This window comes from Cenococcum geophilum (genome assembly GCF_001692895.1).
Source record: "Cenococcum geophilum 1.58 unplaced genomic scaffold K441scaffold_75, whole genome shotgun sequence".
Classification (NCBI taxonomy): Eukaryota; Fungi; Ascomycota; class Dothideomycetes; order Gloniales; family Gloniaceae; genus Cenococcum; species Cenococcum geophilum.
In genome coordinates, this window is record NW_027137633.1 from 486,702 (window position 1) to 558,790 (window position 72,089).

Here is a 72,089-nt window from a genome sequence, read left to right on the forward strand (position 1 = left end):
AACTACTATAATATTCGTAAACCTATTACTATTAGGCAAGTCGACTATAAAGTCAATTAAGATATCGCGCCATCTTTATATCGGAATTAGTAGCAGTTAAAGTACTCCTTACTTCTTTACATAAGAGGTCTTTCCACGTACGCACATTCTGCATACTCGAACGTATTTTTATATATAGTCGTGCATTATAGGCTAGTAATATACTCGTTAAACAATCTTATAAGTCTTCGCACGGCTAGGATATCCTACTATAGGGAAGTCGTGTACAAATTTAAGTATCTTAAATTGTAAAGGTTTGGAATTCGGAACTACCATCTTCTATTAATAGTATAATCGGTTATTTCGAATCTCGTATTTAGCAAGTATAATATCCTTATATTATCGTTTTCCTATTTAAATTGCTTTTATTACATCTATTATCTATATATTATTCTTATATTCGTATTCTATTAGCTTATCGATTTCTATTTCCCATTTATTAACTTCTAATTTATTTTTATTAAGTTCCGTATCTAGGAATATAGGATATAGTTTCTTAAAACGTTTAGAAGGCAGTAAGATCCGTAATTAATTTATAATCCGTTTATCCGAAGCGTTTATAGGTAAGTCCTATAATTATTATATTAATGCGTTAGGCTTTTAATTAAGTTTGCCCGGTCGGTACGTAATCTTAAAGTTAAATCGTAAGAGGTATTCGGCCTAACGAATTTGGCGCTACGTTAATTGCTTTATAGTTATAAAGTACTATAGATTCTTATAGTCTGTTAATACGCGTATTAGGAATAACAATCCTTTAAGTTTGGGACGCTATTATTTAAAGCATCTAACGATCGTAAGCAGTTCCTTATTATATATCTTATAGTTTAATTCGGCAGGGGCGAGTTTCCGGGAGAGAAAGGCTACTAGACGTAGTTCGCCATTCTTGTTATATTGCGATAACACTCCCCCTAGCGCATAATCTAACGAGTCCGTTTTAACAATACATTTAAGGTCAGGGTCGAAGTAAGCGAGGATCGGAGCAGTTATAAAGCGATGTTTTAAGTTCTTAAAAGCTCGTTCGCATCTAGCGGTCTATTTAAATTTTACGTTCTTCTTTATTAGGTTTACTAACGGCTAAGCAATTTCTAAGAAGTAGTTAATAAATCGTTAATAGAAATTTACAAATCCTAGAAATCCTTAAATATCCCATATATTGCTAGGGCTTTCCTAGTTTACGATTACAGCGACTTTCTTAGGGTCCATTTTAATTCCGTCGCGGGATATAATTAAGCCTAAGTATATAACCTCGGACGCGTAGAACTTATATTTCTTAATATCGCATTATAGGCCCGTATCTCGTAAGCGTTCAAGGACCATTCTAACGTGTTTCCAATATTTAGAAAGCGAGGACAAGTAGATTAAGATATCGTTAATATACGCGGTAACAAATATATTAAGGAATTCACGAAGTGTATTATTAACGTATTACTAAAACGTACTAGGACCGTTCTTTACGCTAAATAGCATTACTAAGTATTTAAAGAGTCCCTATTATGTACGAAAAGCTATATACTTCTTATCTCCTTTACGTATACAAATTTTATTAAAGGCAGCAATTATATTAAGCTTCGTAAAGTACCGTGCCTTCGCCAATTAGTTAAGCGTCTCTTAAATTAAGGAAATCGAATATCGGTTTTAAATTGTAATTGCGTTTAGAGCTTAATAATTAATATAGAATCTTAAGCCTCCTCCTAGCTTTTTAATAAATAGTATAGGTAAGGCGAATAGAGATTAACTAGGGCGAATAAATCCTTTTTCTAGATGCTCATTAAGGTATTATCGCATTATAAGCAGTTCTTCTTATAATATACTATATAGCGGACCAAACTTTAGTGTTATACCAGGCTTAAGTTCTATCTTAAAATTATACTTCTCTTAGTGCAGGGCTAGTTAGTCTATAAATCGTTTTTTAAACTTATTAATTAGGTCGTGGTACTCTTTAGATATAAAAGGTTAAAGATTAGGATACTATTTCGGTTCCAGTACTTTTTTAATATCTTCTATAGTTATAGCAAAGATTTTATAATCTCGTCTTTTTGCTAATAAGATAAAAGGCGCGGCCTGTATTATATAAATTTCAAGAGGTTTCGACGTAATATCTTCGCATTCTTTACCACAATCGGCAGTCGTAGGTTTATCGTGTTGGTTCGAGGTTCGTGGTAAGGGTAATTCATATTATATTAAATTCGAATAGTTGTATATATATTCGTAGGGCAAATAGTTTTTTAAGCAATAACTTCGGCAGTAGGTTATATAGAACTTTAGTGTTTCTTTAACCCAGCTAATTAAAGGGTCGTGTCGTTTTAGCCATCCGTATCCAAGTATAACTTTATATTACTTTAAGGGTGTTATAAATAGGGAGATGTATTTAAGGTGTTCGCCCATCTACATTTTTACTAGGGCGTAGTGCGTTATTTTACTATATATTGAGGGTTTACTATTAAAGCCTCGTAGGCCTTAGGGCTCGTCAAGTTTCTTTAAATTTAGGCGTCGAGTTTTTACATAGTTCGTGTCGATAAAGCCCATACTAGTGGCTCCGCTGTCTATAAGGATTTATACTTCCTTCCATTTTCCAAGTGTTTAAATTTTGCTAAGTACATTAAGGGAATCGTGTCGTGTATTAGCGCTAGAAGAGCCTAGACACTTATACTCTTCCACTTTTTATCCTAAGGCGCGACTTAGCCTTAGGACGATTCGTTTTCCAAGTTAACCAAGGGTAAGGTACTTTATGGCGTCCGAGTACGATTTATAGATTGGGTATAATTTAAGGAACGAGTACGGCTTGAAGAAAGGGTATAATTCGAGGATTAGGTACGACTTAAGGATCGGGAGGAATTACGGCGGACTTTTTCAAAAGGGTAAGTTCGGTAGTGTCTTTAAATATATCCTTTTTTACCGCATCCAAAGCATTCTCCATTTATAGCTCGAGTTCTTCATTCGTCGGTTCCTAAGGGTGTATAGGATTAAGCGGCATCGAGGTCCATAGGGTCGTAGGTAGGACTTTTAGGTCTTAGAGAAGGGTCGCGTTTCGGGGTATATACCGGTTTCGTAGAGTTTTAAACGCGAGGTGTAGTTGGCTTTAGAGAACAAGTCTGTTTATTATATCAAAGGTCTTTATTAATTTGTTAACATATTATAGCGAACTTAGCTAAGTCTTTTAGCAGATCCCTACCTACTAACTAGGCTCTAATTTCGTCCAAAATAGCTTATTAAAGAGTAGCGACTCTAGCGGCTTTATTCCAATCTAGTTTACTAACAAGGCCTAAAAATTCTAAAAAGAAGCTAGTAAATTCTCGGTTCCGTTATCGTAGGGTTTTAAGCTTAGTAACAGCTATATATTCGCGGCTGGCGTTATTATACGTTCGTTCTAATAGAGAGATAAAGGTTTCAAAATTAATAAAGGTGCCGTTACGGAAGAATGGATCTATAGTATATGCAGCGTCTTTACTTAAATAAGACATTCCGTAGCTAACCTTGCTAGCTTTAGTAGGGTATCGGTTATAGTTTATTAAGAGTTTAAGACGGAGCTTAGTTATAAAGGGATGTAGGTTATTTTAGTTTCTATTAAATATTAGGGGATTGGGGAGCTTTTTAGATTTTATAGTAGGTACTAGGTTCGCTATAGGTGTAGGTTAAGCTACCGTTACTAGTTTAGTGTTTATATTTAACGGGTTAGGTTTAGGTACCGTTATTTTAATCTTATTTATAGGTGTTGCTATTAGGGTCTATAACGTAAATGCCTTATTACAGAGTTCTTTACGGAGTACTTCTATTAATTACTAGTGCTAGACTTCCAGTGCAGCCCGCTATTAAGCTAAGGCGTCCGTAAAGGCTTATTACATTATAGTTAACTGTTCCCTAACTAGGGTTATAATACTCATAGTTATCGAAAGGGATTTAGGTTCGTTTACTATTTCAATAGTAGTTATTTTAACGCAACATAATATAAGGGCGCGAAGAGGCTTCAGGGAAGATTCGAAGGAATAATATAAATTCTATCTAAATCTATAGGTATATAGCTCTTGCAGAGTATAAGACGTTACGTAAGGAAGAGAAAGGAATATAGGAAACGTATAACTAAATATTTAAGGTCTTGGCAGCAGACGCGTGGGCATAAGCCTACGCGGATTTTAATAGGTTTCGACCAAATTCCATTACGTTAGTGGAATTTAGTGAAATTTAATCGAGTTAGCGGAATTTGGCAGAATTTAATTAACTTGGTAGAATTTAGCAGAATTTAATCAAAGCGTCGGAATTTATCTGTTAAGTGTTTTACTAAGACATTCCTACTATAACTGGGCTAGTCCCGTTATATACAGCACTACTTAAAAAGGAAGCTAATATCCCCCCCCTATAATTATATATTAAAGCTACTATAATATAAAAGGTATAAAAGGAGCGTAACTCTAATATTATAAAGTATATTAAGACACGCCTAAACAAACTATGGAGGGACCCTAGGGTGCCCTATAGGAGAGGAAACTAAAAACCCTAAAGTAGGGAAGATATATTAGAGAAATAGGTAGAGAAAGCAGAAGTAGAATAGTACCACACTAGGGCCTAGGCCTATATAGAGGAGGAAGGGAGACGTATAAGAGGCTAGTAAAAACAATAGTAAAAAAGAGAAAGGGGCTAAAGCAAAGTATAAAAAAACGCTAGGAAACTATATACCGCAATACAATACTAGCTAGACTAACGCTAGAGAGGTATATAGGAGTTAAAGGTATAGAGGCTATCTAAGGCAAGAGGAACCTAAGCCGTAGTATAGTTAACGCTATAGGGGTAAATACTCTAGGGCTCTAAGAAGGCCTAATAAAGGCAGAAAATATAATAGTAATACTCTTAAGAATAGGAATAATAGGACTAAAAGACTGGCTTTACTGGGTGGGTATCCTAGTAGGTAGCCCAAGGTATAAATACGGCTAGCTAAGATAGACACCAAAACACGTAATACTATTATACCCCTTACATACCAACTAAGAGGTAATACTGTTAGTAGCTAGTATAGAGAACTATAATATACTACTCTTAATATAAAAAGGCCTTAAGGCGGTTACTTAGTAGCTTATTAGCTAAAATATACTAAACTAGTTCCGGGTTATAAAGGAAATAGTAATAAAGGGCAGAGGGGCGAGTAACGGGTGCCCCCTAATGACTCTACAGTAGTAGAGTAAAGTTTGCAATACTAGCGCGTCCGTAGGCTTATTACAGCAGCAGTAGTTCCTAAGGAGGTTAAAAAGTAAGGTAGTAGGAGCACTATAGGCAACTTGCAGGCGCCTCGCAGGCGAGTCCTAAAAGGTAGGGAGATAGATTATAGGGTTTTCTCCCCATATATATATAAGGAGTAGTCCGCGTAGGCCTAATAGGGATCCAAATCGGACGTTAAGCAATAAATTATTATTATATCTTTCTTAAAAGCCTAGTCCCTATATATAGCATTGGCCTAGTAAATAGTATCAATTTAGGGCCATATAAGGTTCTCTATTATAATACTAATTTCTTTTATAAAGGAAGGGGTTAGGGGTAGGGATTCGGGCTAGATAAGCTATCTACTTTATATATTAAGCTATAAGCCTAAATAGGCCAGCTATTTCCTTTCTAAGATTATATTATAGCTTCCTAGGTCTATAATAAGAAAGGGGACATTATACTGCCTTCGCCCATTAATACAGAGGTAAATCCGCAAGATAGTTATAATAGGTAGTCCTATCCATCCGTTATACCCATAGATAGGGACCAGTTTAGGCAGTTCTTTAAGGGGTGTATTTAAAAAGGTAGCCAGCTTTACAGTATACTAGGTATCTATTAAGGCAAAGGTATTTACTCTAGAGTTAGCTAAAGTAGAGGTTAAAACTTAGTATCTATTGCGAAATAAAGTATAAGGGATAGTGCAGCTTCTTCTACCAACTAGCCGACCCAGATTAATATATAACATATTAATTCCTTTTAACCCTAAAGAGGAGTCTTTCTTTAGGGTTCCTCTTTTTCTAACTCCTTACTATCCTCCTAGATTAATAGAACCTTGTCCGTTATTACTTTTACTAGGCAGTCCTTTATAAAGTAGTCTTTTTAACCATATATAAAGCAAGCTCCTTAGTTACTAAGGGCCTATTTATAGGGGTCGCTATAGGTAGGGCGAGGGTGCGCTAGACCCGTAGTAGGGCTAACTGCGCGGCTAGTTGCTAGATTAATGGTGGGCCGTACGGCTAGTGCCGCTAATATTACAGGCCGTGCCGGAGCACTACGGGCCGTTCTTATAGTGCTTGCAGTCTGGTTTAAAGGGTTTTTTACTTTATACCGCTTGGCTTATACCTTAATTTAACGGAGGCCTTAATTAATAGCTAGGCAGTGGTCCGTAAATACCTTTAGCATTTATATAGTAGTGAAAACTGGTAGTATAGCGCGCTATAGGTCTAGGGTAAGCTTGTTAAAGAGGTCTAGCATTAGGTCTTTATAGGGAATATAGGCTTAGCTAGCTAGGTATAGAAAGCGGGTCTAGAAGGCTAAAAAGGTCTCCGTTATTTTTATATTTAGGGCTTTATAATTAAGGTGGGCATTCTATACCTTAAAGGGGTCCTTATAAATAAAAGATAGGTAGTTAATTATCTCTTCTCTAGAGAGGAAGGGGTCTGCCGAGTCCTAGGCATATCGTAGACGTAGGTACGTCTATACGTCCCTACCGGTGCGGCCGAAGATATAGGCCATCTTAGCTCAAGTAGTAGGGAAGTAGTCCGCATTAACTTCAAGCTTATCTTATAGTTAAAGCTTCCAATTATTAAATATAGGGTTAGTTTCGTCTGCGAGCAATAGGGGATCCACAACTTTTGCGGACCGTAATAATGCCGACGCTATGCGTTAGGCTAGGGCCTTAAGGACCATAGCAAGCCTCTAGGTGTCTAATAACTTTTCACTAGGTATAAGGGGTATCTCTAGTTTTAAGCAGCTCTCAAAGTCGTTTAATTTCGGTATTAGCTACTATAAGTTCTTCCTAGGGGGTTAAAACATTAATTATTTCTTCGTCTAAGGTATTTGCGGGTCCTATAGCTACTTTACCTACTACTATATTTCATAGCATAGTAAAAGGGGTATTAGGTAATTCTAGGTAATTTCTTTAGGGGTTCTAGTCTATGCGTGTCTTATAGGTCCTTTCCTTAGGGTTCTATCCTTTTCCTTTTAGTAATATCCTTAGGGTCCTATTCTATCCTATCCGTAGCCTTATAGATATATTTAAGTTCCTTCTTAGGAAGAGAGAGTAGTAACGAGCTTTGGATAATATTAGCGACTTAGTTAATTAAGGCACGAGCACAGCAAGAGGGTCGCGCAAGCCTATACAATTGGATTGTCTATAAACGAGGATCTAAAGCTAGAAAAAAGAAAAGGGAAGAACGGAAGCACCGCTCGGAGCTATATACAGTCCTCTGGTCACGTAATAGCAACTTACTATTACGTAACGGCAAGTCGCGGCAATCTACTATATTCTGCCCACTTTCTACTATATTCTACTAGTGCTGTAATATAAGGAGGGGGACAAAGTATAGCTACTATACTAAAATTTTACAAGTAGATAACTAAGTAAGAAGTTAGATTACGTTAAACTAGGACTATTTAAAATCATAGTAAATTTTTTAAAAGTTATATATAGACTTAACTTACTAGCAAAGATAAAGATCTACCTAGTATAGTATATTATAATACTAGAACTAGTATATAGAGATATTAAACTACTAGTATATAAAGTAGATATATACAGAGGCTAAGAAGAAGACGAATAGTCGGTTTTAAAGATTATTAGCTATAAGGATATTAATAATAAAATATAGTATAAAGTAAAGTAGATAGGCTATAATAAGACTACCTAAAAACTATTAAAGAACCTAAAAAACGCTATAGGAAAGGTATAGGAGTATTAGAAGAAAGTAGGTTAGATAATAAAGAATTGCTAAAGAAAGAACTACCTAAGGGGGATAACGGAGGAACGACTGCTAAATTACTTAGAGCTATTTCCTTCCCTACTTAAGGAAAATCCGTTCTTTTATTACCTAACTTAGCTAGACCCTATTAAACAAGTTTCTACTCCTTTAAACGGACCTTTTCACGAACTTTCTTAAGATGAAGTAGATAAGTAGACGCAGCTAAACGTGACTTAAGGGCCCGCTGTTAAGCATTAGCCGCCTTATACTTAGCTTTACGGAAACAACGGAGTTTATCTAGGGCACTTAATAATTCGCTATCTAGTTTAGCAGTAGCTAATTAAACTTAAGACCCTAAAATAAATTAACTAAGAAATAAGGCGGCTCTTTAGAAGGATTAAGCGCGTATATTTAGTATTAGAGACGGATTAAACATTATAATAAGAGCATATATTCGCTCGCGTACACTTAGTATAAGAGGATAGTTATTAACTAGAGGGATCTACAATTGCGATATAAACTAACCCCTCTTTTATATAATAAGAGTAAGAAGGAATAATCTTACCTAATAATAGTATAGACGTAACGGTTTAAGTATAATATTTAGTAGAGGTAGAAGAAGTAGCCTTAGGTATAATAAGCAATATAAAGAAAAATTAAATTAATTAGGGAGATATTATACCTCTAGTAGGTAACCTAGAGATACTAGGAATCTTTAAGGACGAAGCTAAGGAGGGAGGAGATAGTGTTATAAACGCTTTAAGTATAATATTACAACTACTAGGAGAAGAGTTAGAAGCGGCCTATTAGATAATAGAGGCATAGTCTAGAATAGACCCTATTAAGCTATATAACGAGGAATAGTAACTAAGGTTATATAATAAGCTCTATAAGCTCTATAAGGAACGTTATATACCTTACGTAGCTTATATACCTTATATATAAGAAGGATTTCTTAGGAGTACGGTTATATATTTAAAGGACCACATTCCCTATCTAGATAGTTTCCTTCCTTATAGTAATTCTTAGAATACAATTAGAGTTAATCTATTAGGCAACTACTCTACTAGTTATTATAGTTATTAATTATTAAGCATTACCTATATACCTAGCCCATTAATAGGACCAACCGTAGTCTTTCCTATAAGGTTCTATTATAATAAATAGTTTTTCTATACCTTATAAGAATACTCTCAATTCCTTTAGTACTATAACTATACTTAATAACTCCTTATTATAGATATTATAGTTTAGTTCTAATAGCGTTATCTTTTAACTATAGTATACTACTAGGTACTATACGTCCTAGTATTTCTATAGTAAGTATACTTCTAGTATAAAGTCTAATATATCTATCTTAATAACCGTCTCTAACCTAGGTTAGTAAATCTTAAGGATTAGTTCCTAGATAAATAATCTCTTAAGTTCCTTAAATAATTTATTCTTTTTACTCCCCTATACCTATAGTTCCTCTTTCTTTATTAGTCTTATAAATAATTTAATATTCTTTAACTATTATACCATAAATCTCCTATAGTAGTTATAAAACCTTAGAAATAATCTTAACTATATAATATTCTCTAATTCCTACTAACTTACTATAGCTTTAACTTTCCTTAGGTCTATACTAATTTTTTCTAGTTTAATAATAAATCCTATAAAATCGGTTTTCCTTATAAAGAACTTGCATTTCTTAATTACTACTAGCATCTATTCCTCTTATAGTCTCTTTAAGACCTATTTAACGTATTTTCCGTATTCTTCCTTATTTATTAAGTAGATAATAATAATATTAAGGTATACTATAATAAATTTATTAAGGTGTTCCCCTAATACGCTATTAATCCTTTTCTAGAATATTGCTAGTATATTTATAAGTCTAAACTATATTACTAATAGCTTATATAGTCCTTCCTTTAACCTAAAGGCTACTTTCTATTTATTACCTTTCTTAATCCTTATTTAGTAGTACGCCTATCTTAGATCTATCTTTATAAAGACTTATATATTACCTATCCTATCCTAAATCTCGCTAATTAAGGGTAAAGAATATCTATCCTTCTAAGTAATATTATTTATCTATAATTAATATATAGTCTAAGCTTTCTATTTTTCTTTAGTATAAATAGTACTAGATAGCCTACCAGTAACTATAAAGGTCTAATATATCCTTTCTATAAGTATTCTTAAACAAACTCCTTAAGTACTACTAACTCTATTTTAGTAAGCTTATAGATTAGAAAGAACCTTAGACTTATTCCTAGTTCTAATTCTATTTTATAGTCTTATACTATATACTCTACTAGCTTTTTACTTTCTAGACTCTATAGTTTCTTACTATACTTATAGTATCTTCTTAATATATAACTTAATCCTTAATTAGTTTCTTTATATATCGCTCTAACCTAGTACTATACTATCTTAGTCTATTATCGCATCTTACGTTATTAAGTATCCTAGATATTAACCTATCCTATAATCCAATCGATCTTTAGGTTATATTCCTATAACTAAAGCATTCCTAATACTGCCTTATCCTTTCCTAATAGTAGGATATTAAAAGATATTTCTACTTATCTTCCTTTAATAGTTAGCTAAATAGGTCCTATTTCGAGATTAATAATACCTCCTCTATAGGCTATTAGATCTTCTAAAATTATCACTAATAGATATAGATTCCGTTTCTGTCTATATAGTAATCTTATCTTTTTTACTACTACTAGTAATATATAGTTTCTTATTACTCCACTATCTACTAAAGCTTTAAACTACTAGTCTTGCCACTTTACTTATAGACTTAGGTGCTATCTTTAAATTCCTTTAAGGGTCTAAGGCTCTACTACTAGCTCCTTCTAGTCCTATAAGCCTCGACTTTTCCTAATTATTAGCTTAGTCCTTAGGTACTTAGCTCGCTTATTAGCCAATACCTAGTTCGCTTCTTATCTTTAATATACTATAGATATATATTCTTAAGACATTCCTACTACTATTATCCGTCTAGGCATTCTTCCGTTAAGAATCTTCCTAGTTATAATATTAAATCTCCTATATCTTAGATCTCTATTAGATACCAACTAGATATAAACTTTATATTTTAGTATCGTCGCTTATCTGGCGCCCAATATATCCTAAATAGGTATTTCTTATTTTTTACCTTTAGTGCCTTATATATATCGCACTAGTCGTCTATATATATAATCTATACCAATATATAATACGCTAGGTACTTTAGGTTAACTCTTAGTTTATCTTTACCCTTAAGTTTAAACCTCTAATTTCGTTCCCTAAACGTTAGTATATTATTTACTAGTACTAAGATTTATTATACGCCTCTCTAGTCTACTACTTGTTCTTTAAGATTTCGGGACGTTATAATTAATGCTTCTTTAATATAACTTATGCGTTATTCTATAATTACTATATCCTAGATAATATACTTATCTAACTATATATAAAAGTCTTCCTACTTATTATTGTGTCGCTACCTATACTACTTTTAGTATAGCTCCGTAAGTAAATATAGCTTATTCTTAAGGAAGTATCTTATTATTACTATATCGTTATAGCCTTTTAAATATCTTTCTTTAAATCTAGACGGAATCCCTAAATTCTCTTCTTATTCCAGTTCTTCTAACTATTTAGCCCTAGGTATTCCTATTTTAGGCCTATTAGTAATATATTATAGAGGTATCTTAACCCTCTAATCCCGCATCCCTTTATACCCTTAGTGCTCCTACTATATCTTAACCTTTATCTCAAGGTCCTATAGTAGTTTTAGATTTAAGTATAAGATCAGACCCCTAGAACTCAGTTACCCCCTAAACTTAGACGGGTTTCCTATATAAAACGCCGTTTTTCCACCTTTATAAAAATAGTATTAGTAATATATTATTATTAATATAAAGTTCTAAACTTAAAGTTTATATAGTTTTAAGTAAATTTATAAAAAAAAAATTTAAAAAAATATCTTATTACGCCTAAAATATAAAATANNNTATTTTATATTTTAGGCGTAATAAGATATTTTTTTAAATTTTTTTTTTATAAATTTACTTAAAACTATATAAACTTTAAGTTTAGAACTTTATATTAATAATAATATATTACTAATACTATTTTTATAAAGGTGGAAAAACGGCGTTTTATATAGGAAACCCGTCTAAGTTTAGGGGGTAACCGAGTTCTAATAATCCGATCTTACTTCTTTCTTAAGCTCTACTCCTACCTTAGTCTAACTAGGCTTTATTTTATCTCTTATCTAATTATTAGAATCTTAAGTACTAGAAAACTTCTATTCTTTACTTATACCTTTAAACTAAGCTACTACCTTTTCCTATTGGTTTTAGTTTATTATAGGTTTATAGGCCGTCCTAATTACCTTTAGAGAATTTTAAATCTTTCTTATCTTGCTTAGGGAATCTTAGAATTCTCTTATCTCGTCTTAAGAATCTAAGCTAAGGAGAAGAAGAAGATTCTTAATAGTTACCAAAGCCCTAAGATACTAGTATCCTATATCTATAATATCTAGCTATTTTAACTAGTCTATAGAGGTATTTCTAGAAATAAAGTATTAATATAATTAATATAGTTTACAAGTAAGTTCTTACGCTATAATTTAATTTCTTCCTCTTATTTTAGCTATAATTTACTACTCTCGCTTAAATCCTCCCTAATAGTATATAGTATAGTAAGATCTAGCCTATTAAATTAACTTTGTCTTAGTAGTAAAGATCCTATATATATTAATAAATAAGCTAGTAAAAGTAATCTAATATTTTACTATTTACTATTATTTTGGCTTATATAGTAGACTACATACAGTAGTTAAAGCAGCTCTTCCTTTTATAGCGTGCCTATAATATTAAGATTATAGATAAAATATCTACGTATTAGCTAATTGGAATTAAAATTATAGAGGATATACATATAATTATAGCTTAAGCCTTAATATAATATATTAAGATTTTATCTAAGAAACTTCTAATAAAATAAATCTCTAAGTAAGCGGAAACGTCCTTAAGGATTACTAGGTATATCTATAATATAGGCTTTAATAATAATATAAGTTTAACTAGTAGTAATATCGTCTATAGATAGTAGTAGGGGTAGAGATATAATATATAGGTAAGGCTAGAAATTATTATAGTAGAGAATTAAGGAAATAGTAGTTATTAGGAAAATACTAACATAGCCTATACTCTAGCTAACCCTATAGCTTAATAATATAAAACTTTAAGTAACCTAAGGTTACCTTAGTAAGCTTAAACTAAGGAATTAATACCCTAATTTATTTAGTAGATAATTAGTAGTAGTTCTTTAATTAACGTCTAATACGGATCCTATCTAGGCCTACGCAGACTACTCTATTATAGGGGGAAAACTTATAATTTATAGGAAGAAAACCCTACAGTTAGGTTAGGGGAGGAAAAACCCTATAAGCTACCTTAGTAGGATAAAAAACCCCGGTTTACCATGTCCGTCTATAGCGGCGGCCCTACGGGCCTACGGCTACGTCCTATCCTCCTTAGATGTTCGAACTCCTTAGGAACCACTGCTTCCTTTACTAGGATATATAGTCCTTACCTAATTAATCGCTATACTGTTATTTCCCATATCTTGGCTATCCCCTATATACTATCTCTTATTTAACCATTGCTATATACGCTATACCTCCCCCCCACTAAGGCCTATTGAAGGCGTAAGGGGGATTTATCTATAAACTACCACTACACTATACTATAAGGCGAGCGGGACGTATATACCTAGGTATCTTTTATACCTAGGCCCCAGTCACTAGGCCCTCGCTAAGAGTTACCACTCCTTAAGAGGAGATAGGAAAACCGTACGGTGTCGTCCAGGCTGCCAGGTTTTTTCTAGTATTTAATAGTTAATAGCGAGTAACCGCATACTCCGCGGGCGATCGCCCTAGAGGTTAGGAGGGGCCGTATATTTGCTCATTGCTTATTGCTCGTTCACATTCACTCGTTCGTTAATATAAGAGGTCGTTAATGCTTTCTATTAGGGGTCAGGGGATGCTATTAAATGCCACGCATCTATGTTAGATCGTATAGGTGCTTAGCAGGGGAACAGTAGTAGCTATATTATAAAAGGGTACCGTCTATAGTGGTTTTCGAGATCTTACCATCCCATATAAAAACTTTTCACTACGCCCCACAACGCACACAACCACCACCAGGCCCACTAGCACGGCTATACAACGTCTCTGCGTTGGCTCTAGGTAAGACTAGGTTTGTAGCCGTTACCGTGTACAGGTACAGAGTCCGTTTTCGACAGCCTTAGTAGATAATTAATAAATAGGGAAATAGGGGAGGGGAATAGGTATTAAAGCTCTCGTAGAGGCTTTAAAAATATCAATTAGCGGTACTTCTAATAACGTTAAGTAGGCTAAGTTACTAGCTAGTAACTTACTTATAGCCAATAACTATTACGGCGCTAGTAGAATATAGTAGAACTAAAAGGGAACTTAATCTACCCCTCGCTACACAAGGGGCGTCTCGCGGCTCAACTTAGGTGGCCTTTACGTATAGATTTATATAATTAATCACGTAATATATATTAACAATAGCTATTTACATCGTCGTTGTCGTCGTCGTCTTCTTCAAGCAACAGTACCAGCACTACCATCACCATCACCACCACCACCGCTACTGCTGCCGCTCCTACTTCTACTCCTGCTGCTACTGCCACTACTACTACCACCACCACCACCGCGACCACCGCCGCCACCATGTCCGCGCCTAGCCGCCGCTTCTCGTCCGTGCCGCCGCCGTCTTAGGGTAGGCAGCCTACGCGTAGGACTCTTATAACAAAAGCAAAACTTCTAGATATATAATATTAACCGTTTCTATTTAATTTAAAGGAAGTAGTACTAAAATACTATTTACGGTAGTAACCCAAGATAGTATAATATAGAGCTAACTATATATAAAAACCGGTATCCATAAATCAACGCCTATAAAGGTAAAAGACTAACCCTATAACTTATTTATGGTTATCGCAAAAGATAAACGGATAGGAAACTACCGTCAACTAATAATAAACGGCAGCTCGCCTTCCGTAGAAGATAGTATAATCTATAGGATAACCTATAGCTAGTTAGCGAAGGTGCCACTAAGAATATAGGCTTTAAGACAGCAGCGGCCTATCTAGGTAAGAACTATACGGGTACCGTTATAGAGGCCCTCTTTAGGATATAGGTTCCATAAAAGGATTATTAGAGCGCCAACCTTAAGGTAGAGTTATATAGGAGGAAGGTATATAGGGTTAAAGCTCTTTTTTTTTTTTTTTTTTTTTTTTTAGGTCCGTTGTATTATACTACGTACAATACTGCGCATGCAGCCTCTAGGCTATGGCGCTATAGTTCTATATACATAAATCCTTTCTAGGCAGCTTAATATGTACTAGTAGCTATGTCCTAGTAGTTTATAAACCCCTAAATTAGGAGTTTATAGTTTCCTAGTAAAATACTAAGATACTATAACTACTAGGGAATGAGAAAATGGTAAGAAAAACTATAAGAAATCTTAACCCCTGTCCCTGTCCTTTTGCAATTTATTTCTGTCCTTTTGCTCTCTAATATCATTTTAAGAGCCTAGTAGGGAGTTGCCTCTTCTAGAATCCTAAATCTGTTTTTATTCTTCCATAGAATCTTCTTCGCGTACTAGTTTAGCAGCTTTAAGAGTCTCGCAGTCTTTACTATAGCAAAGTTTTTCTTTACAATTAATACAAAGAGGGGTAGTATGCTGGCAAGGCTTGCCTGTTATTATACAGGTAGAACAGGAATGGTCTTTAGATAAATGTGCAGCCGCACAGTATCTACAGGCCCTAGTAGAGCACCTGTCTCCTATATGGCCAAATTTTTTGGCAGCTCGTACACTGCGTAGTAGGAGAGACTTCGAGGTATTTTACTACCTTAGTAGCTGTACCTGCAATGATATCTCTTTTTGCTTAAGGATTTCTTGTCTTTTTTCTTCGTTTTCTATAGTAAAAACTATAGAGCCGAATCTGGTCTATGGATCGTGTCTTTTTACACTAGGATGAGATCCATCTAGGTAGTCCTTATATCCTTATAGGGATTAAAGGTCTCAATTTTCTTCTTTTAGAAGCTTAGAGCCTCCTTCTCCTAGGAAAGGTAGGGGTAGGAACCCCCATAGGCTATAATTTGAACCCATGGTTCTAGTTTTGTTCTCTTTAAAAAGTAAGCAATTATGCCAGATTTCTTGTATTTAACTAGAAATCCGCATTATACTCTTCCGTAGTTATAAGAAGAATAGTTTTGTTTCCCTTTAGTTCTAGCTATGGATGCTAAAACAGGTTTTTCCTACTTGCAGTTTTAAGCAAATAGTTAAATTGGACTTTGTTTCGTATAGAGAAGGATCCTAAAAGGTTAGTCCTTTTGGTCTGTAATAAGAACTAGCTTCCTTTCTTGTAGCTGCTTTTTTCTTACTTCTAGTAGAAGTAGAAGGGGTAGGAGATGGTGTTGGTAAGGAGGGCAGGGGGGACGAGGAAGGGAGGTTCTTCTTTAGTCTCTCTGCGTAGGTTTCCTTAGTAGGAGCTACCTCCTTACCGGAGAGCTCTTACTTCTTCGACTAATCCTTGTAGGATATCTTTTTGCTTTTTCTTTTCCTTTTATAAAGGCGATTTTCTCCTACTAGAATACTCCGTGTATAGTCCTCTAGCTATTTAACTTATTCTTTTTCTTCTTCTTTTTCTTCTTCTTCTAGCCCTTTATAGGCCTGTATTAGGCTTTCTAGGGCCTTTATAGGTGTTGTTTAGGAGAAAGGGGAGGGAAAGATATACTTAGGTATACCAGCCGTTAAAAGTTATTAATTGTTGTCTTTTTTGCAGGTTTTTGGTTTCTTTTTCAGTAGAAGACTGAGGATGTCCTCTTTTTTCTCCTGTCCAAATAGGCCAGGAGAAGGAGAAGGGGCAGAAAAAGTGAATGTAGTCATAGACTCATTATCACTTATTTCTATAGGAGGTTTTTTTTTATGCCTATTAGACTTTGGCATCTTATAGGGGGGTTTCCTAGTTTTTTTTTCTAACCCTTATACCTTTCTCCTTACTAATCCTACTAGAAGATTTCTGGGGAGATTAGGCTAAAAGGGAGTAGAAAGACTAGCCCTATTGGTATTGGTATTGGTGGTAGTAGTAGTGGTTTTAGTGTTCCTGTCCGTGCCTCGCTTATAAGCTAGGACCACCCCTAGAGAAAATTTTCTGTTAGGATAAGGGGGTAAAATGACAAATAAATCCACCTCTAGCTCGCTAGGCGGTAGGAATTAGGTCTTGAAAGTTGGAAAATCAATTGTTTTTGATGGTAAGATGGGTATGCGTAAGTTTTAGAGTGTGGCGCTACCTTTTGGTAAGGTTGCATGTGCGGTGAAGGTTTAGGTTAAAGCTCTACAAAAGCTCTAAGGGGGGAGTATTTTTAGTATTTAGATTGTCCTATTCTACAGTATCCATAAAGTAGAAAACGGACTTAGGGCTATTAAGAAAGTAGAGAATAGTATCATTAATAGCAGCAACGGTGTTGTTATAGATAGTTAAGATAGCACGGCCGTAAAATATATGGAGATTAGTATGCGCCTGCTATAAAAGATTAGGAGGGTAAATAAAGTCAATAAAAGGCTATAGACTGGTAAACTAGGCAATACCGGTAGATAACTAGATACAGCTAGTAAGAGTAGGATTATAAGAAAGACTGCGGACCTAGGTAGCAAAGTGCTAATTTAGCTTACCGTCTAAAACGCGTATATTCTAGCGTAGCGATAGAATACAGAGGGAAGCCATAAAAAGGACTGCCGTAAGCAGGCCGCAACAACATTAGCACAGGTCCCCTATTTTACAACAGGGAGGATCTAAGTAAAATTACCACCTAAAATAACGGGAACGCCGCTAAAAGGAGCCTAGGTATTAGAACGGACGTCTACAAGCATACAATACACGGCTTTAAAGTAGTAATAGTACTATATTAGCACTTCGTCCCAAATTATAAGGGCAGTAAAGCGCAGTAACTGCGCTAGCTAGGAGTCTTTAGGCACGTTATATACGGATTCCTTATATAGATTAATAGGAATATAAAAACGGGAGTAGGTAGTTTAGCCGCCAGGTAGTAAAAGGGCAGCTATACTAGAAGAGGTAACGTAGAGAACAATACGGCCACAGGAGCGGTAGTAGTAGCAGATACAGCAGTAAAGAAAGGTTTTACCGGTGCCTATAGGGCCCTATAGGAAAAAATAGGCGGTCTACGGGTCCGTATCTATAGCGGTAGTAACTATAGTAAAGTAGGCGGCCTTCCTTAGTAGTACTATAATTAAGCTCTACGGTAATAAGCGGGTTACCATCTATAAGGTCCTAGCGGTACTATAGTAAAGGTAAAAAGTAATCCGTAAGAGTTTTGCTATAGTCCGTAAGCATCCGCTAGATAAGATATAGGCCGTAATCTAGATATACATTATTAATACTACCTAGAAAATTAGGCCGACGCTCTAAAACGCGAGGGAGATTATTATAGAGAGACGGCTTAAATTTCGCCTAAAGGGCAGAAGGGTCGCTTACGGGGCCATAGACCAAAGAAGTTATAAAAAGAGACCGTAGCTAGGCGCCGGTAGCAAATATAGATGCTTCTTATAGGCAGTTAACCCACTCTTAGTTATTATTAAGGAGCCCTAAAGCTACGCAAGCGGCTTAAAAGGTTAGGTAAATAGTGCCAGTAATAGTACGGAGGTGCTTAAAAGAGGTAGCGCCAAAAACGACGGTAAGTAGTAGCCGTAAATAATACCGTTTGCTAGTAACGGGGCTGCAGTAATATATACGGCCAATAACAGTATCCTTTAGGCGGACGCGGCGCTACTACTGGCGTATTTTTACTATAAAGGTATACTTATAAGGGAAGTCCTAGTAAAGCATAGCACGACTATCTATATTTTTAGAGTTATACTAAAACTAAGCGGTTAAAGTTAAATGAGCTATTTTAAGGCGCTATTACAGGTCCTTTATAGACTCGTCCGGCTAAAAATAAACGGGCTACTAGCCGGGAAGGTATATAGTAAGGTATATTATAGGGGGGTACTCCTTATAAATAGGAAACTTAAATAGCCGCCAGACAGCCTCTATAGGGCCGATATATCTGCCGTAAAAGTACTTACTAATTTTATCGTTATTATCCAAGAGCTATACAGTTATGCGGTCGTTCCCCTTATAGATATACTTATTAATATACTTTATAGCCTATACGGAGCCGCAGGCCTTAACATTAATATAGGCCCTATACTTTACGCTAAGATACGGATTATACGGTACTATATAGCGGTTGTTAAGGTCTATAGTAGCACCATTACTGCCCGGTATACGGATAGGCCACAACCGTAAATTATCGCGGCGCCGATACTAAGGGTACCTATTATTATATACAACCGTTACGGGGCAGAACGGCTTTAGAAACCGCTTTAAGCAGGTTAGCGAACGCCCTAGAGCACCGGCAACCATATAAGGGGCGCTTAAATTAGTAGCACCGCAGGGCCTATAGACCATTATAGTCCGTATAATATCCGTAAGGCGTCTAGTAGGGTTATCTTAGGGCCGTAGGAGCTCTGCAGATATATAGCGGTTAATAACTACCGGATCTATAAACAAATTATGGTCCTACAGATGCAAAAAAAGAAGAAGGTAGAGATGCGGTAGGCCCCATTTTTAATATTTAATAGTCTAAACGCAGCCTCGGAATTTACCAAAAATCTGCTTTTTCTTAAGGTCGTTAAGAAGGTGGGTAACCTTTATACGGAAAATATAGGCAACTAAATTAGGGCGGTTAGTAGCAGTTTACAAAGGTAAAAGCTCGCGTATAACTTTATCCTACTATAGATTGGCCGTAAAAGTAATAAATAGGCTTAGACGGCCGTAACGGCGGACTATAGCTATAGCATCTTAGTAGCACTGGCCAATAAAGCGGGCGCTACCTAGGTAGTTTAAAGGAAGGATAACGCGGCGGCCAATAGAATTAGCGTTAACATCTCCGCGGGAAATAGTATCCGCAATACCGTTATATAGATCCGCGCGGAGGTTAGACTAATAGGAACGGATCTAGTTAAGCTTATTTTGGTTATATAGGGCCTAGGCGTTAACTACGTACTACTAAAATAGCCGGCGAAAGGCAAATAGTACTAGTTTAGAGTTATTACGGACGTAAAGGTAAAACCGAAAATAAGCTCGCTGGGGAAGCCAGTTATACTAGCGGGTATAGGAATCGCTACGGAGCCGCATACCCTAGTGCTAGCCACAGTCGCCATAAGGGAAGAGTAGTACGTAGTATAGCGGCATATAAGTGGCGTAAGTTAGGCTAATACGGTAGTAACGCGGGGGCTTACCGGGCGGCCCACGGTTAGCAAGAATAATATCGCGGTAGCTGGAATTTTTATACTCGTTAGGAACAACGACAGCAACCTCATTAGCCGTAGGTAGATTTTCACGGCGCTAATCTACCCCCGCTTTAAAAATTAGCTTTATCTACGGGTTAAGAATAATCTATAATAGAGTAGATATAGTTTACGCCTAAAGCCGTTCTATAGTAGTCTGGTATAACGTAATAAAAGGACTACTAATCTCATATAGTATATTAGTAAGACACCGTAAAACGTCCGCATTAAGCTACGGATTAGTCTATAGACGGATATTAGTAGTATAGGCGGGGTCGTAAAAGTAAAGCTAAGTATATCAAGGTACAGCTCCGGAGGGAACTTCTATAGGCCTAGTAAGGTAGTATAGTTCGCCATAAATCTGGAAATAATTAATACCAGCCAAAGTAGCGCTACGGTTAGTAGTAGTGCAGCTAACGGAGGTAAAAGCCAAAGCTGCGTTATACGAACGGAGCTGGTCCTAAAACGTACGGGCGAAGCGTTCCTAGAACTGCAGTAGGGTCCGTAAATACTACGGCGGGGGTATAAACAAAGGTAGAATAACATCGCCTTGCTTATAGCAGCTCTTAAAGCGAGGCTCTTTAGCCCATGTAGAACTAATCCGTTTATCTATCCAGTATAAAGCTTAGCAGTAATTATAGGCTATATTTATAGGCCCAATATCTAACTAGTCCGCAATAGGGCGGACCGTAGTAATAGCGGCCATACTTATAGGCCTAATATCCAACTGGTCCGTAATAGGGCGGGCCGTAGTAGGTCGCGGCTAAATCAATACGGGCGGTATAAGGAGGCGGGAAGTAGAGGAAGAAGCAGCAGCGGAAGCAGCAGCAGAAGCAGCAGCGGAAGTAGCGGCGGAAGCAGCGGCGGAAGTAGCGGCGGAAGCAGCGGCGGAAGTAGCGGCGGAAGCAGCGGCGGAAGCAGCGGCAGGCTGCCGAAGGTCCGCTAAAGATCGTCAGGGCCGCCCCTTTCTTTTCTCCTATATATATATAGTTAGAAAGGCAGCTAAAAAGAAGGGAAAAAAGTATTAACCTTATAAGGGTTACAGGTCTTATACGGAGCTCCAAGACGGTTCGTTGCAAAGTCAGCAGAAGAGCGATACTGCCTACAGACAGTACAAAATGGACGATCGAAAGGCATTTAGGCGGTATTTAGGCGGTAATATAGGTAGGGAATAGTAACTAGGGCAGTAAATATAGAGAGCGGTAATAAGGGGTGGAAAAAGGGTTAAAAATATTTAATAGGGTAGCACGTGAGGGAATCAGGTGACCAGTATTTTTTTTAACAACTAATTAAAAACCGCTAAGCCCCTTTAAATAGTATATATAAGATATATAATAGATATAGCAGAATACGGCAGATTGCCGCAACTTGCCATCACGTAATAGCAAGTTGCTATTACGTAACTAGAGGATTGTATATAACCTCAAGCGGTGCTTCCGTTCTTCCCCTTTCCTTTCTCTAGCTTTAGATCCTTATTTATAGACAATCCAATTATACAGGCTTACGCGTCCTCCTTACCGTGCTTATGCCTTAATTAACCAAGTCGCTAATATTATCCAAAGCTCGTCACTACCCCTTCTTCCTAAGAAGGAACTTAAATATATCTATAAGGCTACAAATAGGAATAGGAATACGGAATTAAAACCTAAGGACATTACTAAAAGGAAAGGATAGAACCCTAAGGAAAGGACTTATAAGATATATATAGACCAGAACCCCTAAAGGAATTACCCGGAATTACCTAATACCCCTACTACTATACTAAGAAATATAGCAGTTAGCAAAGCCGCTATAGGACCCACAAATACCTCTAATAATAAAACAATTACTGTCTTAACCCCCTAGGCGGAACTCGTGGCAGCTAATACCAAAATCGAATAACTACGAGGGCTGCTTAAAGCTAGAGATACCCCTATATCGACCGATAACTTATTAGACAGACTTACTACTATCCTTAAGGCCCTAGCCCAGTGTATAGTATTATCCCAGTCTATAAAGGTCGCGGACCCCCTATTACTTATAAATGGAACTAACCCTATATTTAATAATTAGAAGCTTTAACTATAAGATAAGCTTAAAGTTAATACAGACCACTTCCCTACTACTCAAGCTAAGATAGCCTACGTCTTCAGCCGTACTGGCAGGGACGTATAGACGCACCTACGTCCGCGATATACCTAGGACTTAGCAGACCCCTTCCTCTCTAGAGAAGAGATAATTAACTACCTATCTTCTATTTATAAGGACCCCTATAAGGTATAGAATGCCCGCCTTAATTAGAAAGCCCTAAACATAAAAACAACGGAGACCTTTTCGGCCTTCTAGACCCGCTTTCTATACCTAGCCGGCCAAGCCTATATTCCCTATAAAGACCTAATACTAGACCTCTTTAACAAGCTTACCCTAGACCTATAGCGCGCTATACTACCAGTTTTTACTACTATATAAACGCTAAAGGTACTTATAGACTAATACCTAGCTATTAATTAAGGCCTCTATTAAAGTAAGGTATAAGCTAAGCAGTATAAAGCAAAAAACTCTTTAAACTAGACTGCAAGCACTACAAGAACGGCCCGTAGTGCTACGGCACGGTCTATAACCCTAGCAGCACCAGCTATATAACCCGCCGTTAATCCAGGAGCTAGCCGCGCAGCTAGTCCTACTACGGGTTCGGCACACACTTAGCCTACCTATAGCGACCCCTATAAACAGGCTCTTAGTAACTAAGAAGCCTACTTCTTATACGGCTAGAAGGACCACTTTATAAAGGACTGCCTAGTAAAAGTAACAGTAGATAAGGTTCTATTAATCTAGAAGGATAGTATAGAGTTAAAAAAAGAGGAACCCTAGAGAAAGACTCCTCTCTAGGGTTAAAAGGAATTAATATATTATATATTAATCTGGGTTAGCTAGTTAGTAGAAAAAGCTATACTATCCCTTATACTTTATTTCGTAATAGATATTAAGTTTTAACCTCTGCTTTAGCTAACTCTAGAGCAAATACCTTTGCCTTAATAGACACGCAGTACGCCGTAAAGCTGGCTGAATTTTTAAATACGCCCCTTAAAGAACTGCCTAAACTAGTTCCTATCTACGGTTACAACGGAAGAATAGGGCCACCTATTACAACTATCTTACAGATCTACCTCCGCGTTAATAGACAAAGGCAGTATAACGTCCCCTTTCTTATTATAGACCTAGGAAGCCACAATATAATCTTAAAAAGGAAATGGCTAGCCTATTTAGGTCTATAGCTTAATATATAGGGTAGATAGCATATCTAGCCCAAATCCCTACCTCCAACCCCTTCCTTTATAAAAGAAATCAGTATTATAATAGAGAACCTTATATAGCCCTAGATTAATACTATTTACTAGGCCAATGCTATATATAGGGACTAGGCCTTTAAGAAAGATATACGGCTTAATCCGCAACGAATCCGTATACTACATCGCCCCCATACTACCTATACTACGCCACCCACACTAGAGACCTAGGAAGTCAGTAGTAGCTTAGCTAGGCCCCCCACGGAGAACTTGGGCCCCACGCACCTATAAAGGAAGACTAAGAATACCAGACGCTATACTAAACTAATAGACTAGAAGGACAACTTACGGAAAATAGAACGCGAGCTAAGATTATAAACCCTATACCACAGAACACGGTTTAATAAAAGTCCGGAAAGAAACCTACGGACCTCCCACTAGTTGATATCTGCTATATTAGTGCTATAGGATTCTACCAGAACTTAGTCTAACCTAATACTATTACCTTTACCACCAGCTTATATAAAATTAATCAAATGATTAAGGAAAAGGAAATTAAGCTTAGTGAATAGGAAGGCGAGCTTATAGACGAGGAGCTAGTAGAACAGAAGCTACCCTATTAACACTGGAAATTTAAGGATATATTCTCTAAGGCCGCGTCCGATATACTCCCACCTTACTAACCGTATAACTATAAGATCGAGATTAAGCCAGACAAGGAAGACACCCTTAGTTATAGCCCCCTTCGCCAGTAGTCTACTACCGAATTATAGGCTATAAAGTAGTACCTTATTAATAACCTAAATAAGGGCTTTATTAAGCCTAGTTAAGCCCCTTTTAACTCGCCTATTCTCTTTATAAAAAAGCTAAATAGAGGACTTCACTTCTATATCGACTACCATAAACTTAATAATATAACCCGCAAGGACCGCTATCCACTACCCTTACTTAACGAGACTCTAGCCCAAATAAGTGGAGCTAAGATCTTTACTAAGCTTAATATCCGTTAGGCTTTTTACCGGATTAGGATAAACCCTAGATCGGAAAATCTTACTACATTTCGGACCCGTTACGGAACATATAAATACAAAGTACTTCCTTTTAGACTAACTAACGGACTAGCTACGTACCAACAATATATAAACGATATACTTTTTAACTACCTTAACGACTTCTATACGGCCTACCTAGATAATATTATAATCTACTCTAAGAATAAGTTAGAATACGAGGAGCACGTCTACAAAGTCCTAAAACGGCTCCACGAGGCCGGCCTCTAGGCCGATATTAGGAAATTAGAATTCAGTATTAAGCGTACAAAGTACTTAGGGTTTATTATTAGTATAAACGGAATTAAGGCAGATCTAGAGAAGACGGCCGTAATTAACTAGTAGGAACCCCTACGGACCGTAAAAGGGGTGCAGTTATTCTTAGGGTTCTGCAACTTTTACTAGCACTTTATTAAGAACTATAGCAGAATTACCTAACCTCTTATCCGCCTTACTAGAAAGGACTAGCCCTTCCATTTTAATACTATATATAAGCAGGCCTTTACTAAGCTTAAAAAGCGGCTAGTCTCTGCTCCTTTACTCGCTCATTTTTATCTAGAACGGCCCTTAATACTAGAAACTAACGCCTTAGATAGTACAATAGCTGGCGTTTACTTTTAGAGGCAACCAGACGGAGAATAGCACCCCATTGCTTATTATTTAAAGACTATAATAGATGCTAAGCTAAACTACTACGTTTATAATAAAGAAATACTAGCTATTATCTCTAGCTTCTAGCACTGGCGTATATAGCTAGAGGGGACCCCCGAACCCGTCTAAGTAGTATTAGATTATAAGGCCCTAGAATACTTTATAACGATAAAGGCCCTTACGGCCTAGCAGGCGCGCTAGGCGGATATCCTATCTTAGTTTAACTTCCTAATTATATATAGGCTAGGTGCTACTAACTATACGGATACTCTTATAAGGCGTAAACAGGACCTAGATAACTAGGCAGCTATAAAGATCTTATTATAGACTTAGACGCTACTATAACCAGAATGCCTTAACCTCTAAATACGGGCAGAACTAAATACGGACCCTTTGGACGCTAAGATATATCCCGTCAACTCTATAGAACTTAACCTTATTAATAAACTACTGTAGGCAAACCGTACGGCCCCTTCTCTATAGGAGTACCACAAAAAGGTAAAGGATGCTACTAGCCTATAGTCCCTCAAAAACGGACTGCTTAAGCACTAGGAACGGCTAGTAGTAGCAGAGGAATAGAATTTACGGACTCGGCTTATTGCCGAAGCATATACTTAGGTCTCTACGGCCTACCCTAGAAAAAATAAGACCCGTAGAATTATTAGCGACCGCTACTACTAGCCCAGAATAGTTATAGATATTAACCGCTTTGTACAGAACTGCGACAACTACCGTAGGTCTATAATTCTACAAGACAAGACCCCAAGGCTATTAAAGCTACTCCCAATACTAGAACGCCCTAGTAGTATATCTCTATAGACTTCCACAAGTTACCTATAGACCGCGACGGATATAATATGGTTATAATCCTAGTCGACCGCTTTGGTAAGCGCCCGTTCTTAATCCCCTATTATAAGAATATTAATGCTAAAGAGGCGGCCCGACTGTATATCCACTATATCTACTAAATCTATAGACCACTAGATACTATTATATCCAACCATAGACCGTAGTTTATATTAGCCTTCTAGAACGAGTTTACGCGAATCCTAGGTATTAGGCTAAAGCTCTCTATAGCATACTACCCCTATATAGACGGTTAGACAAAGATTATAAATTAATACCTGGACCAGAGACTCCGGCCCTTCGTTAACTACTTTTAGAACAACTAGAGCGAACTACTACCTATAATAGACTACGCCCAGGCAACCCTACCCTATAACTCTATAGGGTTTATACCTATTTAGCTAGAAATAGGATACTTACCCTATATAAGCTTTGACTAGGAGAGACTAGAAGGACTATAGACTATACGCGAAAAACTATCTTATAAGGAAGTATAGTAGTATACTAGACGCCTAGAAGAAGCGTAGACGGTAGCCTATAAGAACCTAGAAAAGGCCTAGAAATTAATAAAATAGTAGGCAAATAAGTATAGGCGCGAGCCTAACTTTACTGTAGGTAATAAGGTCTAGGTTATAACAAAGAACTAGAAGATAGAACAGCCTAGCTATAAACTAGACTATAAGATAGTAGGACTGTATAAGATCCTTAATAAAGAAGGCAACTTATATAAGGTTAAACTCCTAGACTTAATTAAAGTCCACCCTATTTTCTTACTAGATAAGCTATAGAAAGCTATAAATAACCTACTACCTAGATAAAAAAATAAGCCTCTACTATCGATCTAAGTTAATAGCGACGATAAATAGGAAGTTAATAAAATACTAGCCTATAAGCTAGTACAAGGAACGCTAAAATACTATATTTAGTAGAAAGGGTACAATCTAGACCTAACCTAGTACCCCGCTTAGAACTTTATAGGTTACCCCTAGAAGCTTAAAGAATTCTATAACTAGTACCCTAATAAGCTAGGACCCTTAAAGTATCTAGATAAGTAGATAAAGTGCTAGTATAGCAAAGATAATAAGCTACCTATTAAGTATATAGATAAGAATACTCTACGGACATAATACAGATATATAAAGCCTAAGGGCAGGCTTTTTCGGAGGGGGGGGTAATATTATAGCGCTAGTAAAATATAGTAGAAAGCGAGTAGAATACGGCAGATTGCTATAAGTTGCTATTACGTAACTAGAGGATTGTATATAACCTTAAGCAGTACTTCTATTCTTCCCCTTTCCTTTCTCTAGCTTTAGATCCTCGTTTATAGACTACCAATTATATAGGCTTACGCGCCCCTCTTGCCGTACTTATGCCTTAATTAACTAAGTCGCTAATACTAAAGGTATTAGAAGTATAGGTAGATAATAAGCTATAGTAAAGCGTATATATAGTATAAGTAGCCTATAAGGGCTAAGTATAGTATATTACTATATATAAGATTACTAATTCTATATAGGGTCTATACTTTTAGAAATTACGCTTACTATATATAGTAGTTATTTAGGCTATTAGAGAAACTAAAAAAGGCCCCCCCCTAAATTACTTCTTAAGCTACTCTAAAAGGGTTAAGTAGCCTATCTTTAGAGTATAATAGATAGATATAAGTAAACGCCAATAGTACTACTTAAGAAGAAAGTAAATATACTTCTTTTATAATTATATAAGAATAGATTCTAACTTAGTACTAAGTAATAAGTAAATTTCCCTATATAAAAGCATAGTAAGTAAAGTATATATATTATATAATAAGTAACCTAGTAATTAGTTATAACTATAAACCTAGATTTTTATTAACTAAGGATATAAATACGTTATATAAAGGCTACCGGTTTTAAAATCTAGCTATTTTTTAAGTAAGAAAAATATAGGGTATAAAAATAACCCCTCTACCTATAGAAAATACTATATTAAATTATATACTACCTATAAAACTTATTTCTACCTTTATACTCTATAATTATAGTATTAATTACTACTATTCTAGTAACTAAAGCCCTTATTTTATCTTAAGGAATCTTTTTTTACTCCCCTCTTTAAGCTTAATTTATCTATTCTAATATATATAAAGCCCCCTAATCCCTTATAATTACAATACTTATTAGTATCTAAGCTCCCTTAATAGCGTTTATATTAGGGGAGTTGCCTATATATTTAGGTAACTTAATACCCTCCTTTTTAAGTTATTACTTTATCTATTTACTTATATATAAAAAAGTATTATCTTATTAGAATAAGAAGGGAGGTTAATTATACTTAAAAGTATTAGAATTATATCTTTATAGTATAATTTCTTTATAAAATAGAATAAGATAAGGCTTAAGAACCTTATATATATATTATAGATTATCTACTCTACTATAAGATAGCCCTTTCTTATATTAATTCTTCTTCTAATATACCTCCTATAAAGCTTAACTCTTAGGCTATTTCTACCCTTTCTTATTCTATTTCTTAAAAGTAGCTTAATATTTAGCCTTAATCTCTTCTATATTTAACTATTCTATTTTAGCTTTATTAGCTACCTTCTACTTATTAGTTTTAGGGTAATAGATATAGTAGGGCCCTTTAGAATTATATGTAAAATACCCTTAAAATATTACTTTTAAGTAGTTATTATATTGCCGTTTAATATAATTAGGATAGTATCTCTCTTCTTAACCTAATATTTAAGATATTTTTTATTAACTACGCTTTATAGAGATAACTATTAAAGCCTTATCTAAGAATATAACTTACTACTACTCTTCTAAGCCCTAATCCTTTCTTAATAATATAACCTTATATTATTATACCCTTTAAATATCTATAAGATTAAGCTTTTTTATTAATTTATAGCGGTATAAGCCTTATACGTAAAGCTTCTTCTTAATTATATAATAGAAGAGATTAAAAAATCCTTCTTTATAAGCTATAATATACTAAAGCTTCTACCTTTACTTCTTATTTAATATATAAGCTTTAAGTATAAAATATCCTTATTTAAGATCTTCTTCTTAGCTCTACTCCCTTCCTTTTATACTACTTACTCTATAAAAGGAGGAGGTAGTAGGCCTTATTCTATATTTTAAATTTATATCTCCCTATCTTTAAATTTAATATTATAATAGGGAAAAAATTAGGTAGAGAGGATTAGAAAGTAATAGAATATACTAGGTACTTTATAAATTTTTAAAGTATAAAGAAGGTTATAAATAGAGTATTATAATAATTTAATTTAGATTTTATAGTTTTAGTATATTAATATACTAAAAGTAGTAAATAGATTTAAAAGTAGTAAGGAAAGTAGTAGTAGAAATAAAAGTAGTAGTAATAGTAGAAGTAGAAGTAGTAATAAGAATAGTAATATAAGTAGTAGCATTAGTAGTAGGAATAGTAGTAGTAGAAGTAGTAGTATAGGATAGTAGGAATAGTAAAAGTAGTAGTAAAGGTAGTAGTAAAGGCAGTAAGAGTAGTTATAAGAGTAGTAATAAAAGTAAAAGTAGTAGTAGAGGTAGAAGTAAAATTAATAGTAGTAGAAGTAGTAATAATAATAGAAGTAAAAGTAATAATAAAAGTAGTAGTAATAGTAGAAGTAATAGTAAAAGTAGAAGTAGAAGTAGAAGTAGAAGTAGAAGTAGAAGTAGAAGTAGAAGTAGAAGTAGAAGTAGAAGTAGAAGTAAGAGTAGAAGTAGGAATAGAAGTAGGAGTAAAAGTAATAGTAGAAGTAGGAGTAAAAGTAGTAGTAAAAGTAAAGTAAGAGTAAAAATAGGAGTAGTAGTAAAAGTAGAAGTAGTAGTAAAAGTAGAAGTAGTAGTAAAAGTAAAAGTAAAAGTAAAAGTAGTAAAAAAAGTAAAAAAAAGTAGTAAAAAAAAGTGGTTTTTTTTATAAAGTAGTTAAAGGGATAAAGAAGTAAAAAGGTATTTTTTTAGTAGAGAAGTAGTAGTTTAAGTAAAAGTAGTTTTTTTAATAAAAAAAAAAGGTAGTAGTTTAAGTAGTTAAGTAGTTTTAAAAGTAATTTATTTAGTAAAAGGTAGTAATTTAAGTAGTTTAGTAGTAGTTTTAGTAAAGAAGTATTTATTTTAGTAGTTTAGGTAAAAAGTAGTAGTTTTAGATAGTAGTTTAGTAGTAGTTTTAGTAGCTAGGAAGTAGTTTAGGGATTTAGTAGTAGTTTTTTAGGTAGTTAAGTAGTTTTAGAAGTAAGAGGTAGTTTTAAAGGTAAAAGGTAGTTTTAGTTTAAGTAGTTTAGATAAAAGAAGTAATAGTTTAGGTAAAGTTTAATAGTAGTTTAAGTAAAAAGGTAGTTAAAAAAGATAAAGAGGTAGTTTTAAAAGTAGTTTTTTAGGTAGTAGTTTTAGTAAAAGAAGTGGTTTTAAAAGTAAAAAAAAGGAGAAAAAAGGGTACAAAGTAGTTTTATAGATAGGGAGTAGTTTCTTAAGTAAGTTTTTTAATTTTAAAGTAGTAGAGGGTAGTTTTAAAAGTTAAAAAAGAGGTTTTTAGGTTAAAAAAAAAGTTAGTTTAGTAGTAGTTTAAGTAGTTTTATTGGGAATAAAGGCAAGTAGCTATTATATAAGGCAAGTTGCCATTATATACTGCCGCGGCACTAGCGTAGTAAGGAACCTTAAGTTCCTTACCCTTCTTTATATTCTTAATACAATTAAGCTTTTAACTAACGTTACTATACCTACTCGAGTAGTAGTTACCAGTAAGTTACCCTATGTAACTAACACTAATTAGTAGTTAAATATATAGTTAACTATAGAGCAGCTAGGTTTTTAAATAGAAGAGACAGTCTTATATAGGGGTGCTATATACGCTTATATAGAATAGATCCTAGCAATACTATACTATCTTAGACTTGCGGAAAACTAGTAATAGAAGTGTTACTAAGTACTAGGAGATACTAAGTTACGTCTATTACGTAGAACAACCGCGTTTATAAAGATTTAGTTAAGTACTTTAGGTTAGAAGTGTTACTAAACCTAGGGTCCTAAGTTAACGTCTAAAACGCGTTAAATAACCTTTAATAATAGCTATTATAGCGTTAACCTACCTAAAGAAGTATAAGGACGACATTAACCTAGAGATATGGAAAACCGATATAATTAACCTTAAAGATGTTAATTAATAAGATTTAAACGGATTCTTATTATACTATATAATATACTATAAGGATAGTAAATATAATAACACTATGCTATAGTACTGTATAAGGAAGGACTTTATTAGATAGATAAAGGGAATATAGACTCCTATAAAGAAGGATATTATATAAGACTTCCGTAACTTCTTATAGGAGTATAGAGTGTTTATACCTATAGACGGGGGTACTATTAGAGATAATATTTAGAAGTAGGTTATTAATATAAAGGAAGAGCACGAATAGACTCTATAAGAGATTAAGTACTAACTATATACTATAAGGAAGCTTAACTTATAATAGAATCTAAGTAATATACCTCTAGAGACGAATCTACCTCCGCCTTTAACTCCTCTATATCTAATTTAACCTATAACTTTAACATTAGATACTATACCCTAATAAGAGTAGGTATAGGATCCTATTACTTCGCGATTTAATAACCTTCGGACTCTACCGACTAGACCTACATCCCTACTATAGCCTGCAATGCAACCCCTACCTCCTCTATCTTAATCTTAAATTAGAGGTATTTTAAAATTACTTATAGAGCTTATAAAGCTCTATTCGGATTAGGAGAAGAAGTTTAGCGGGGAATTATATAATGTTCTTAATTCGAAATTGCGTATCTTCTATAACTATTGCTAGAAGGTAGGAATAGAGTCTAAATAATACTACAACGCCTATTCTGTTATGCTTAGGGGCCAAGCTAGTACCTTCTATTATAATCGTTTAGTAGGAAAAGGATATAACTTTAACCGCATAATATATAAGTTAAGATACCACTTTAAAATAGAAGAGAATAAGTAGCAGTATATATTAGAATGGAGAGAGACTACCTTTCTAAGGGTTATTACTATAAACCTAGGTATTCCTCGGCTCGATTATTTTTAAAAGCTCTTTAATCAACTTTAGACAATCTAGCGTGGTCTATCCAAATTATATTAAGAGGATTTTAGCCTATATAATTAAGTTATTAGCGTATACTAAGGTGTTAAAGAATGCAACCTTACTCTCTTTAATCCTGCAAATACTTATAAAGGTATATATACTTAATTAAGATCTTCTGTTAGCACCGCTCTACGCTCTTAAGAAGTATAGCAATTTAACGCCTAACTCTAACCTACTTCAATTAACCCGCCTAACTAATACGATTATAACTAGACTGATCGAATATATAGTAGCCGTAGTAGGCAATATAGTAGAGGGTATAATTAACGACTATAAGGTAAAGGTGGAGGTCCTTATAGAGGTTTATTTCGAAGTAATCGCTAAAAGAAGTGCTATATTTATAAGAAACCGAATTACTAGTTAACTAGGCATTCTCTTAATAAGCGAAAGGAGGCATATAATAAGTTTCGCTAGAGTGTAAGAAATATTAGAAATTGTAAGGTTACTATAGCCTACTTCTAAAGCTTCCTAGTTTAATATAAAGGTATAGAAGATCTTAAGGGTAAGGTCAATAAGGCCGAATAGCTCCTTATAGATATAGAAATTGAGGACTACTTACCTAACTAATACTTTACTAAGTATAGTAAGGTAGATAGTATATAAACCGTCGCTGTCCTTAATAACCAATCTACGCTTTATTCTATTATAAAGTTAGATATCTTTAACAAGCTAAAGGAGAGTTCCGCGTTCTCCTTCGACAATAGATACTTGGCAAACGTCTTCTATAGTATTATACTAGATACTAGAGCCGTAGGAGTATCTATAGTAGGAGAACCTTAAGTTTAAGCTCTTTAGCAGCTTAATAGCTCTATTTAGATCGACTAATTAACAGCAGGCCAATATACAATTTGTTTTAGTAAGGGTACTATAATCTCTCTTGGCACAATTAGGGTCCAAACCCCCTTAGGGTACATTACTTTCCACGTTATTCCCGCGAATACCCTATTTCTATTTTACATTAAAGATATAGATAAATTAGGTGTTAAGCTTAATAACCTTAAGAACGTGCTTATCTAGGGAGATAATTAGGTGCCTGTTATACGCAAGTAGGGTTACCCCTAGTTACTCCCTTATTAACTAGAAAAGAGCGTTACTTAGAGACACTTAACCAAATTAGAACTACGCCAACTACACCATCGTTTTAGCCACCTATCCGTTTACTAATTACTTAGGGTTCTTTAGCGAGCAGGTTATAAAGTTAAGGTTAAGGCAATTAAGCATCTTATAAAGTACTGCTATTACTACTAAATAAATTAGAAGTCCCCTAGCCGATTTAAGTTTACCCTTAAAGATAACTACAACTTTAACTTCTATATTATTATCGACGTTATATATCTTAGCGGTAAGCTAGTACTCTAAGTTGTTAACTTCTTAACCTCCTTCTAAGCCGCACGTTTCTTAAAGGATATATTAGCCAGGAACGCATAGGATACTCTTTAATTATACTAGATTAATATCTACCTAGGACCCCCTAATTAAATCGTTTATAATATAGGAAAGAACTTCTTATCTATAGAGTTTTAATAATAGGTAAAGGTAATAGAAATTAAGGTTAAGGAAGTCCCTATTAAGGTATATAATAGTATTAGAAAAGTAGAATAATATTATACGCTATTACGCTAAGTTTCTAAGATTATTTCTTTAGAACTAGAGGGCGCTAGCGAAGAGCTTATCTTATAGATAGCTGTTAAGGCTATTAACGATTCCGCTAGCCCAGATGGGCTCGTACCTACGTTACTAGTTTTCAGCGCCTACCCTCAAATAACTAATAATTCTCTACTATCTCTATCCGTTATATAATAAGCTAAGGCTATCCGTAAGGCAATAAAGGAGGTGCGCCGTATCTACGCTACGCGCTAGGTTAATAACGCACTAAGAATAAGAAACGGTTTAAATACCTTAATAACAATAGATCTACTACTCTAATCTAAAGTATAGGTATAGCGTAAGAAAGGGGGCTGGTTAGGCCTATATACACTTATCGCTATTAAGGGTTAAACTTATACTCTCTAGATGCCCTATAGACCCACTTAATTCCACTTAACTATTATTAAGCCCTACTATAGGGATAATAGTTTTGAGCCTTTATAGGATGCCCTAGAGGATACCCTAGAGGAGAATTACAATTAACGTGCTTTAGAAGGCGACTATAATTCTAATACAATTATAGCAGATATACCGCAACTACGACGCGGTAGAGGTCGCCTAAAAGGATTACAAAATCGCTAATATCTTATTGATTTCGAAGAGTAATTTATTACCACTATTAAGAATAGAGTTAAGTTATTAATGGCCTTTATAATAGCTAAAGAGAAGGCGGACTTTAAGCTCGCAAAACAACTCTAAAAGGAAGGCCGTATTATAACTCTAGGAGCCCCTTTCTAAGCATCTAATAAGTAGGAGATTAACGGTCTTATTATAAGAGGAGTCTTTAAATTTAAGAAGTATAACCCTACTAAGTTTAATGGAGTTCGCATCTTTAAGTTAAGAATAGTTAACGAGATTAAAGGTAAAGCTACTAATACCCTATTTAAGAAGTCGAGACTAGTTATTTAATGACGGTAAGGAAGTAATTCTTACGCAATCCCCTACGGTTTAACAAGCTAGTTAGTAAGTTATTATTACGCTAGCTCCCTCCTTAATAAAGAATAGAATAACGGTTTATTTATAAGATATTACCTAGGCCTATACCTAATTAGAGATATACCTTTAGCGCTTAATATTAGCATACCTTCTAGAGTAAATTTGCTACTAATATCCTAAAGATACGATTATAGTTATACTTAAGCCATTATATAGAATCGTAGAGGTAGGAACTTATTAGTAGGCTACCTATAGTAAATACCACAAAGAGAAGCTTTTAATAATTACTTCTATATTCGACCCCTACTTTCTTATTATAACTATAGGAACTCTATTTAGAATTATTAGCATATAAACTAATAATATAATTATCTTAGGAGATAGTTAATTCTTAGCTCTTGAAGAAGATAAGCTAGTAAAGGTAAATCTTATGGCAAAGCTAAAGGAAAGACTTAACTTAATAATACTACTACTCTTTAATAGATATATCCTCTCCCTAAATAAGGATTCTATTGCTTTATACCAGAAGGGTTAAGGTAAGAAGATTAATATTATTAATATTAATTCTCTAAAGCAAGGATACGTAGAGTAACGCGCTCGCGGAGCTTATATTGCTTCTATCTGTTAACGTAAAGCTTCTTTTAATCTCTCTATTGCCGCTTAATACTAGGAACTAATTAAGGAGGATATTCTTGCCCTAAATAAGCGCCTTTCCTAGTAAATAAACTATTTTAATTAAGGACTACTCTATATACCTATTAACCTTCCTACTGCTAAGCTCTTTATATTTATTAATGGATCGTTTATAAATAATAAAGATTTTAGCTCCTAGCTAGGATATAAGATTATTATCGCGAACGAATCTACCGGAGAGAATAACTTTACGGTTTACGGCAATCTTATCTATTAGAGCTTAACTAAGAGCAAGCGCGTCACTTAAAGTATTCTAGCGTTAGAGATATATAGAATAGTTAGCGGAGTTAATATAGCAATTGCAATTAGAACTACCCTAAAGATGATTATAGATCGACTTAAACTTCCCGTTATCCCTATAATTGTATATACCGACTTATATTCCCCTTATAAGTGTTTAGTTAAGCTTAATACTATAAAAAAGAAGGGCCTTATAATTAATATTATAGTACTTTAGTAATCCTATAAGCGTTAAGAACTCTTTAAGATTTAATAGATTAATAGCTAAGATAACCTAGCGGATATAATAATAAAGGCAAACCCAAATAAGGCACTAGAGACGTTTGTTAATATAAATACTCTACGTATACGAGTTAAAGGTTAGGTTAAGAGGGAGTAAGAGATATAGTAATTTGGGTAGTAGTCCTAGTAGAACTTAATAGAATTTAGTAGAATTCTATAGCTTAATAGAATTTAGTAGAATTTTATAGCGTAGTAGAATATAGTAGATTACGGCAGGTTACGGTAAATTACGGTCTTATGCTTAGTTTCTACCTACTAAGTAGGTAGAAATAGGTAGACGTATATAGGGTGTTATAGATATATTTTATAATACCACGCTTAATTACGTTAGCTATATATAGATAGTAACTATAAAAGAAGAGTTACTAGTATTAGGACTAAAGGTAAGTAGCTATTATATAAGGCAAGTTGCTGTTATATACTACCGCGGTACTAGTATAATAAGGAACTTTAAGTTCCTTACCCTTCTTTATATTCTTAATATAATTAAGCTTTTAACTAACGTTACTATACCTACTCGAGTAGTAGTTACTAGTAAGTTACCCTATGTAACCAATAAGTTTAGTAGTTTTTTTAGTAAAATTAGTAGTTTTTTTTATTATAAAGAAGTAGTAGTTTAATTTAAGTTTAATTTTTTAGTAATTTAGGTAGTAGTTTAGGTAGTTTAAGTAGTTTTTTAAGTTAAAAAGTAGTAGTTTAATAGTAAAGGTAGTAAAAAGAAAAAAAAGGTAGTTTAGTAATAAAAAAGGTAAAAAGAAAAAAAAAGTAGTTTAGGTAATAAAAAGAGTTTTAGGTAAATAAAAAATAAAAAAGAGATTTTTAAGTAATAAGGTAGTAAAAAAGTAATAGAAAAAGTAAAGGAATAGTTTTAAAAGTAGAGTAGTTTTAAAGGTAAAGAGATAGTAGTTTAGTAGTAGTTTAAGTAGGGAGGTAGTTTTTTAGGAAAGAAAATAGTTTTAAGGATAATAGTAGTAGTTTAAGTAAAAAAGGTAATAAAGAGGATAAAAAATGGTTAAGTTTAAGTAGTTAGGTAATTTTAAAAGTAGGAAAGTAGTTTTAAAGGTAGTTAGGTAGTTTAGTTATAAAGTAAATAATTAAGTAGTAGTTTAGAAAAAGAAAAAGGAAAAAAGGTAGTAGAGTAGTATTTTAAGTTTTAGGTAGTTTTAGTAAAGAGATAATAAAGTAAGTAGTAAAAAAAGTAGTAAAAAAGTAGTTTTAAAAGTAGTTTTTTAGATACTTAAACGGGAAACTATATAACTAATATAGGGTTACGTTGCCCCTAGGGGTAAAACCTATATTTTAGTTATTATAAATAAAGACTTACCTCTAGGTATAAGAGCTTTTTATTACTATATAGACGACTTTAATAGCCTTACCCCTAGGGGCAGCCGTCTTATACCTAAGGGTAGCCGTTTTATAGCTCTTACACCTAGGGGCAGCTATATTAATTGGTTAATTATAGCTCCTATACCTAAGGTAACTATCTTATAGCCCTTACACCTAGGGGTAGCTATCTTATAGCTCTTACACCTAGGGGTAAGTAAGTCGCCTTACTAAAAGTAGTACTAACTTAAGAAGTTTAAGTAACCTATCTAATAAATAGAACCTTTCGCTCTTCTACTTTATAACTAACTTATTTATAATTTCTAAAGCCGGATATTACTAATATAAAGCGCTGAAACCTACCTACCCTAAATATAATAGATAAGAAGTAGCGGCTTTAGGGCCCTAGGTTAAAAGCTTTCTATCTAAAGGAGATAGATTTAATATATAACCAGGCTAGGCTATATTAGCTAGTAATAGCGAAGTTCCTAATTAATTCCCTTACGCTAGTATAGACTGTTGGCGTAAACTGGCCTATTAATAACGCGTATAAGTAAAGGCTTTATAAAATATTTAAGGAATAGGGTGTCCTTTAAAAAGACCTAGGGTATCAATTACAAGTAGCCTATACTAAAGCCTATAATACTAACGCTAATATACTAGGAGATAAATTAGAGTATCTATTGTTTAAAGGCTAGGATATAATAATTAAAGAGAAGGCGGAGCTTATAGAGGGTAATTATAGAGTAAAGGCATTAAAAGAATATTTGTAGTATCTAAAATCCCTAGAGAATAAGCGATAGTAGATTTATAATGTGTACGACAAAGGTATTTAGCTGTACCCCTAGCCTAGCTAACTAAAATTAGCTAATACTAACGCGTTTATAGAGTAAGTAGTCTATATAGAAAACTAAATCCAAATAACGCGTATCCTATACACTACAGAAAGGGTTATTACTATCTATACGCTTAGATATAGCTACTTAGGAAAATTAAAACTCTTAAAACAATTTAAATTATACCACTATAATAAGGGATATGCTATCTAGAAACCCTAAAAAGTAAGGAAATAATAAAGATTATATACCTATAGCTTTATATCTAAGAGTTACTAAGAAATCTAGTGCTTTTAATTGGCTATATCCGGCCTTATAAGCGTATAGGTAGCGATAACCCTTTCCGTAGTATATAGGATAGTTAATTACGCTAATCTAATTCTTATTAATAACACGTAGACAAATTTTAGCAGGAATATTGGTAACTTAGTTAATTAAGGCATAAGTATAGTAAGAGGGGCGCGTAAGCCTATATAATTAGATTATCTATAAATAAGGATCTAAGGCTGTTACGGACGCTTTAAGTACGATGTTACGACTACTTGGAGAAGAGACGGAAGAAGCTAGTTGGTTGATTCAGGCACGGTCCAGGATGGAGCCGGTAGAACCATGTGACGAGGAATGGTAACCGAGGTCACATGATGTGCTACGTATTGAACGAGAGGAACGAGAGGAACTTACGAACCTTATATATAAGACGTACATTACGTACAAGAAGGATTTCATAGGAGTACGGTTGTGTATTTAAGGACCCTTAGTCCCTACCTAGATAGTTCCTTCCTTATAGTGATTCTTAGAATATAATTGGAGTTAATCTATTAGGCAACCACTCCACCAGTTGTTATTACGTTGTTAACTTTTGTATTTGCATTTCCTATACACCTAGCCTATTAACGAACCCATTGTAGTTTTTGCTATAAGGTTCCGTTATACAATTACTACCTAGTTACGGTATTAGTATAAGAAGTCGAATAATATGCTACTAAAAGCAGCCACTATAATGCCATTAACGGCAGCAACTACTTTAGGGATAGGAGGTGATACTAGTATAGCAGATACTGACTTATAGTAACCTGTGACGGTTGGATAGCTATAGGAAATAGTCGACTAGCTAATAGCTAATAATATAGTGTTGGAAGAAAGACTTAATGGGATAGGAGCAGTAAAGATTAAGCTATTATTAATTGAGAGATTTATAGGAGAGAGGTTAAAGCTTAAAGGATTTCTTACGTAGATGCACTTTAAGGTCTTATAGGAGGGAGCGAAGTTACCTACACCCGTGGATCGGATAGCCTACGTAGGACTATTCTTATTAGGAAAAGCACTTAAGTGGTTTAAACTTTACCTTACGGAGATATAGGTAAACGGAATGACGACCACTAACTAAGACGTGTGATTTATGTTCTTAAGTTAGGAAGGATTCGCAGAACGACTTATATAGATGTTTGGAGACCCGGAAGAAATAACTATAGCAAAAAGAAAACTCTAGAACCTTATGTAACGAACTTTAGTAATTAAGTATACGATATAGTTCTAGACACTAGTAATATAAGTAGAGTGGAATAATAGGGCGCTTATGGCATAGTATAAACAGGGACTTAAGGCTAAAGTCTAGGACGTGATTATTCTAATAGAAGATATAAATACCCTAAGGGAGCTAATAGATCAGGCGATTAAGATTAATAATTAGATCTACTAAAGGGAATAGGCTAAGAGAGGCTAGGATAGAGTTCTATAGTTATATAAGGCGTAGAGTATATAATAATAAAAGCTAAGTTAGAAACTATGGTATGGCGCAGAGCTAATGGACCTAAGTGGTATTAAAGAAGCCTATAAGAGATGGAGTAAACTATGGAAACCTAGAGGATAAGGATTAAGTAATTAAAGGTCTAAGGAGTAGAGGCCGAATTAGGGATCTTAATAGTAGAAGATATTTAGGCGGACTCTATAACAAGAGAAATAGTTTAAAGAAGGAGCTTACATAAATTGCGGAAAATAGGGTTATTATATTAGAGACTATAGAAGTAGGTAGAGTCACTATGTAGTAAAGGGTATAAGACTAGTAGACGATATATATGTATAAAGGGATAATAATATACTGCGAGGAACAAAAGAATGTTTAATTAGAAGTTTTACGTTTTATTATAACAATGTATGCTAAATTCATAAGGACGCTAAGTATGGCGTAAGCTATTAGCTATAAGAGCTAGCACCTATAGGATGTAGAGGAACTAATAAACTAGTTCACAGATCGGATATTAAGGATAATAAATTTAACCTAGGCGAAATATTCCGTAATGATAAGGCAATAAGGGCCGCTTACTGGGAGCGAGTAGACCTTAGAGATGTTATACTAGAGGTAGAGGATGATTCCACTATAGAATAGGGAATATTAGTAGGGATTAAGACCCCACTAGATACGATGTCTATCGCTTTATAAGATATAAGAGAAGTAGGATAGTAAATTACTTCGGCACTTGATAAAGGCAAAAGGCCAAAGGCTTAAGATTCTTATAGCGAGATAAGAGATAACTAAGATTCTCAAAACGAGATGAGGTAAGCTTAAGGACCTATAATGGATGATAACCGATAGAGTAGAGTAGCAGCTTAGTTTAAAAATATATAAATGAGCTTGGGACAGAAGTTCCTATAGGTATAAGATTCTTAAAATAAGACAAGTGAGATTTAAGACTCTTAAGATGAGATAAGAATACTAAGTAAGCCTAGTTGGACTAAGGCTAGAGCTAAGCTTAAGTTAGAAGCGAGCTTGGGATTAAAGAACCTAAGGGGTTAAGAATTCGGAGTATAAATTAGAACACCTATAAATAAGAGGCAAGGAGCTTCTTTATAGATTAGAGGATCTGCGGTATAAATAGTAATTAGACTAGGAGACGAATATATAGACCTAGAGGATTTACTAGTTAAATGAAGTGTTCGGACTAAAGATTAAAAAGTTAATACTAGGATTAAGAAGTAAGATGACTTTAAGGATTAGAGCGTAAGGCGCAAACTAAAAGAAACTATGGAAGAGTTTAGGTAAAGAATTATTGTATAGTAAGAACAGAAACTAGACAAGAGATTTAGTATATTAGGACGTATAAAGGATAGAGTACTAGTATAAAGAATTACTAATAGACTAAGAGTAGGTATACTAAGAGCTAAGTGGCTTACTAAACTGGAAGATAAAGAGGATTTAGGGATTTTAATTAGGTTTAAGGAACGATATATAAAGGGCTGTTATAATGCAGTAATAAGAAGATACTTCCTTATGGATAGACTATATATACTCTAGCAGCTGTACTAAAAGTGGTATAGGTAAAGGCATAATAATAAGTGGGAAGATTTCTATATATAGTTGGATGAAAAAGTTATTTAGGACTACCTAATTATAGAGAAGGCTATAATGCATATTAAAGGAGCCTTAATTATAATGTTAAAGGATCTAGAGGAACGTTTAGAGGACTAGAGAAGTAAGAGGCGCATCTTAGTACCTATAAATAAAGCCGTAACGTTCAGATTAGCACGATAAAGGTTTAAACTTAAGGACGAAGACGAGCTAAGAGTTGACCTAAAGCACCCAGCATATTACACGTTATTATGGATTGTGTGCGTGGATAATATATGCGAAATGTATAAGAATCCAAAGGAAAAGAATTAGAGATACCCTATAAGGATGTACTAGATGACGGATAAGTAATAATATAGGAATGCTAAATATATGCATGGATGGCATCTAGTAGAGGTTTAAGAGGAAGGAAGTTTAGTACTTTAACTAGGAAGATTCCTTACGGAAGAATGCTTAGATGGATAATAGTAGTGGAAATGCCTAGAAAACATGTGTCTATAGTATATTAAAGATAAAAAGCGAACTAGATATTGGCTAAAGAGTAAGCCAAGTGCACTAGGATTAAGTAGCTAATAGTTGGGAAAAGTAGAGGCCTATAGGACTAGAGGGAGCTAGTGGTAGAGCCTTAGACCCTTAAAGGAATTTAAGAACAACACCTAAATTTATAAGTTAATTGGTAAGATTAGTAGTTTAAAGCATTAATAGATAGTGAAGTAACGCAAAACTATATCTTACTAGCAGTAGTTAAGAGAATAGGACTACCTTATAGATAAAAGGAGCAACCTTACCTATTAGTTACAATTTTAGGAGATCTAATAACCTATAGAGGAGGGATTATTAATCTTAAAACAGGACCTATTTAGATAACTATTAAAGGAAGACAAATTGAGATGTCTTTTAATATCCTACCATTGGGATAGGACGAGGTAGTATTAGGCATGCCTTAGTTATAGGAATATAATCTAAGGATTAATTAGATTATAGGTCAGGTCGATATTAGAGATACTTAACGCCATAAAATATAATAATAAGCTAAGTTGGTATAGTACTAAGTAGGAGCAACCTATAAAGAAATAGAAAAAGGACTAAGTTATATACTAAAGAGATACTATAAGTATAGTAAGAAACTATGGTCACCGGAAAGTAAGAAGCTATTAAAATATATAGCGTAGGACTATAAAATAGAGTTAGAACTAGGAATAAGTCTAAAGTTCTTTCTAATCTATAAGCTTATTAAAGAAGAAGGTAGAGCGTTAAAAGAGTTTATCCAGGAAAATTTATAAAAGGGATATATTAGACTATTATAGTCATCAGCGGGTTATCCAGTACTATTTATACTAAAGAAGAATGGTAAACTAAGGCTATGTATTAACTATAGATAGTTAAACAGCATTACTAAAAAGGATAGGTATCCTTTACCCTTAATTAGCGAAATCTAAGATAGGATAGGCAATACGCAAATCTTCACGAAGATAGATCTGAGATGGGCGTACCATTAGATTAGGATTAAGGAAGGCGACAAATAGAAGGCAGCCTTTAGGTTAAAGGAAGGACTATATAAACTATTAGTTATGCAATTTAGGCTTATAAACGCACTAGTAACGTTCCAGAAGCGTATTAATAATATATTAGGAGAACACTTGGATAAATTTATTATGGTATATCTTAACGATATTATTATCTACTTAATAACTAAGGAAGAATATGGGGAACACGTTAAATAGGTCTTAAAGAGACTATAAGAAGAACGGATGCTAATAGCAATTAAGAAATACGAGTTCTTCACTAGGAAGACCGATTTTGTTAGATTTATTATTAAACTAGGCTAACTTAGCATAAATCTAAAGAAGATTAAGGCTATAGTGAATTAGTAGGAACTAGAGAACGTTATATAGTTAAGATTGTTTTTAGGGTTTTGCAATTACTGTAGAAGGTTTATAGCGCAGTAGTTAAAGAATATTAAACCATTTACACGGTTAATAAAGAAAGAAGAACTATAGGTATAGGGGGAGGAGTAAAGGGAACTCTTTAAGAAAGTTAAAGAGTTATTTACCTAGGAGCTAGTTCTTAAGATCTATTAACTAGGACTAGAAACGGTTATAAAAATAGATGCATTAGACTATATATTAGGGGCATGCTTTATATAAAGGCATTAAGATAGATAGCACCCAGTGGCATACTATAGTCGGAAGATAATACTACCGAAGTTAAACTATAATATCTACAACAAGGAGTTGTTAGGGATAGTTATAGTATTAAAGGAATGGAGAGTATTCTTATAAGGTATAGAGAAACTATTTATGGTTAAAACGGATTATAAGAACCTAATAGGATTCCTAATAATAAAGGAACTTAACTAAAGATAGGTTAGATGGGTAGAGATGCTTGCGGAATACTATTTTGAAATTTAGTATACTAAAGGTACAGATAATACGCGGGCAGATGCTCTAAGCCGTAAAGCTAAACTATAAAATAAGGAAAAGCTATTAGGGGCTTTATTGCGAAAAGATACAGACAAATTAATTAGGTATAATTATCTAAAAATCGCAGCAACCTAAGAAGACGATAAACTAGAGAAAGTCTATAAGATACTAGAAAGCTTTTAGGTATAAAGAATTCTAAAAGCATAGCTAGAAGATCTATAGACGGATATATACGAATATTAAGAAGCGAAGTATATCCTAAGAAGCATAGTAGAGCAGTTTATAGAGGACTTCTATAAGGGACTAACTTAAGGATATAATAGAGCTATAGGCTTAGTGTTAAGACTCTAAAAGGAGTATATTATTGACGGAATCTAGAGGATAGCTAGAAAGGTTATAAAGGAATATCTAGATTACTAAAGAAATAAACCGATAAGGCATAAGCTATATAGAGGGCTATAACCTATCAAAATACTAGAGAGACTATAAGAGGTTATATTATGGGACTTTATTATTAAGTTACTAAAATTAAAAGATCCTATTACCAGATAAAATTACGACATAATCTTAGTAATAGTAGATAAGCTTATAAAGTGGGTATACTTTATAGCATGCATAGAAGAAATCTTAGTAGAAGATGTCACTAGAATCTATATTAAAGAAGTGTTTATAAGATATGGAGCACTAAGTAAGATTATATTGGATAGAGACCTAAGATTTATAGTAGTATTTTAGGAAGTATTCTTAGCGGAGCAAGGAGTTTAAGTAGCAACTTCTACCGTATATTATCCGCAGATAGACGGTTAAACAGAAAGGTTAAATTAGACGCTAGAGCAGTATCTAAGGCATTATATTAACCATATATAGAATAATTAGGTATTGCTATTACTAGTTATATAGTTTATATATAATATAATACCTTAAGAAGGAATAGGTATATTACTATTTAAGGCAAATTACGGATATAAGCTAAGAATATCGTTATTACTATAGCAAGTGAAGAAAACAAGTAGTATAGCTAAAGAGAGAATGAAGACGTTAATAAATCTTTATATAGACCTTATAGAATTAGCAAAGAAAGTATAAGAGAGAATGAAAAAGTACTATAATGCTAAGAGATCTAAGGGACCAGATCTTAAGGAGGGAGATAAAGTATGGCTACTATATAAAAATTTTAAGAGTTAATAACTAAGTAAGAAGTTGGANTACGTTAGGCTAGGACCTTTTAAAATTATATAGAGGATTTTACCGGTTACGTTTAAGTTAAACCTACTAGCTAAAATAAAGATCTACCCTATATAGCATATTATAATGCTAGAGCTAGTATATAGAAATGTTAAGCCACTAGTCTATAAAGCAGACACGTATAGAGGATAAGAAGAAGATAAATAGCAAGTATTAAAGATTGTTAATTATAAGGACATTAACAACGAAATATGGTATAAGGTTAAGTAGATAGGCTATACTAAGACTACCTAGAAGTTACTAGAGAATTTAAAGAACGCTATAGGAAAGGTATAGGAGTATTAGAAGAGATTAGGTTAGGTAGCATTAATAAAAAAGGATTACTAAAGAATAAGTCACCTAAGGGGGACCTAAGAAGAGCAGTTGCCGAACTACTTAGATCTATTTCCTTCTCTATTAGAGGAAAGTCTGTTCTTTTATTACCTAGTTCCTATAAACCTTATTTTATAAGTTTCCACTCCTTAAAACAAACCTTTTTATAAACCTTCTTAAGATAAAGTAGATGAGTAGATGCCGCAATTTAAGCATCTAGAGCCTTCTATTCCGCGTTATAGGAACGTTCTAACTTAGTAAGGGCTTATAATAGTTTACTATCTAGCCGTGCAGCAGTAGATTAAATATAAGACCCTAAGACAAATTAATTAGGGAACTAGACGACTATTAAGAGTAATAGGTCGCGTATATTTAGCATTAGAAGTAGAGCGAACGTTATAGAATAAACAAATATTCGCTTTAATACACTCTAAGTAAGAGGACAGTTATCGCGAAGATAGGTTCGCCAACGTAATATAAATTAACCCCTCTTTCGAACAATGAGAATATAGAGATGGTATAATCTTACTAAAAGATAATATTATAGCAACAGTGTAAGTACAACGTTAGGCGTATAAAGAAGAAATTGCTTTAGGTATAATAAGCAATAATGTTAACTAAATTAATTAGACGGATATTATACCTCTAGTAAACAACTTAAAGATGTTTTAAATCTTTAAGGACGAAAATAAAGAGGAGGGAGATGGTGTTACGGACGCTTTAAGTATAATATTATAACTACTTAGAGAAGAGACGGAAGAAGCTAGTTAGTTAATTTAGGCACGGTCTAGGATAAAGCCGGTAGAACTATATAACAAGGAATGGTAACCAAGGTTATATAATGTGCTATATATTAAACAAGAGAAATAAAAGGAACTTACGTACCTTATATATAAGACGTATATTATGTATAAAAAGGATTTTATAAAAGTACGGTTGTGTATTTAAGGACCCTTAGTCCCTACCTAGATAGTTCCTTCCTTATAGTAATTCTTAGAATATAATTGGAGTTAATCTGTTAGGCAACCACTCTACCAGTTATTATTACGTTGTTGACTTTTATATTTGCATTTCCTACACACCTAGCCTATTAACGAACCCATCGTAGTTCTTACTACAAGGTTCCGTTATAAAGGCTAGAGAAAGGAAAGGGGAAGAATAGAAGCGCCGCTTAAAGTCTTATATAATCCTCTAGTTACGTAACCGTAATCTACTTTTAGTATATTAATATACCAAAATCAGCTATTATATAACCGTAATCTGCGGTTATCTACTAGTGCTATAATAGTAGACGTATTTGCAGAGGCAGCTTATAGACGGTAGGTAACGGTGGTAATAGTTAAATTAATTCGCGGACTGCCTTATAGATTACTATATAATCTAATTAATAAACTTAGGAGTAAGTAGGTAGTATTATAGGAGGTATTACTAGTAGTAAGAATGGTAACTAATATAGGGGTATATAATATTATAAAAGGTAGTATAATAATTTATATATAGCGTTCTTATTACTTATAATAAAAAGAATAAATAAACACCTATATTAATAGCTAAAATATAGTAAATAATACTTATATTTTTTAGATAAATATAACTAGTAGTAGATAGAGTTAGGCTTAGATATACATTTAACAATTAATAAAAATATGCCTAATTAGCGCTGCTGCTTAGTATAAAAACTTAGCTTAATTATTAGGCCAGTACTAATATCTCTACTAGGCTATACAAGCGTAATATACTTAGCCCTTTAGCTAAGGCTTCCCTAATATTTTATTTTATACTTTTAGACTAAAAAGTACATAGTACGGAGTATAAAAGTCCCTTAGTATATGCCTTAGCTCTATTAAGTATATTAGTATAAAGATAGAGACTAATATACTAAGATACTATCGGCTATAATAAAGCTTAGTCAGTTTATAGTTATATAGTACTTATTATAATAATAATATATTATACTTAAACGCTAAATAAATAGGTATTAGATTTAAAGAATTAATAGCTATATATAGCTGTTATAAGGACTTAAAAGGATTGTTAGAGAGCTTAATAGGAATATAGCTGCGGCTAATTCTATATAGGGACATTAGGGTAGATAAACTATCTACTAAATAATACTAAGTAAAGAAAGGAATCCTATAATATTAACTATATATATAGTATAGCGTATATAAGAGTAGTCCTATTATAGTACTACAAAATTATACTTTTAAACTTTTGGTTATAAATAGAAATTTTTATAGTTTTAATATATTTAGCTATTTCTTTTAATATATTAATATACTAAAATTAAGTTCTTTTAGTATCCTAATATATAATAATTAACTTCTTTTAGTATCTTAATATAGTAAAATTAACTTCTTTTAGCATCCTAGTATGCCGAAATTAGCTTCTTTTAGTATATTAATATAGTAAAATTAACTTCCCCTAGTATATTAATACAATAATACTAGGGCACGTTACTTACTATATTCTAGCTGTTACGGACCTTATATTAGAAGTGTTATAAATACTTATTAGGAAGATAGATAAGCCGTAGAAAATAGCATAAGCTATAATAGAAATAGTTGCAACGGTCTTATACCTAGGGGCAGCTACTTATACCTAGGGGCAACTGTCTTACACCTAGGGGTAAGTGAGTCGCACTAGTAGCCTCGCTAAAAGTAGCACTAACTTAAGAAGTCTAAGTAACCTCCCTACTATACCTCCTATTTAATAAATAAAACCTTTTACTTTCTACTTTATAACTAACTTATCTATAATTACTAAAGCTAGATATTATTAATATAAAGTGCCGTAACTAATCCTCCCTTAATATAATGGAAAAGAAATAGCGGCTCTAAGGCCCTATATCGAAAGCTTCTTATCTAAAGGAGATAGATTTAATATATAACTAGGCTAGGCTATATTAGCTAGTAATAGTAAAGTTCCTAATTAATTCTCTTACGCTAGTATAGACCGTTAGTATAAACCGGCCTATTAATAATGCGTATAAGCAAAGGCTTTATAAAATATTTAAGGAATAGGGTGTCCTTTAAAAAGACTTAGGGTATTAATTGCAAGTAGCCTATACTAAAGCCTAAGTGTAGAAGATACTAGACTATATTAACGGCGGACGGGTATATAATACTAACGCTAATGCGCTAGGAGATAAATTAGAATATCTATTATTTAAAGGCTGGGATATAGTAATTAGAGAGAAGGCGGAGCTTATAGCGGGTAATTATAGAGTAGAGGCATTAAAAGAATATTTATAGTGTCTAAAATCCCTAGAGAATAAGCAATAGTAGATTTATAATACATATAATAAAGGTATTACGTCCCTAGACCTAGCTAACCGAAATTAGCTAACACTAATATAGATACGTTACCACCCTATCTATATATTAAGCTCTGCGCTAATTAAGAAGATTTAGTTCTACCTAATAACTATAGCCAGATATAGGTAGAGCTAGCTACTTTATTATCTATAGATAGTACTCTTTTCTAAGGATTAAATATAGTAGTAAAATGGCAAATACTAGATCTCCTAGGACTTAGCAGTCGGATTAAATTCCTAGTTAGATGGCTAGGTACTCTTTAGAGAAATAAAAATTAGAGGCTAATAATTATAAAATAGTGTAAGTTCTTAGTAGGCTAAGTAATATTTAATATTTTAATATTTAAATAGATGGCTAGCTATAGGATTAATAACGTAAGTAAATAATAGAGCTCCCTAGAAAAATACTAACGATATTTATAGTTCTAGTTTAATACTTTTAACTAAGTAATTAATTTAGTATCTTAAATCCGTGGTTAAGTTAAGATAGACGTTTAATTAAATAACTAGATTAAGTTGGCGAGCCTTCCATATAACCGTACGCCTAAAGATATTTAAAAGTTATTTTACCCTAAGTCTAAGGATAATAGAGCTAATCTGCTAGAGCTTTACCGGCAAGATCTCTTTCTAGCGGTAGATAATAAATTATATAATAACCTATATAAATTTATACTTTTAAAACTAGAGCTAAGCTTTGCCGATATTTACTCCCTTCTTAAGATTATAAAATAGGAAGGAAAGGTAATAAGCACGGTAATATCTTATGTTAGGTAGTGGCTAAACCGTAACCCTATAAAGGTTACTAAGTATAATAGTAATAAACCTCCGCTATAAAACGATTTTCTACTAGCTTTATAGGAGAAGTATAGTAAAGAAGCGGATAAGTAGTTATTGGAACTTTAAAACCGGGTCCTAGAATACGTTAGGGATAATATTAGTAAGTTTACCTACCTAGTAATAGAGTATTACCTATAAGAATACCTATATAGTAACGGTATAGCTTATACTAAACGATTCGAGTATAAGAGCTAGAAAGGTATATTAATTATTATTCTTAATATTACTAGTCTATATCTCTAGTATAACGTACTACTATAATATAATACTAAGGACCTAAGAGAGATATACTCTAAACCGGTATCTATAATTGCTTAAGCGGTATATAAAATTATTAGCCGTATACCGGAAGTACTATAAAATCATACCCTTAATAAAAATAACGCTATAGACGACCTACGCGAAATAATTAAACTATTAATTATAAGATGGGTAGTAAGGCGATGCGCTAAAGCGTTAGAGAGCCCTGCTAAATATTAGCAGCTATTAGTAATTAAGATAATAGAGGTATAGCACGTAAAATATATAGCACTAGGGGAAGAAGACGTGCCTCCGCTAGCCCTAAACCCGCTAGAATATAATCCGCTAATATCTAATAAGGAAGTATGGGGAGGTAGTATATATAGTACCGGATCTAGTAGGTATAAGTTAAAAGTAGAGCAGCCTAATATAAAAGGGCTTAAGGACGGGCCCATAGCTGGCTATATTAGTGCACTAGCTTCTATATATTGCTAATAGGTAGAAGATCTATTATAGCTAACGCTAAAGGGCTTATAAGAACTTTAAAGCTTATACCGTAATCGGACGCGGTTAGAACTGTAGAATAATAGGCTAAAGACTTAAAGAGTAGGTAGGAAAGAAGGGAGCGGAAGTAGTAATATATTAGACGGTATTTAGCTAATATAACTATAATTATTAACTATAGCTAAGGGTTCTTAGGCTTAGAGGAAACGTATAATATAAAGTTTAAATATATAATCATTAGATTTGCGTATTTAAATTTAGCTTTACTATAAATAATACTAAATACTAGAATGGTATTAATTGGCACGCTAAAATAATATACTTTCCCCCTAATATTTAGTGGTACCTTACCCCTAGGGGATCCCCCTTTTATTAGGTAGTAGATACCTAAAAGTCTAGCAGATACTAATAAATTTATTTTATCTATCTTAAATATAACTACTAAATTCTTTAACAAAGTATATCGCTTACCTAGTAGTAAGTTATAGCCCTTATATACTAAGTTTTTATAGATACTAATATAGTATAGAAATTAACGATATGGAGTTAAGTGTTAGCGAGGTAGATAATAGCGAGGTTAATAATAGTAAGGCCGATAATAGTAAGGTTAATAATAGCGACTTTAATAGGGACTTAGATAATAATAACGGCCTATATTATAGAGAAATATCTATATACTATAAACGGGACCTTAAAAATAGAAGCTTTAGGGATAAGGAGTAGGTAGATATAGTATCTAATTTATATTCCTAGAAAATTAATTACTTAAAGGGCGAGTATAAGCTTAAAGGTATAGACCTTTTTAATATATAAGGATAGAGAGCTAAAGGATTATAGTATAGGATCTAATTAAGAAGACGGACTCTCCCTATTTTAACAGATATTAAGTAATTAAGATACTATAGTAGCTCTATATAATCGACTATAGAAGTAGAAAAGTAGGGTTAAAGGCGGTAGTAGTAGACGATAAGTACTACCGTGCCTTTTTCCTTAACCTATTAATTATTATTAGCTAATTACTTAGGCCAATCACGCAGTCAAACGGCCGGTTTTTTAATAATATTACTATAAGTTTTAAGAACTGGTAGGCCTTATATAGCAGTAAGTATATATATAGTCTACTATTTAACCTAGAGTACCGTACCTTTTAGCTAGCTATAGTAGTAATAAGGGAGGTATAGTATATTGTAATATATCAAATTGGGCCTATAATAACTAATTTACCTTTATTAAGGCTGGAGCGTTAGAAGCGCCTTAATAAGTTATCTTAGTCTAGTGCATTATAGCTTTACTATATATATTTTCTTATAGAATATATTAAGCAAGTCTTCCTTATTAACGACCTTCTTAAAAAGGGTATTAAGCCTTTATAGACACTTAATGGCCTATACTTATAGAAGATTATATTTAATAAGTGGACTATTTTCTAAAATAGATTTATAGAGGAATAGGAGAGTTACATATAAGAATACTCGTGCGATAATTTTTGGATGGAAAACCAGCCGGTATTTTACGCTTATAACTATAGCGCGAATATAGAGATTAAAGTTAATAAGTAGCTCTAAACCCTACCTAAAGAAACCTATCTTTACTAAAATAATAAAGAGTCTAAGTTTAAGTTAGAGGATAGTATAGAGGTGTCTAGCTAGAGTAATATAGGAGAAGTGTTAGAAGCCCCTAAAGAGGTTAAATACTAAAGGCTATATACTAAGGGCCTTTATTAGCTTTAAACTAAATTAGAATAGAAGTATATACTTAATAATATCGGTAGTATATTATATACTTTAGCGGTTAACACTTACTACCTAAATATAAAGTCTCCTAACCTAAGTAATAAGCTTATATATTATTTCTTGACTAACTAGAATAAAGTCTTAAGAGAGTTTCGCGGCCCTTGGGACTTTATATTTCATCCGCTAGCCTTCTACCTAGTATATAGTAACTTCTTATTATTTTAGCCACCTTCGTTCCTTATAGATAACCTTTTTATAGTTATAAGAGATAATATAAGCTACTAAAACAATAGCGCTAATATGCTTAGCTATAGGTATTTTTAGGCATACTCTAATATTAAGCGTAGTATCCATTATAGACTAGATAAGCTTCTCGCTACTAAGGGTATTATAATAGTAGCGCTTACTCTTCCTAAAACTAAGGCTAATATATCCTCTATATATATAAGGGAAAAATATTAACGGCTCTTACGGATACTGTAAGGCCCTAATTCGTCTAAGCCGTTTATACGCAAGCGGTAGTATATTAAAGCGGCAATTATAGAAGAAGAATTTTCGTTTTAAATAGAGTAGGCACTAACTATCTAAGTATCTAGGCTAGTAGATAGTCGGCGAAGTTTTTTAATAGTGCTTAATCTAATCTTTTAGCTAATGCGTTTCTATATTAAGGAGTCTTATCGCTATATATAGCTACTCTAGTCCTTCTAACTATTGGTCTTCCCTAGTATACTTAGCTCTTTTACTAGAATATTTAGGCTTACAATTAATAAAGTATATAGTAGGTTTAAGGCTAGGGGTTTAAAAGGGCTAGGTATTGCTTTAGTGGAAGGCGTATTAGTACTTAACTACTTAGGGAGTTACTACTTTATAGGGTTCCCTAAATCCCTTATAGGTTTAGTCCTTAGACCCTTAGGAATAATAGATAGTATATAGTAAGGAGCGTAGCTATATATTAACCCTTAAATATTAGACCTCTAAGATAGCGGAGGCAGCCTTTACCTTAGTTAGTAGCCGTAAGGTAAAAATAAGCGACTATTGCTTATGCACGTAGCTTTAATCGGCTTTTACTATAGTCCTAAGGTTATAGTAAGTTGTTATAGTAACGTCTAGTTTAAAGAGCTCGGCGGTATATTAATTAGAGGACTAAGCGGAGCAGCTAAATTTTTAGAAGAGTTGTTCTATAATTTATAGATACCGTAAATAGTCGCGTTTATCAATTACTAGTTTAATTATATACTTAGGTAGGGTAGTTAGGGTGCGGATAGGATAAAAGAGGGGGTATAGCTACTAGAGGATTAACAGGTATTAATACGGTAATAGTAGATTAGTATATTATTAGTTGCAATACTTTTAAACTAGATTAAATGCATTCCTAGGATATATTAATCTAAGCTTAGCTATTAGAGGGTTATTAAGCTAGTTAGCTATATACTACTAGCGCTAGGGCTTATAGCAAGACCTAGTAGCGTAAAACTAGTAGCTACTAAGGCTAAAGATAGAATAAAGCGGGCGGTAAAGAAGAGGAGGATTAACTTTAACTACGCTATTCCGTTTACTAAGATTCCTAAGTTAGTTAAGGATAGTTTTAAATAGTAAGAAAAGAATTTTTAGGGGAAAGATAAAAAAAATACTAGAGCACTATTAAGCTACTTAGGTCTACCTAGTAGGATATTTAGGTAACCTAGTTTACAATATAATACTAATAATAGTTTTAACATTTGCGTTATTATCTATAACACTAATGGTAGCACTAAAGACACAGTATTTTAGTAAAGGGGCTAAAAAAGACTAGGGATTATTCGCAGCAAATTTAGTAATAAGAATGCTATAGTTTCTTCGGCCTAAAGCATTTCTATAGAAAATAGATACTAGGATAGTGCTTTAAATTCCAGAGATAATAAAGAAGTTAGGTAAGTTATTAAGTTAATATATAAATAGAAGAGGCTAATAAATATATAGAGTATAAAGGAGTAAATAATTAGATACTATAAGAAATAGAATAGGTTAAAGTAGTAAATAGTAACCGGGATAGTCCTTAAAATAGTAATATAGCTCTTTATAGTATTAATAAGTTACTATAAACTTAAAAAGAGCTTCTCTCTCTATAAAAAGATATAGATGGATTTATTATGAGAGTATTTTATAGTAATAATAGTATTTAGGTGGATTAATATTTATAAATTATTATAGAAAAAATATAAAGCTAGATATATTTAATTTGGATAGAAATTTAATTTAGCTTAGTATAGTCTGCTCGTTAATAACTAGCAACTTAGTTTTAGCATATTAATATACTAAACCTTTTTTCTATTAATAGCATATTATAAGATATTTAATTACGCTATTACGGCTCCTATTAGGGTCTATATAGTAGGTCTATAGAGGTATATATATAAAAGGGAAACTGTATAGCTATAGGCTATTATAGCGCTAGTAGAATATAGTAGAAAGCGGGTAGAATACAGTAGATGGCCATAACTTACCGTTAAGTTACTATTATATAACTAGATAATTATATATAACCTTAAGCGGTACTTCTATTCTTCCCCTTTCCTTTCTTTAGCTTTAGATTCTTATTTATAAACAATCTAATTATATAGGCTTGCGCGTCCCTCTTACTATACTTATACCTTAATTAGCTAGGTCGCTAATAAGTTAGTAGTACATATTAAGGTAGGTATTAAGATAAGTATTAAGATAAGTGTCGAAATAAGTATTAAGATAAGTATTAAGGTAAGTATTAAAATAAGTATTAAGATAAAGATTAAGGTAAGTATTAAGATAAGTATTAAAATAAGTATTAAGGTAAGTGTTAAAATAGTTATTAAAGTAAGTATTAAGATAAATATTAGGTATTAAAGTAGGTGTTAGTATAGTAATTATATAGGTATTAATAATATAAGGGTAATTAAAAGTATATATATATATAACTTATTCCTATAATCTATTCCTATAATCTATTCCTATAACCTATTCCTATAACCTATTCCTATAACCTATTTCTATAACCTATTTCTATAACTATAATAGGCTTATATAAATACCTCTAAACTAAAGCTTATAGGTTACTACTATAGTAATTCTTGATTAACGTCTGATACGGATCCTATCTAGGCCCACGCAGACTACTCCGTCACAGGGGGAAAACTTGTAATTTACAGGAAGAAAACCCTGCAGTTTTGGGGAGGAAAAACCCTATGAGCCACCTCAGTAGGATGAAAAACCCCGGTTTGCCATGTCCGTCCATAGCGGCGGCCCTGCGGGCCTACGGCTACGTCCTGTCCTCCTTAGATGTTCGAACTCCTTGGGAACCACTGCTTCCTTCTCTAGCTTATCCCAGCTAGGGTTCACTACGTCCTAGCTAGGCCTTGCCGTTCGACTGCTGTACACTTGTGGTTGTATTCCGTATTTTGACCACCCCCTATATGCTATCTCTTGTTGACTATTGCCATATACGCCATGCCTTCCCCCCCCTAAGGCCTATCAAAGGCGTAAGGGGGATTCATCCATAAACTACCACTATACCAAAAGGCGAGCGGGACGTGTATGCCTGAGTATCTTTTGTGCCTAGGCCCCAGTCACTAGGCCCTCGCCAAGGGTCACCACTCCTTGAGAGGAGACAGGAAAACCGTACGGTATTGTCCAGGCTGCCAGGTATTTGATAGTTGATGGCGAGTGACCGCATGCTCCGCGGGCGATCGCCCTGGGGGTTAGGAGGGGCCGTATATTTGCTCGTTGCTCGTTCGTTCGCAATCGCTCGTTCGTCGACGTGAGAGGTCGTCGATGCTCTCTACTGGGGCAGGTAGTTATATATTAGCTAGTAATACAGTAGAGTTCAACATGCCTGCTTATCCAGGCCTCTACCCCAGTTTTCTAGTGCTTTGGTCCCAAACTATAAGCAGTTGGCTGCCACCACCAATTGCGGGGAATTTCACCAGTTCTTTTGGATATCTTATAACGGTATTACCCGAGTACCAGTCTACCCCCCAGTAGTCTGTATAAGAGTTTCCTCCTAGAGTTGGTACGCTTTCGCACGGCTTGGGAGCCTTCCATAGCCTCTAGTTTCACGCCTTTATTATTATTTCCGCCGGCGCGGGCATAAGCTGCCGTTTCCAGGGGTTGTAACTCCCATCTTCGCGCCTACTGACGTAATCCTACGGAGGCGTCGTAGCTGCATCCTGCAATATAGTTGGGTATACCTTCTACGGACGAGGCCGAGCCACTGCCTCTCCCGCCTGAGTAACTCCTATTTGCTCCTTAAGTATATCTCACCGGCGAGCCGCCCTAGAGGCGAACGGTTCCGTCTGTTGATATACCGACACGCGCATCCGTTCTCTCAAGCCACGTAGTAGTCTCTCCGGCCAGGGTGTGATCCTGCCTGCCTACCAGGTGCACCAAAGGTCAGAGCCCAGTTAAGGGATGAGGTCCTTGGAGCCAGCAGTGGCTACTATATACTACGCCCCGCGGGAAGCCAGTAGTAATATAGGGGCGCAACACCCTATATACTACTAGTTCCCGTTTCGCGTTGCCTGTAAGAGTCTCCTTATGACAGGCCGACCGTGTCTTGCAGGAGGGGGGCCGTAGAGACCAGGTCCCGCACCGGGCGACCTGCTCTCCCCCCTCCTACTAAAGGTTACTACTATATAAAGATACTAAGCTAAGGAGAAGAAGAAGAAGAGAAAGGGTATTAAAGGTTAATATAAGTATAAGGGGGCCGCTAAGGCGCTAGTAATAAGCGAGCTAATAGCGATTTCTATCCTAGGGATAGAAAATCCTAATTAGTTAGTAGAATATAGTAGGTAATATACCCTAGCGCTATTATAGTAATTTAAGTAAAAAAGTAATTTTTTTTCAGTAAGGAGGTAAAAAGTAGTAGTTTTAGTAGTAGTAAAGAAGTTTTAGTTTTAGTAGTTTTTAAAAAAAAAATTAGTTTAAGTAGGTAAAAAGTAGTTTTTTAAGTAAAGAAGTAGTAATTTAGGTAAAGTAAGTAGTTTTTTAAGTTTTTAGTAGTAGTAAAAAGTAGTTTAATAGTTTAAGTAGTTTAGGTAAAAAAGTAAAGGGTAGTTTTAAAGGTAGTTTTATAGTAGTTTAAGTAAAAAAGGTAGTAAAGAGGGTAAAAAGTAGTTTAAAAAAGGTAGTTTAGTAGTTTTTTTTTGTTTAGGAGTAGTAAGAGATAGTTTTTTAATAGTTTTTTAGTAGTAAAATAGGTAGTAATTGTTACGGACGCTATAAGTATTATATTATAACTACTAGGAGAGGAGTTAGAAGCGGCCTATTAGATATTAAAAGCACGGTCTATAATAGAGCCAGTTAAGCTATATAATAAGGAATAGTAACTAAGGTTACATAATATACTCTATAAGCTCTGTAAGCTCTATAAGGAACGTCTTATATACCTTATATACCTTACGTACCTTACATATAAGGAGGATTTCTTAGGAGTACGGTTATATATTTAAAGGACCACAGTCCCTACTTAAATAGTTCTTTCCTTATAGTAAATCTTAGAATATAATTAAAGTTAATCTATTAGGCAACCACTCTACTAGTTATTACGTTTATTAATTATTTAACCTATACCTGTATACCTAGCCTATTAATAAGCCTACTATAGTATTTCCTACAAGGTTCCGTTATATATTCACTATTATAGTTACGGTAGAAGGAAATAAATCGATACTATGCCACCCAAGATACCAGTTATAACGCCATTAACGGTATAAACTACCTTAGGAACCAGTAGCAATACTAGTATAAGAGATAATAATTCTTAGATAGTTATAATAGGACAACTTAAGAGCTTTATAGAGTAAGCCGATAATAACTAGTAGGCGTTAGTTAAACAGTTATAGGACATAAAGAGAGAAAAGATTAAGATACCGCCAATTAAAAGGTTTACTAAAGAAAAGTATAGGCTAAAGGGATTCCTTATATAGATATATATAAAAGTACTATATAAAGGAACTAAGCTAGTATAGCTAAGTGATTAAGTAGCGTACGCGGGACTATTCTTAACGGGTCAGGTACTAGAATAGTTTAAACCCTATCTTATAGAAATACAAGCTAATAGGTTAGCCACTTAAAATTTGGAAATGCGGTATATATTCTTAAGCTAGGAAGGATTTACTAGTAAACTAACGCAGATATACGGAGATCTAGAATTGGTAGCAACGGTGTAACGGAATCTTGTAGGAAATACTACGGTGGGTTCTGTTATTAGGCTAGGTATATAGGTATAGATTAAACAAGTAAACAACAACAGAATATAGAGTAGGTTGCCCAACAGATTAACTCTAATTATATTCTAAGATTCACTATAAGGAGAGAACTATCTAAGTAGGGACTGTGGTCCTTTAAATACACAACCGTACTCCTAAGAAATCCTCCTTATACGTAAAGTACGTGGTAATCCCAATAATTACACCCTAATCATCGTGATCCCCCTGATTACTGTGATTATCGTCACGTGACCTCGGTTACCATTCCTCGTCATATAGCTCGATAGGGTCTATCCTAGACCGTACCTCCATTATCTAACAGGCCGCTTCCAACTCCTCTCCTAGTAGCTATAACATTATACTTAAAGCGTCCGTAACACTATCTCCCTCCTCTTTAGCTTCGTCCTTAAAGATCCTTAGTATCTCCAGGCTGCTTACTAGAGGTGCGATGTCCTCTAAATCATTCTGATTTTTATTACTGCTTATAATACCTCTTAAGATTTCTAAGTCCTTATCCTCTAAGTCTCGGGCTCGTACTACCGCTCGTATTTTATTGTCTGGTGTCATTATATCTCCGTGTTCTTGTTGTGCTTGTAAAGGGTTAGTATATATTACGCTAGAGAACCCTTTATCTAAGCAACCCTTATCCTACTCTAAGTGTACTAAAGTAAATCGTTAATTGTCCTGCGATGTTCGTGCGATTCCTAATAGTAAATATGCGCGTTCTATTATTCTAAATAGTCGCTAAGTTCCCTAATTAATCTGTCTTAAGGTCTCATATTTAATCCAAGGCAGAAAAACTCGAGAGCGCGCTTACCACCGCTCGCGATAAACTGCGTCGTTCCTCTAAGGAGACAGCTCGGGCTCTGGAGTCTCAACGCCGCGCGTTTAAGTCTTAGCAGACCGCCTTTACTCGTCTACAACGTCTCAAGAAAGTCTGTAAGAAGGTCCGTTCTAAGGAGTGGAAACTGGTGGAATAAGGTTTAGCTAAGCTAGGTAATGCAAGGACAGATTCTCCTCCCAAGAGGGGAACAACTCCAAGTAGTTCGGCAATCGTTCCTTAGTCCCCCTTAAGTGGTTCTTTCTTTAGTAACCCTTCTTTATTAATACTACCTGACCTAATTTCTTCCAATACTCCTATACCTTTCTTATAGTGTTTTTTAAATTATCTAGTAGTTCCCAGGTAGTCTTATCGTAGCCTATCTACTTTACTTCGTACTATATTTTATTATCTATGTCCTTATAACTAATAATCTTTAAAACCTACCATTTGTCTTCTTCTTGTCCTCTATACGTATCTACTTCGTAGACTAGTAATTTAACATCTCTATACGCTAGTTTAAGCATCGAAATGTGCTATATAGGGTAAATCTTCATTTTCGCTAGTAAGTTAAGTCTATACGTAACTTCTAAAATCTTTACTATGATCCTAAATGGTCCTAATCTAATATAGTCCAACTTCTTACTTAGTCGTCTACTTTTAAAAATTTTGTGTATAAGCCACACCTTATCTCCCTCCTTAAGATCTAGTCCTCTAGATCTCTTAGTATTATAGTACTTTTTCATTTTGTCTTATACTAATTTAGCTATTTATATAAGGTGCTTATATAGATCCATTAATGTCTCTACCCTTTCTCTAGCTGTAACACTAGTTCTCTTTACTTATCGTAGTAATAACAAGGTTCTTGGTTTATAACCGTAATTCACCTTAAATAGTAATGTTCCCATTCCTTCTTATAGTGTCGCATTATATGCAAATTATATAACTGGTAATAGCAATACCCAATTATTCTGTGCGTAATTAACGTAATGTCTTAGATACTATTCTAGTGTCTAGTTTAATCTTTCCGTTTATCTATCCATCTATAGATAATATACGGTAGAAGTTACTGCTCTTACTCCCTATTCTGCCAAGAATACCTCCTAGAATGCTACTATAAATCTTAAGTCTCTGTCCGATATAATTTTATTTAGTACTCTATATCTTATAAACACTTCCTTAATATAGATTCTAGCTATATCCTCTACTAATATTTCTTCTATATATACTATAAAGTATCCCCACTTTATAAGCTTATCTACTATTACTAAGATCGTATTATAATCTCGTCCGGTAATAGGATCTCTTAATTTTAATAACTTTATAATAAAGTCCTATAATATAACCTCCCATAGTCGTTCTGGTATCTTAACTAGTTATAGCCCTCTATATAGCTTATATCTCGTTAGTTTATTTCTTTAGCAATCTAGATATTCCCTTATAACTTATCTTGCTAAGCCCCAGATTCCTTAAACAATATACTCTTCTTAAAGTCTTAATACTAGGCCCTATACCCCATTATATCCTTATATTATTCCCCTATAGAAATCTTTAATAAATTCTTCTGCTATACCCTTTAGTACGTACATAGCCTCTCTTTACTTATATTGCTCTAAGTCTAGATCTTTAAGCTGTGCTTTCTAAATCCTAGATTCCCAGTCTAATATTAGTGCTTTATATATTACCGCAAGTTTCGGGTAATTATACCTAATTAATCTATCCGTGTCTTTACGTAATAAAGCTCCTAATAGCTTTTCCTCGTTCTATAGTTTAGCTTTTCTGCTTAGTGCGTCGGCTCTTGTATTATTACTACCCTTAGTATACTAAATCTCGAAATAGTATTCTGTAAGCATTTCCGCCTATCTAACTTATCTTTGGTTTAGTTCCTTTATCGTTAGGAATCCCGTTAAGTTCTTATAGTCTATCTTAACTATAAATAGTTTCTCTATGCCTTATAAGAATGCTCTCTATTCCTTTAATGCTGTAACTATACCTAGTAACTCTTTATTATAGATATTATAGTTTAGTTCTAGTAGTGTTATCTTTTAACTATAGTATGCCACTAGATACCATATCTTCTCGTGTTTTTATAGTAAGTATACTCCTAGTATAAAGTCTAATACGTCTGTCTCTATAACCGTATCTAGTTTAGGTTAATATATCTTAAGGATTAGTTCTTTAGTAAATAACTCCTTAAGTTCCTTAAACAACTTTCTCTATTCGTTACCCTAAGTCCACTGTTCCTCTTTCTTTGTAAGCCTCGTAAATAGCTTAATACTCTTTAACCACTGCGCTATAAACCTCCTATAGTAATTGCAAAATCCTAGGAATAACCTTAGCTGTATAACGTTCTCCGGTTCTTACCAATCTACTATAGCTTTAATCTTTTTTAGGTCCATACTAATATATCCTAGTTTAATAATAAATCTAATAAAATCGGTCTTCCTGGTAAAGAACTCGCATTTCTCTATTACTACTGGCATTTATTCTTCCTATAGTCTCCTTAAAACCCATTTAACGTGTTCCCCGTGTTCTTCCTTACTTATTAAGTAGATAATAATGTTATTAAGGTATACCATAACAAATTCATCTAGGTGTTCTCCTAATACACTATTAATTCGTTTCTAGAATATTACTGGTACGTTCGTAAGTCCGAATTGTATAACCAATGGTTTATATAGTCCTTCCTTTAACCTAAAGGCTGCCTTCTATTCGTCGCCTTCCTTAATTCTAATCTAATAGTACGCCCATCTTAGATCTATCTTCGTAAAGATCTTTATATTACCTATCCTATCCTAAATCTCGCTAATTAAGGGTAAAGGATATCTATCCTTCCTAGTAATGCTATTTAACTATCTATAGTTAATACACATCCTAAGTTTCCTATTTTTCTTAGGTATAAACAATACTAGATAACCTGCTAATAACTATAATAGTCTAATATATCCCTTCCGTAAGTTCTCCTAGACAAACTCCTTAAGCGCCACTATCTCTATTTTAGTAAGCTTGTAAGTTAGAAAGAACCTTAGACTCGTTCCTAGTTTTAACTCTATCTTATAGTCCTAAGCTATATAATCTACCAGCTTCTTACTTTCCGGTAACTATAGTTTCTTACCATACTTATAGTATCTTTCTAATACATAGCTCAAGTCTAACTTATCCTCTTTATATACCGTTCTAGCCTAGTACTATACTAACTTAGCTTCTTATCGCATTCTACGTTATTAAGTATCTCTAATATTAACCTAACCTATAACCCAATTAATCTTTAGATTATATTCCTATAGCTAAGGCATTCCTAGAACTGCTTTATCCCGTCCTAATAGTAGGATATTAAATAACATTTTAATTTATCTCCCTTTAATGGTTATCTATATAGGTCCTATTTTAAGATTAATAATGCCTCCTCTATAGGCTATCGGATCTCCTAAAATTATAACTAGTAGATACGGATTCTATTTCTATCTATGCGGTAATCCTATCCTTTCTACTGTTATAGGTAATATATAGTTCTGCGTTGCTCTACTATCTATTAATACTTTAAATTATTAATCTTGCCATTTAATACGTAGATTTAAGTGTCTTCTATATAGTCCTTTAAGGGTCTAAGGCTCTACTACTAGTTCCCTCTGGTCCCGTAGGCCTCCCCTTTTCCTAACTATTAACTTAATTCCGCTATACTTAGCTCTCTCTTAGGCCAATACTTAGTTTGTTTCTTATCTTCGATATGCTATAGATAGGTGTTCTCTAGGCATTTCCACTACTGTCGTCCCTCTAGGCATTCTTCCGTCAAGAATCTTCCTAGTTAAAGCGTTAACTCGTTAAGTTCCTGTTTCTCCGCTAGATGCCATCTATATATATATTTAGCATTCTGGTATTTACGCTCTTCTAGCGCCCAATCCATTCGTATAGGATATTTCTTATACTTTATTTTCGGTATTTTATGCATTTCGCACTAGTTATCTATACATACAATCTACGCCAATGTGTAATATACTAAGTTCTTTGGGTTAACTCTTAACTCGTCTTAGTCCTCGAGTTTAAACCTGTCTTAGTAATCTAAACGTTAGTTTCTCGTTTGCCGGTACTAAGATTTATCTATTATATCTCTAGTCCTCTAATCTACCTTCTAGGTCACTTAATGTTATTATTAAGGCCCCCTTAATGTGACTTATACGTTTCTCCGTAATCGCTTGCTCTTAGACTACCTTTTCGTCCAGCCATATATAAAAATCTTCCCACTTATCTCCTTTTCTCTATGTGTACTACTTATAGTATAGCTGGTTAAGTATATACGGCTTATCCATAAGGAAGTATCTTATTATTACTATATTATAACAACCTTTAGTATATCGTTCTTTAAATCTAGTTAGAATCCCTAGATCCTCTTCTTATTCCAGTTTATTTAACTATTTAGCTCTTAGTATACCTATCTTAGGCCTATTTATCGCCCGTCTTATAGGTATATATAGTCTACTCGGTAATCTTGGTTCTAGGTAACCTTTTTATTCTTACTATATCCTAATTCGATCTTTAAACTCTATCCAATCTTCATTAGGCTTTCGTCTAGTATTAGGATTCTCTTAATCCTTAAACTTTATAATTTTAGCGTCAACGTTTTAACCCTTAGGCTAATCCTTATAATTACCTAGTATAGGAGTCCTAATTTGTTCTCTAAATTCGTAACTACTCCTTTTTCTTTAAAACTCCTATTCTAAGTCTCTATCCGTGCCTATAAACCTTACTTATTTATATACTACGTGTTTTTCTATAGTACTTATTCCTTTTATAGAATCTTAAGTCCATTCTCTACTTAGTAGATAAATAGCTTGTATTCTTATCCTTTCTTTAGAATTTTAAACCTTCCTTATCTTATCTTAAGAGTCTTAGGTATCTAGGAATCTCTATCCCTTACTTATTTATATACTACCGAACTAAGCCTATACTCTTAACTATCGGTTTTTGTCTGTTATAGGTCCTTAAGCTGTCCTTATCGCATCTTATAAGTCTAGATCTTCTCTTATCTTATCTTAAGAATCTTAAGCCTATGGCATTTTGCCTTTATTAAGTGGTAAGGTTGTAATATTAAATAATTATCTACGTAGTTTGCTTTCAAACGTTCCTCTTCTCCCGTCTCGCGAAGCGATAGACACCGTGTCTAATAAAGTCTCAATCCCCATTGTTAATTTAGTCTCTATTGCTAATTTAACCTCTACCTCTATTATTACGTCCTTAAGGTCTATATACTCCCAGTAAGCTGCCCTTATTACCTTATTATCGCTGCTAACAGCCTAATTATCTTAATCCTTAGATCCTACCGCTTAGTAGAATTAGTATACGAGTATCTTCTCCGCTAACTGCTAGCTAGCTGTGCCGTCTTAGTCCTTATCCAATTTATAGAGTTAATTAAGTTCTTTATCTAACTCTTATATACCCCTAAGTCCTTTTAACTCGGGCTCTTATAACTAATAGCTTGCGCCATACTTAGCGTCCTTATAAATTTGGTATGCGTTATTATAATAAAACGCAAAACTCTTTATTAAACAACTCTTTATTCCTTATAGCGCACTATTATTCCTATATACGTGTATGCCATCTACTAGTCTAGTTCCCTTTACTGCGTAACCTTAGTAACTCTAACCGTCCTTATAGTCTCTAGCGAAGTAACCTTATTTTCCGCAATTTATATAAGCTCCTTCTCTATACCACTTTTCTTTCTATAGAGTCCGCCTAAACGTCTTCTGCTACTAAGGTCCCTAGTTTAGCCTTTACTCCTTAGGTCTTTAATTACTTAATCCTTACCCTCTAGGTTTCTATAATTTCTTCTTTAACTCTTACGTTCCGCTAAGGTCTATTAGCTCTACGCCATACCATAGTTTTAAATTTTGGTTCTGTTGTTTTGCGCCTTACGTCTTATACAACTGTAGTGCTCAATCTTAACCCTTCTTGGCCTACTCTCTCTAATAGATCCGGTTATTAATCTTAACTGCTTAATTAATTAAATCCCTTAATGTTTCCGTATCCTCTATTAGGATAATCGAGTCCTAGACTCTTACTTTTAGTCCTTATTTATACTGTGCTATAAGCGCCCTATTATTCCATTCGACCTATATAGCTAAAGTTTAAAACTACGCCGTATAGTTAATTGCTAATAATCGTTGCGTTAGGTTCTGTAGTTTCCTCTCCGCTATTATCATTGCCTCTAGATCGCCAAATATCTATATTAATTGTATAGCGAATCCATCCCAACTAGAGAAAATATACCGTACGTCCGGGTTGTTAGTACTTATCCCGTTTGCCTGTATTTCCGTAAGATAGGGTTTAAACCATTCTAATGCTTTTCCTATTAGGAATAGTCCTACATAGGCTATTTGATCCATTATAGTCGCTAGTTTTACTCCTTCTTATATAACCTTAAAGTGCATCTAGGTTAGGAATCCTTTAAGTTTCAACTTCTTACCTAAAAATCGCTTAATTAAAGGTAACTTAACCTTTACTATACCTATGCCATTAAGTCTGTTTTTAAGTATCGTATTATTTTCCGTTAACCTATTAACCATCTCTTGCAGTTAATCCGTGGTGACATATTATATGCTAGTACTCCTTATACTGGTATTACCGCTTATACCTAAGGTAGTTGCTACCGTCGAAGGCGTAGTAACTGGTGCTTTTAGTAGTATCGTATCGACTTATTTTCTGCTACCGTAACTATAGTAGTAAATATGTAACGGAACCTTATAGGAAATACTACGGTAGGTTCTGTTATTGGGCTAGGTATATAGGTATAGATTAAATAAGTAAATAACAACAGAATATGGAGTAGGTTGCCTAACAGATTAACTCTAATTATATTCTAAGATTTACTATAAGGAGAGAACTATCTAAGTAGGGACTGTGGTCCTTTAAATACACAACCGTACTCCTAAGAAATCCTCCTTATACGTGAAGTACGTGGTAATCCCAATAATTATACCCTGATCATTATAATCCCCCTAATTACTATAATTATCGTCACGTAACCTCGGTTACTATTCCTCGTCACATAGCTTAATGGGGTCCATCCTAGACCGTGCCTCCATTATCTAACGGGCCGCTTCCGACTCCTCTCCTAGTAGCCGTAATATTATACTTAAAGCGTCCGTAACAAACGGCTAAAGGAAAGCTATACTAACTTATATAAAAGGGATTAGCAATAGATTATATAACATAGTTCTAAATATTAGTAGCGCAGACTAAATAAAACTAAGGGGCGTTAATAGCATAATATTACCAAGGCCTAAAGAATAAAGTATAATAAACTATAATACTAATAGATGGCTTAGATAATATATTAGATTTGTTTATTGCTTAACGTCTAATACGGATCCTATATGGCCCACGCAGACTACTTCGTATATAGGGGAAACTTATAAATTTATAAGAAGAAAACCCCTAATATATTAGAGAAGGAAAAACCCTATAAGCCACCTTAGTAGGATAAAAAACCCCAAATTGCCATGCCTGCACAAGCAGCGGCCCTACGGGCCTACAGCTCGTCCTCCTCCTTAGGAACTACTACTTCCTTCTTTAGCTTATCCAAAGCTAGGGTTCACTACGTCCTAGCTAGGCCTTGCCAATCGATTGCTGTACGCTTATAGTTGTGCCCTGTATCTTAACTACCCCCTATATACTATCTCTTGTTAACCATTACTATATACGCTATACCTTCCCCCCCCCTAAGGCCTATCGAAGGCGTAAGGGGGATTTATCCGTTCTACTATCCTAAAACTAAAAGACAAAAGCGGGATGTATGTATGTGTATCTGGGTATCTTTTATGCCTAGGCCCCAGTTACTAGGCCCTCTCTAAGGGCACTACTCCGTTAAGAGGAGATAAGGAAAACCGTACGGGGTTATCTAGCTACCGCTTTCAGTAGTATTATAGCAGTACGGCGAGTGACCGCATGCTCTGCGGGCGATCGCCCTAGGGGTTAGGAGGGGCCGTATATTTGCTCGTTCGTTCGTTTATTCGCGTTTACTTGTTCGTTAATATAAGGTCATTAATACTTTCTACTAGGGGACGGGGGATAATATCGAATACTATGCATCCATGTTAGATCGTACAGGTGCCCTAGATAGGAGAATGTAGTAGTCGTCGTACTATAGAGAGCCAACAGTAGTGGTTTTCAAGATCTCACCATCTGAAAATTTTTCACCACCGCCCTTAACGCCTATAACCACCACAGGTCCTGTCCGCACGCTATGCGACGTCTCTACGTTAGCTCTGGATCTGAACTTCGAAGACCAGGTTCGTAGCCGTTACCACGTACAGGTGCAGAGTCCGATTTCGACGGCCTGGCTTAGATAATATAAGGAAGTTAATTAAATAGGCTATCTAAGTAGATAACTAGCTGTACTAAAGTAAAAGGTTAGGAAGAACGTATTAGGGACCGACGAATAATAAAAAGATATAGTAGGTGTTTAAACTATAGTATAGCGTAGAGCCAATAGACCTTAGTAGAATGTAAAAGTTAAGAAAGAAAATATAGAAACCTAGAGGGTAAGGATTAAGTAATTAAAGACCTAAGAAGTAAAGGCTAAACTAGGGATCTTAGCAGCAGAAGATATTTAGGCGGACTCTATAGTAAGATAAGTAGTATAAAGAAGGAGCTTATATAAATTGCAGAAAATAAGGATATTATACTAGAAACTATAAAGATAGTTAGAGACACTAAATAGTAAAGGGAACTTATTTAGTAGTAGAAGACGTACACGCTAAAAGGGATAATAACGTACTATAATGAACCAGAAGTTGTTCAATTAAGAGTTTCGTGTTTTATTATAATAACATATATCTAATTTATAAAAACGCTAAGTATAGCGTAAGCTATTAGCTATAAGAGCCTAAGTTAAAGGGACTCTAGGGTATATAAGAGTTAGATAAAGAATAAGATCGACTCTATAAATTAGATAAAGATAAGGACGGTATAGCTAGCTAGCAGTTAGCGGAGTAAGTACTTACGCACTAATTCTAATAAGCGGTAGGATCTAAGGATTAAGATAATTAGACTATTAGTAGTAACAATAAGGTAGTAAAGGCAGCTTACTAGGAGTATATAAACCTTAAGGACGTAATAACTAAAGTAGAGGTTAAATTAGTAATAGAGACTAAATCAATAATAGGGATTAAGACTCTATTAGATACGGCGTCTATTACTTTATAAGATAGGAGAAGAGGAATATTAAAGACAAACTACGTAGACGATTATTTAATATCGCGACCTTACTACTTAATAAAGGTAAAAGGCTATAAAACTAAGATTCTTAGGATAAGATAAGGAAAGTTTAAGATTCTAAAGAAAGGATAAGAATAAGAGCTATTTATTTACCGAGTAGGGAATAGACTTAAGTACCTATAGACGGGATAAGTATATTAGAAAAGCATATAGTAAATAAATAAGTAAGGTTTATAGGCGACTAAGATAGCTATAGAGTATAAGATTCTTAGAAGAAGATAAGTACTAAAAGGAACTTAGAAAGAGAGTTTTAAAGAAAAAGGAGTAACTATAAATTCGGAGAACGAATTAAAACTCCTATAATAGGTAATTAATAGGATTAGCCTAAGGGTTAAAAAGTCGACGCTAAAATAACTAAGGTTAAGGATTAGATAGATTATAGTACTAGACGTAAACCTAATAAAGAGTAGGTAGGATTTAAGGAGTAAGTTAAAGCGTAGTAAGAGTAAAAAGAGTATCTACGCGCACCGGGTAGGTTATATACGCTAATATAACGGATTACTAATAGACCTAAGACGGGTATACTAAGAGCTAAATAGCTAGATAAACTGGAATAAGAAGAGGATCTAGGGATTCTAACTAGATTCGAAGAATGATATACTAAAGGCTGTTACGACGTAGTAATAGTAAGATCCTTCCTTACGGATAAGCCGTATACGCTAAATTAGCTATACTAAAAGTGGTATAAGTAAAGACGTAGCAATAATTAGGAAGAATTTTATATATAGTTGGATAAAAAAGTTATCTAGGATTAAGTAATTATAGAGAAACGCATAAACTATATAAAAGGGGCTTTAATAATAATATTAAGAGACCTAGAAGGTAGATTAGAGGACTAGAGACGTAATAGATAGATCTTAGTACCCGCGAATAAGAAACTAACGTTTAGATTACTAAAATAAAGGTATAAACTTAAAGAGGACAATAAGCCTAGAGACAATCCGCGAAACCTAGCGCATTATATATTGGTATAGATTATATATATAGATAACTAGTGCGAAATATATAAAGCACTAAAGGTAAAAAGCTAGAGATATCCTAAGAGGATATATTAGACGCTAGAAGAGTAGTAATACTAGAATGCTAAATATATATATAGATAGCATCTAATTAAAAGATAGGAGTTATAAGAGTTAATACTATAACTAGGAAGGTTTTTATTAGAGAAATACTTAGAGGGATAATAGTAGTGGGAATACCTAGAGAATATATATCTATAGTATGTTAAGAATAAAAAACGCGCTAGGTACTAGCCTAAGAACAAGCTAAGTATAGTAGGATTAAGCTAATAGTTAGGAAAAGTAGAAGCCTATAGGACTAGAGGGAACTAGTAGTAGAGCCTTAAACCCTTAAAGGACTATATAGACGACACTTAAATTTATATATTAAATAGTAAGATTAGTAGTTTAAAGCATTAATAGATAGTGGAGTAACGTAGAACTGTATATTACTATATAGGCAGAAACGGAATCTATATCTATTAGTTACTATTTTAGAAGATCTAATAGCCTATAGAGGAGGCATTAATTGCCTGCGCTCCAATTCTTTATACCCTATTTATTATAGCTATAGCGGAACCCCTATAGGCATGCATCCAGATATTTAAGGCGTAGTCTACTACCGGCGCTACCGTTACCCCAAATAGCTGTCTTGCGGTTAAGGGGGATACTATCCGGAGTCTCTTTAGTGCTATAGCTGCGATAAGGCCCTTAGTGGCTGCTTTTGCGACGTGTTGCTTATACTAAAGCTCCGCATCTATAACCACCCCTAGGATCTTAGCTATATGCCCTAGTATAACTATTTTTCCTTTAATTATAAACGGGGTAGTATTAGTCCGGTCTGCGTTTCTAGTAAAGTGTACTAGCATAGTCTTTTCACCTTTAAACGTTATGCCGCTTCGTTTCTCCCAGTTTATTGCTCTATTAATAATAGCCTAAATACCTTCGCAGTTTGCTACTACTAATAGTCCTATAATCTATACATTATAGTCGTCTATAAACGCCATTAAGCCTTTATTTACGTTTAGTTAGTATTAAACTAGGTTAGCGTTAAAAAAGAGGAATAGTATTAGTAAGAGCGGCGATCCTTGCGGTAGTCCTACTTATAGTAACTATTACTAGTTAGAGGTATAACCGTTAACTAAGATAGTCGCCGTACGATTAGAGCAGAATGCATTAATCTACCGCACTAGCACTGGCGGTATACCTCTTGCCGTAAGCCTCTATAATAGCCTCTCTTTATATACTCCGTTATATATACCCTTTACGTTAAAGCTAATAAGGCTAAGTACCTTCTTAGACCTCTACGCGTTGTAGATATATTCTTGTAGTAGCAGCAGCGCCTATTTAGTAGAGCGCTTCTTCCTTACCCTAAAGTAATTTATAGGCAGTAGTCTAAAGGTCTCTACCGCGTGCGATATTCTCTTAGTAACTATAGACTCTAGTACCTTACCTAGTGTAGATAGCAGAGAAATAGGCCTCCATACCCTTGCCTTCGTATAGTCTCCTTTATTCGGCTTCTTAAGCGGTATAATCTTAGCATTTCTCTATTAGTTAGGAAGGTCGCCCTTATCTAGTAAGGTCTGAAAGAGGAGCAGGACCCTATCTTTTATTACCGGCCATATCTACCTCTACACCATCGCTAGTAGGCCGTCGTCCCCTGGCGCTTTCTATGGCTTTACCGCAAATATCTTCCGTTCCACCTCTTCCATTATAAGACGTGACATTAGTATTAGCGTTCGTTAAGGCCGTGGGCCCTCGTCCTCTATTCCTGCTAGCAGTAGGGGAAAGAATATAGTTAACAGCTCCGCTGCTTGCTTATCTTTACCTTCTATAGTAGATCCATTTATCCTTACTAACGGTAGTATCCTATTAAACGCTAAGTTGCCACTTAGGTTAAGGTATTTTGCTACTTACTAAATATTTGCGTTATCGGCCAGGAAGTCGTTCCAATGTGTCCTTTTCTATTTCCGTATTATATTATAGTATTCCTTTAAGGCCTCCTTTACTTATTACTTTAGTTCTAGTAATATCTAACCCGCTTAGCGTTAGTTCTTTACCCGGTTCCTCTAGTAAGTATATACCCAGCAGAGCTTTATAAGGTCTATTATCCACTACCTTTTTATATATAGTAATGGTTTAGCTTTTAAAGTTAATGCGTAGACTACCTCTAGCACTACATCTATAAGCCGGTCTGTTTGCTACTATACTCTACCGCCTACTAGGATAATACAGAGGGCGGTGGCAATCCTATTCCTAATTTCATTCTATAGTACGTTCTTAAAGAGCATTCTCTATTCTATAGCGCGTTTAGGGACCGCAATATCGAATATTATCTCAATTGCCCTATAATTAGATCCGTGTTCTATCCTATATACTATACACTTTACTACTATAGAAGCTAGCTCGTCTAATGCTAGGATTAGGTTAATTGTTGTCTCGCAGTTACCGTTTTACTATATTTTCGTACCCCTAGGTAGCAGGCTATATAGGGAGTAATCTCCTATAAGATTAATAATTAGGTTAGCTTCTCCCTATTTCGTTA